The sequence below is a fragment of the Nelumbo lutea genome, chromosome 3 (genome assembly GCF_056320005.1).
Source record: "Nelumbo lutea isolate HS-2025 chromosome 3, American lotus-T2T, whole genome shotgun sequence".
NCBI lineage: Eukaryota > Viridiplantae > Streptophyta > Magnoliopsida > Proteales > Nelumbonaceae > Nelumbo > Nelumbo lutea.
Window position 1 is genome coordinate 23,970,981 of NC_142686.1, and position 71,301 is coordinate 24,042,281.

At 37.5% G+C, this 71,301-nt stretch overlaps 6 protein-coding genes across 9 annotated transcripts in view; 1 reads left to right on the forward strand and 5 right to left on the reverse strand.

Annotated features, from left to right (window-relative positions):
* Positions 1 to 3,611: 3,611 nt before the first annotated feature.
* On the reverse strand, positions 3,612 to 5,293 carry LOC148863651 (uncharacterized). Its single transcript, XM_088974165.1, has one exon. It carries the CDS (start codon positions 4,842 to 4,844, stop codon positions 3,813 to 3,815), a length of 1,032 nt encoding a protein of 343 aa, XP_088830291.1. The 5' UTR covers positions 4,845 to 5,293; the 3' UTR covers positions 3,612 to 3,812.
* Positions 5,294 to 14,527: 9,234 nt separating this feature from the next.
* On the reverse strand, positions 14,528 to 33,917 carry LOC148863652 (uncharacterized). Of its 3 annotated transcripts, none has more exons than XM_088980265.1 (10): positions 33,404 to 33,917; positions 32,960 to 33,261; positions 32,465 to 32,699; positions 32,003 to 32,172; positions 19,241 to 19,383; positions 18,957 to 19,134; positions 18,218 to 18,797; positions 16,968 to 17,080; positions 15,663 to 15,906; positions 14,528 to 14,892 (listed from the first exon to the last, which is right to left on the reverse strand). In XM_088980265.1, exons 2-10 carry the CDS (start codon positions 33,142 to 33,144, stop codon positions 14,665 to 14,667), a joined length of 2,076 nt encoding a protein of 691 aa, XP_088836391.1. In that variant the 5' UTR covers positions 33,145 to 33,261; positions 33,404 to 33,917; the 3' UTR covers positions 14,528 to 14,664. The 3 variants fall into 3 exon arrangements, with proteins under 3 accessions (XP_088836391.1, XP_088836393.1, XP_088836392.1); XM_088980267.1 differs by having other exon boundaries at positions 32,960 to 33,254; positions 33,404 to 33,861; XM_088980266.1 differs by having other exon boundaries at positions 32,960 to 33,872.
* Positions 33,918 to 38,113: 4,196 nt separating this feature from the next.
* Positions 38,114 to 39,070, reverse strand: LOC148863653 (uncharacterized). Its single transcript, XM_088981359.1, has 3 exons — positions 38,897 to 39,070; positions 38,459 to 38,569; positions 38,114 to 38,391 (listed from the first exon to the last, which is right to left on the reverse strand). The coding sequence occupies exons 1-3, from the start codon at positions 39,003 to 39,005 to the stop codon at positions 38,261 to 38,263; spliced, it is 351 nt and encodes a 116-aa protein (XP_088837485.1). The 5' UTR covers positions 39,006 to 39,070; the 3' UTR covers positions 38,114 to 38,260.
* A 4,513-nt stretch (positions 39,071 to 43,583) lies between these two features.
* On the forward strand, positions 43,584 to 50,327 carry LOC148863654 (protein ABA DEFICIENT 4, chloroplastic-like). Of its 2 annotated transcripts, none has more exons than XM_088977984.1 (6): positions 43,584 to 43,870; positions 45,325 to 45,553; positions 49,355 to 49,455; positions 49,553 to 49,681; positions 49,845 to 49,933; positions 50,083 to 50,327. In XM_088977984.1, the coding sequence occupies exons 1-6, from the start codon at positions 43,826 to 43,828 to the stop codon at positions 50,228 to 50,230; spliced, it is 741 nt and encodes a 246-aa protein (XP_088834110.1). In that variant the 5' UTR covers positions 43,584 to 43,825; the 3' UTR covers positions 50,231 to 50,327. The 2 variants fall into 2 exon arrangements, with proteins under 2 accessions (XP_088834110.1, XP_088834111.1); XM_088977985.1 differs by having other exon boundaries at positions 43,609 to 43,870; positions 45,430 to 45,553.
* Positions 50,328 to 53,706: 3,379 nt separating this feature from the next.
* Positions 53,707 to 57,982, reverse strand: LOC148863655 (universal stress protein A-like protein). The gene is made up of 4 exons (XM_088977986.1): positions 57,423 to 57,982; positions 56,938 to 57,029; positions 55,363 to 55,481; positions 53,707 to 53,967 (listed from the first exon to the last, which is right to left on the reverse strand). Exons 1-4 carry the CDS (start codon positions 57,634 to 57,636, stop codon positions 53,880 to 53,882), a joined length of 513 nt encoding a protein of 170 aa, XP_088834112.1. The 5' UTR covers positions 57,637 to 57,982; the 3' UTR covers positions 53,707 to 53,879.
* Positions 57,983 to 68,744: 10,762 nt separating this feature from the next.
* LOC148863656 (universal stress protein A-like protein) overlaps positions 68,745 to 71,301 on the reverse strand; it is a 6,376-nt gene continuing 3,819 nt past the window's right edge. Inside the window, exons 3-4 of the mRNA XM_088977987.1 lie at positions 70,813 to 70,931; positions 68,745 to 68,989 (exon numbers count right to left, since the gene is read on the reverse strand). Of these exons, the coding sequence (XP_088834113.1) occupies positions 68,911 to 68,989; positions 70,813 to 70,931 (198 nt within the window). The 3' untranslated portion in view covers positions 68,745 to 68,910. The remainder of the gene's footprint in view (positions 68,990 to 70,812; positions 70,932 to 71,301) is intronic.

Here is a 71,301-nt window from a genome sequence, read left to right on the forward strand (position 1 = left end):
AGCCTGCTAGAGCTGTTTCACCCCGGCCTTCACATCTCAAAGGATCGCTCGTGGGAAACCGGTTTGACGCTCTAGTCGCGGATTCAAGACAAGGCCCCTCCAACGGCAATAACCATCCTCATCAGTCCGAGCAGCTTCATGCCAGAATAGTACCCGACGGTACAGAAGCCAGCAATATGAACGCGGAGCCAATCAAGAGGCAACAACGGCGACAACGCAAGGTTCGTCGAGCCACAATCAGAGACAACCCAAACTGCCCAAAGGCAAAGAAGAGGCAAGCTCGGGAACCGTAAAGACCACTTCGCTTCTCTCCGTGCCATCCCCCTTATCCCCCAAGCTCCTGGCCGTCCCGATGCCAAAAGACTTCAAGGTACCTCCCTTGGACAGGTACAACGGGTCATTCGACCCAAATGACCACGTGGATTCTTTCCAATCCCAGATGCACCTAGCTGGGGCTGATGAATCCTGCATGTGCGTTGCCTTCTTCACAACCTTTAAGGGAGTGGCTCGTACATGGTACAGAAACCTTGCGCCCGGGACAATTAAAAGTTGGGCATAGTTCGTGTAGATATTCACCTCACACTTCATCACCATCAAGAAGTGTCTGAGGTCCCAGGAGAGCCTCCTCAGCATAGTCCAGAGGGTGGGAGAGTCAATACGGAGCTACATCAAACAGTTCAACGATGCGTGCTTGCAGATCCCCGACCTAGATTCCGCCATGAAACTCACAACAACGAAAAGAGGCATCACCCACAAGGAGTTCAAGTGGAACGTGGTAGCCAACAAGCCCAAAGATGTCAGAGAGTTTCTCAAGCTCGCTAACCAGTTCATTGGAACAAAAGAAGAAATGAACCAAAAATGCGAGAACCCACAAGAGAAAAGGAAAAGAGAAGGCGATGCCTTAACCAACGGGGATAATAAGCGGAAAAAGGATGAACTAGTTAGAGGAGGGAATAAACCAAATCAGTATTTTCGAGCTCTTCCAGTCGACAAGACGAATTACACGCCCTTGAATGTGAAGCAAGGAGAAATTCTTATGGCGATCAAGGACGCCTCCTTTTTAAAGTGGCCACCTCGACTGAGAGGGGATCCAAATACGAAGAACAAAAATGTATATTGTCATTTTCACAAAGACCACAGTCATAGCACCAAAAGCTGTAGAAACCTCCGTGATGAGATCGAAGAACTCATCCGTCAGGGATATCTACAAAATTTTGTACTAAAAGAAAATAAAAATCAAGCAGATCGATAGGGGGAGCAAGGGAGAGATGCTCCCGAGACCAGTAACAGGCAGATTGAGCAGCCGTAGAGACAGCTGCCCGAAGAAAGGCCTGTTTGAGGGATAATTCATCTGATCACTGGCGGACCAATTTTTATGGGCTGCACATCAGCCGCAGCGAAAATGTCGGCTCGTGAGTTGGAAAGAGAAGAGCAAAACCCCTTGAAGCGGCCAAGGTTCGAAGAGCCCATGTTCTTCACTAAAGATGACGCGTGCGGGATCCAATACCCCCACGTGGTCGAATAAATCTGACCGGAGACTCATCTGACTAGCTACTTGAGCTTTAGACCAAATCCACTTGGCTCATCATGAACTTCCCGCACTAGGTCAAGACCCCTAGCCTGGGGAGTGGGGGCAATTGATGAAGGGTGATTTGGCCTGACCTCGTAATGGGGAGACACGTAGACATGACTCGACATAAGTGACAACTTGACACAATCAGATTGGAACGTGGACCTGACCAGACACTAGTGACAGATCAGTGTGATTAGTTTGCTACAGTGCGACCTCGGGTACCCTGTTACCCCGAACCAAAGCTACTTCAAGTTACCAGATCGCAACCAGGATAGAAACCAAGTTCGTCACACATCGAGCTCAGACAAATGAACCACCCCGCAAAGAGGCCACCTCGGGATAGGCCTACCTCGGTGCAAGACCACCTCAGTTAAGGCACTTCGTCATTCGGAGTAGATCAGGTCTGTGGAACAAGAGTTCAGGCAGCTCGCCACCAAGCAGCCTAGCACTTCACAGGCAGCTCACTATCTAGTCAGGTTGACCTTCACATGGTAACCCCGAGGATCTCACCACCGGATCCTGTGCTTTTTGGGATGACGCCTCATAACGGCTAGCACTATCTCCTCGTCCTATTAGGGCGGCAGTGATAAACCTTATCGGCTAGCGGCGTTATCTCCTATTAATACGGAAACGGGCCACATCATAACAAGGATCCCTAAACCACTCCGAAAAACCCACGAAAACTCCAGTATATAAAGACCCCAACCCTCCAGGGGCGAAGGTACGCGTAATCTCTTCTCTCTAGCTCTCTAGCTCTCTTGCTTTGTTAAACCTATCATCAGCTTGCAACCATATACTGATTTAAGCATCACAGTAACCTCGCCGAGCAAACCCCCCGGATTCTCTGATTCTCCTTGTACAAATTAATCAAGTTCGTTGTCTACTGGAAGCCAAGACAACGCTACCTAGAAAAATTCTGATTACGTAGATGTGATCAATATCCTCCTCTTCACCACAAGAACCACTTATATCAAAACCCCTCGAGATTAACATCTTTGAGCGGAGCTTTTCATTAAAAAGAAGATACATGAATATTGCATTAGGAGGGATTTTCTTACCCCCAGATTTTATTAATTGCATCAGGGGCCTTCGAGGGCATTTAAAACCGACCCGGTGACTGAACTAATCAGGGGTTCGGTTATGAGATCAAACAATTCAACCGTTGGAATCAAACGTTTGGCTCGTTCTAATAGAAAAATAATCAAAACCCTTCGAACAATTACCCACACAGCTCAGCGCTTTGTTGACTAAAATCAACAATTTTAGAAAAAAAACCCTGTTTTTAGGTAAAACGAAACCAGTCAAGTGACCGGTTCCTAAATTTTCCGGTCCCACCGTCCGGTCCGGTCTGATTTTGAAAATCATGCATTAAACAGGGCTTCATTAATTGTAAGCCGACTTTATGGAAAATTTTCTTTTCGAAATGGGTCTCCAAATGAATTTATCATCTTTATCGAAAATTCCTTCTTTCCAAATTTTCCTATCTTTATCATTAACACGTCAATATTGCTAATCAACTCATTATCCACGCACCTGAGGATTCTCTCTCGAAAGGCAAGCCACTTTACGACGAAGTGACAACTCACGGAAAAATATTTATGGCCAGGAAAGGGAAGTAGGCGCGATCTTCCAAGTGGCATATCTATATCCAATGGTGGGCCCTCCTGTTAAAGGCCTTCCCTCCTTTTACAGCCATACTTATGATTTTTGAAGAACAATAAAGGGATGTATGTGGTTCCCACAGAGACAGAGCTCTTTGCTATTGATAATTGATCGATTGTCTTTTATTAGCCTCCGCTTCTACCCTTATTTCTTTTCAGTGCAAATTAAATTAATTTATTTTGCATCAGTACAAATGCATAAAAGAATAATGTGATAATTTCTACTTCACTGTTGCTTGGGTCGCACTTTGCCGAAGCTTCTATGCTTAGCTCCACAGCCAACAAACGTATCGTGAACGCCAAGGCCAACCACCACCCCTTCCACGTGTCAGTCTAAGACAAATAGTATCATTTTCATAATTTTTATTGAGAAGTTGTTTCCAAAAATAATTCACCGAACGATTGTTCTTTTATTAATTAAGATTAAGCGTAATTAATCGAGGGACAATGCATCTTGCCATTTGCCCGAGCAATAATAGTTATTTACAAAGAAAGCCCTCCAACGGCGGCGTCTCGGGGTCTCAGGGCTCAGGGGTGGCTAATTTTAGCTCTAGCTCGTCCCACTTCGAAATGTGACTTTAATAAAACAGGTAAGACTTCACCGCGTCGCGACACCGTGACACGACGGACCCACCAACATTCCCCAGCCTCTTTCCGAAGCAACCGTCACCGCCGCATTCTCCGTCCGATAAGATGACGGCGTCAGCATCCCACCAAGTCTTTTCTGATTCCGGTTCCGTCGAATCTAAAGGCAGTCCAAGGTTCCTCATATCTCGCACCACCACTGAGCTGGCGTCATCTCTGACGTACACCTTTTCCACTCCGCCTGAGTCGACGCCCGTTATCCTTCTCTGTCGAGGCTGCCATTCCGCAAAACTCGCCGGAATCTGACACCCCACTCTGGCGTCCCAGATCCTCAACGCTGCGTTTCTGCTGTTCTCCAGTCCCGCCGATAATATCATTGCCGGCGACACCATCGACACTGCTGGGAACTGACACCTTCCTCCAAAGAACGAACATATGGTTTGGTCTTTATTCAGATCCCACATCGAGATAACATTCTCCGACGGGTTCCGAAACCCCAGGCCTAATCCGTCCCATAATTTGACGACGCTTTTGCTGCTTGCGAAGTCGGACCACGAAAATCCATCTTCGCAGCTGCTGCGTCGTCGCCGGTGTCTCAATCTAAAACTCTCCTCTCGGTCCTCGTCGCAATTACGAGAACCCGCCACTCGAAAATCTTCATCGATGGGTCCTCGATTTTCGAATTCCGAAACGGTTTCGTCTTCATCATCCGATGAAGAACATGAGAAGCTCTCATCTTCATCATCGTCATCGTCGACCAGCGTCCTGAAAATATGTTCTGAAGTTACGGGTCTACCCCTCCACAATCTGAAAATTAGGAGTTGGGTTCTTGCGATTACGCTACTGAAAGTTGCAAGGAAGGCAACAATCAGGGCCCCCCATGTCCAGAGACTGTAATTGAGAGAAACTTTTTCGATCCCTGCGAGATGAAAAAGACGGGAAACGAAAGATGGGTTCTGTAAGCAATTTATCCCTGCTTCAAAACCGTTTATTCTACTGATAACCGGTATTTCCATGGTTATCATGCGCCACTGAATATAGCAAAAACGAAGAAAAAAAAAAGTAGCCTGCACGGCTGCACCCAAAGAAAAGGCTTCAGATAAGCTTCTTCAGGGCGAAGACGACAGAGAGAGAGAGAGAGAGAGAAGAAACAGAGAGGAGGTGAGAAATGGGAGGCGGAGGGGTTTTAATAATCGCCGAGGAGTAGAGAGAGGGAATATAGAAATTGTATATGGATGACGTGGAGCATATTGATTTGTGTAGTGGCTTGAGAGAGCTGGTGGGAATCGGATACACGTCAGTGAGAGAGATGAAGCGGGTCTCCGTCTCTTGGGAATGGATGGATTGGATTGGATGAGTCAGCAACTTCAGAATGCTGCGATCTGGTGCACTAATTTCAACTGCGTACTGTTCGAGTTTGTGGCAATCAGAGCTTTTCCTTGAGTAATCAATCAATCAGTAGACAGACCCTCTCGGCCTCTGGTCCAAATTCCGAAAGGCAAAATCTCTGTTAGCGATAAGGTTAGGTGCTTCACGTTTGTCAATGATTAGTGTTAGGTAACTAGGTAAGGTACTCCGAGTGGCGGGCCCCTACAGCAGCAGTGACCAGTGAGCAGTCATCGAAGGGCTCATCAATAGTCATCCAACGCTAACCGTGGAGATCGTGCTCTGATGACGATCTTGATCGCCGGCTTGGGCTTATGGTGGGGTTGGCACTTGGCAGTGGTGAGTGGCCCCGCCACCGCAGAAGGGCTGGGGCAGAAGGCTGAAGGGCACACCCGTCACCCGAAACCCGGAAAAATGCAATCAGCATGGAATCTCAACAGGTTGGTGATTACCGCATAGAAATGTGTTTTAGGATATTAATTAACGAGATTAACTTACTCCAAACAACTAATCAAACCAGTCCGATTGGGACTTGGGAATAGTTGAGTTAGAGGCAGTTGTTGGAAATTTATTTTTAAGAAAATTCCAAAAACTTTTTGTTTTTTATTTATTTTATTGTTTGACATAGCCCTGGCCCATACAAGTCACAACACAAGTTGGGGTGCAAACCGTACCCAAAATTCCGATTTCATGTTCGAGATTTGACATAAATGATCAATAATTCAATTACGGTAATCCTGCATCAAATTTGGATATGAAATTTATACCGTTTAATTTATCGGATTCAATTTGAATATAATTTGATTTGATCCGACAAACATCCGAACCACTTACAGCATTAATATACATATATGAGATTTTCTAATACTTTTCTTTCTACGATATATTGGAGAAAAGAAATGAATTGCTAGTTTCACGGCCTTAAGCCGTGACGACGGAGCGCTCACAAGGACAAAAAAAGGACAAGACGTAATACCAAAATGGCATTTTAGAAATGAATTAATGTAATATGCTAACAACCGCTAATTAGTCAAATTTAATACGTAGAAGATACCAATAAAAGTTGGATACAGCACCTGGGACGGAGGGAGTAGGCACCTGACAAATAGCATTAGAACAAGAAACGGCAGCGTGCAAGAATGGGAGTATGGGACAATACAACTCTCTCTCTCTCTCTCTCTCTCTCACATTGATTTTGAATGACGACTGACTCTGCAAATTAGAATTTAGAAGGCTTTTTCTACCAAATTACGTGGTTCACTTATTAATCCAGCGCATCGTTGAATTGAACAGAGGCTAGCTAGCAACAGCCGACAGTCTCTTCTTTGATTTTCTCTTCTTGATCGATCAACTTAAGAGTTAAGAGTGGGCTTGCTTGCTTTCTTGTTGCTTTGATGGATCCATCCCCATCTATTAATTTCCTTGATCAATACACCTCATACCACCCTACACCAATCAAATATCTGCCAATTCCTAGCTTGTTTTGGGATCACATCTCACTGCAAAACATACAACTAATTAATTTTGTGGAATACCATCGTCAATGATCGATCTGATCTGTCTTCTTAAACTGGGGGACGACCCTTTAGATTGACCACATGACTAGTGCCATCAATCCTTCAGTCTAAATCAGCTTTTTACTTTTCTTTAAAGTAGTGTTGGCTATTCAAAGTTTTAAGAGGGTTTTGCCCAATATGTTTTCAAAACAAATTAGATTAATTCCCACATCAATAAAATCATATATATGTTGGTTTCACTGATGTGGCAGAAATTTTGTTTTCAAAAACAAAGCCATACATGTTGTCTAACACCCCCTCCCCTTTAAGATTTTAACATTAAACCTATCTAAACAGTAAAGAGAGAGAGAGAAAGAGAATTAACAAAATTATTTATTATGTAAACCAGACAGAAATAATAATACTTAAATATTTTAACCCCAAATAATTTCCATCTATATTTATCTCTTCTATACTATATACATTATATAATGCTCATACTTGCATATTTTTTAAGGCCCCTAAATTTATTCGAGATAAAGGGGCGGCACCTTAAAATTTATGCCCATACTTGCTTTGATTTATGTGTGGGTGTCAATACCTTCCATTAGGTATCGATGTTCACTTTTCTTATCGTGGACATAAATAGACCATTGTTTGAATGTGCTAAAGAAATGCTCATGCGCCTATATCATGCCTTGTTTTGAAAACCTTTTTTAGGAACATTATATGTATATATGGAGCCTGAGACCACACTATAATGTCACCATACAAACTTGAGACCAACCGTCATTATCAGCCTTATCAAGATTGAGAGATTTGACATCTTTTGGAATAAGAGCTTGCCCATTTGATACATTCATTGGCTAGCCAGTTAACATCCATATTTTACTTCCTACTAAAAAGATTCTTATTTTATAGTGTGCATTTTCTATTGCTTTCACTTTATCTGTGTAAAAATGTACAAGTTCTTTTCCTCTTTCTTTTTCCACATCACCTCACACAGTTTTGGTCCCACACACAATGTTTCAATTATGGCAAATGCCAAGACCTAGTATTGACATAGTGGGGCCTATTTTAATTGGGGTCCCATATGGGTACAAGTGGGATTTAGTATGGGAAGTCGTACGAACTTATTAATTAGGTGATGAATTTAATAATATTATACATTTTATATAAAAAATAATTGATAGTTTATGTATTTTTTATATGTTTTAATTAAATAATTTCATATTGTATTACTTGTTTATTGCTAATATACAACAAAAAATAAGAAACCAAATAAGTTGGGCTCCGTTGCCATCCCTGAATATGCTAAGAAAATTCAAATAAATTTTAAAGATAATCTTTTATTCCCTTTTTTTTACTGCCCAGACTCAATACCACAAGCACTTGACTACTATTATCCAGGACCAATGCATACGCAAACCATGAAGGAGGATAACCAATTAAGCACCTTACCTGACTCACTAAAACCTTTCTTAGCAGTGACATGGGCTGCACCAAAAATTAAGATTATGGACAACAAAACTAAACATCGGAATGACATCCTAGCTTAATTTGGCTTAAAAAACAAGGAAAAACACCCCAGCTTTTGATTTAGCAAAAAATCAACCACACAAATAATCACATTCTACATCAATAATCAATTACATCAAATCCATGTTCCTTCTTAAATAACTGCAAATAAGGTATATATGCACAAGTAATGCAATGATTTTAAAATCAAACCGGACAACGAACCGGTCAAGGTCCGGTTCTTGGGTCAAATGGTCTGATTGTTCAAATCAAACAGACAATTCGTTCTGACAAAAAAATTAAAAAGAAATAAAAACCGGTCAAACTATTGAACAGATCGACCACCTGGATCAGCGGTTTGTTGACCAAATCAATGGTTTTGGGGGAAAAAAAATGGTTCTAGGGTAAAACGGAACCTCAGTTTTTCTGGTCCAATTATCCAGTCCAGTCTGATTTTGAAAACCATACTTTAATGAATTTACATCGTCTGTCCCCTTGGTACAGAAAGATTCAGACCACTAGCAATTTGACACATCAACCTATTTTCTCATTTCAAAATTAAAGTGATTTTTTAAAATGATGTGGTAGATTTCTATTGGTCTGGAACATAAAATTTCCTGTCCCTGGGAGTAGACCTGTTCATGAGCCAAGTGGCCTAAACGGGCTTGAACATGTTTATAGGCCCACGAGCTTAAACTCAGGCCAAAAAGCCCGGCGCACAATAAATTCGAGTCGGGCTCGGGTTTTGTCAAAATAGCCCGACCCGCAATAAATTCGAGCCGGGCTCGGGTTTTGTCAAAATAGCCCGGCCCGAGCCTGGCCCGACCCAACCTAAAATTAGACTTAAAATGGGTTATATGATTATGTCCATTTGAATAATTTTTTTGATTTAATAATGTAAAAATGTGTTTTAAAACGTAAGAGAAAGGGAAAAAAAACATCTTGTAGGCCCATTGTTCATTTAAATATGAAAAAAAAAACCATCTGAATTTTTAATTCTAATTTGAATAGGAAAAATTGTAATTGTTTTTCATTAGGTCGGGCTTCGGGCTTTTTATCAGGGTCGGGCTTGGGCCCAAGTTATAGGCCCATTGGTCGGGCCGGGCCGGGCTCGGGCTCGGGCTCGGGCTCAGGCCTAGCATATTTCCATTAATGATGAATAAAAGCCAGGCCCAAGCCTGACCCGGCCTGGCTCATGAATAGTTCTACTGGGGAGAGAGAGACGATGTGTGCTCATGGTCTATGTGAAGTGTTGTGAATCATCATGGCCATGATTTTCAAGATGGCAAGGCAAAGCTAGGTGATAGGAGGGGGCATTGTCAGCTAATCGCCTATGTCAATGGATTAAGAAAAAAAGCTCAAATCCTGTGATGATTCAAATATTCAACAAAATTTTAAGTTCTTCATTATTGATTAACGTTTTTGAAGTCTTTAAGAATTCAAGACAGCATACACTAATGTGTGTTCATTAAATAAATTAATATATACGCTTACCAAATGAATAAGAATATAAAAATAATTTATAGCACCATATACAAAAATAGATAGGCACTTAAGAGAGCTAGGTGACCTTCCATCGGGACCTTGTTGCTTAGGCATCGCATTGACAACTGAAAAATGATACACGTATCACTTAATCATGAAACCAACATAATTCGTTTTAATATTTATAAATATATAAATTTGTATAATTTTAACAGGTATATATGCACTAAAAAGATAATTTTATTTGAAAGTTAAAATTTGAATCTGTGCCACTATATGAAGTAATGGGAGAGTAGTGCAGTGATAGTTTTTGTTTCTTCTTTCACGAAAAAGAAAAAAAAAAAAAAAAAGCTAAACACTCAAGTTTATATATTTTTTGGGTAAAATATAAAAATCTCTCATGAGATTTTACTTTAACAAAAACCAAAAACCTACAGTTATCTCTCTTTTGTCATTGTTTCAAATGGAAAACATTGGCTTAATGCATTAATTTTTGAAAATATCAGTTTTACCCTTGGGTCTATCAATATCAATACAGATGGAGATGGAGATTTAATAAAATATTAACTTTTAACCGGATCAGATTGAAAAGAGTAATGTAATTTTAACTTTGAAAGCTCATAGGGATCAAGTGAAGTTTAGAAGGGCAAATTTGACATTTTTAATTATATTGAAAGATGCTGTAAGAATAGTAAGGACAATTTTGTAAATTTCAAAGCTATAAGAGATGTTTTTGTTAAAATAAAAATAAAACCTCATGGGTTTTCTATATTTTTAACTTGCGGCCCCAATATACTTCAGACCTTAAGCATCTAAGTATAAAGGCCAAATAAAGTAAAAAAAAAAAAACATACTAAGGAGCTCTTCTTCTTTTAAAATTTAAGCTTAGAAAGCACTGGTCGGAAATGCTTGAAAGCCCTTGGGTTGAAGTATCTCAGACCCTTGTTATCATTTGTTACCTTCAATTCTTCAAACAGAAGAAGATATTATAAGCTTGGACTCCGGATCTCAGACCCTTAGTATGGTAAGTGGGCCTAATGATGATTCTTTGTTGAGAGACTAATCCAATATCCAACAAAGTAACGATATATGATGATTCTTTGTTGTTCAGATCTGTTAGTCGATACCAGGTTAAGAATCACTCGGGATTTTCTACTCATTCTTCACCCGCCATGAATTGGAATCGCACATCTTGAGAGATGTGTGACTGTAAGAAAAAGCTTGTAAGAAATCTGGGCTCGAATACCAAATCTCACAAGTAAAACGCCCCCTTCTCTTTTTTTTTTTTTTTAATGATGAATCGAGGAGTCTGGGAATCAATCCCTAGACGACAGAAATACTTCGTGCCAGCCATTGTGTTTGTATCCTCTTATTAAACTGAAACTACGAAGTTTTTAGGCCCATATAAACAAAAAAGATCCTGTTTTTATATGCTTATTAAATGGGGTGTCGGAAAAGACGGCTACAATTTTTTTTTTCAAAAAGCAAAACATTTTAATTTTAGTTTCATGATTCATCCAATGTCCAATCAATAGTTCGGTATAAAATAAAAATAAAAAATAAAACAAAAAAACAAAAAACAAAACATCATCACAATCAAGGATTCAATTGTCAGGTGTATTTTGTTAGAATTCATTCGGTATTTATTGGAGTTTATGGTGGGCAGGCTTGAGATGAATCAATGGGACCCAGTAAAGGAATCTTAACTGATCCAAGACTCAAAAGTCGGTTAAGGATACAGTTGTTTTGCTACTGGTTGGTTTTGCAAATCAGAGGTTCATGAAGCCTCTGAATATTTTTTATGGAACATCTGGTTTTGCAATTTTGTTTGGAAGTTCAAAGTTGAGGGTAGTGTACTCCATCAACCCTAAATAGAAAATGATCGGAAAAAAAAAAAAAAAAAACAGAAGCAAAGAGAATGATCAAAAGAATCTTGAGCAATTTATGATAATTTACCCTACTGCTGCATTGTGTTAGAAAATATTTCGCTCTTACTCGGTAGAAGACATTCATCCAACCAAAGGCATTTTGCTTGTTAATTTTAGGATTTAGGGCTTATGGTTAAAATTTACTAAACAGGATTTTGATATTAAGATGAAGAGATGGTGGACACTTTTGTCTTATCAGGGTAGGAGTCAAGTATTGCCCTATTTTATTTAACAAAATGTAAGAGAGAAATTAGTAACTTTCCCTTAACTTTCTGTTTCTCTTGTATTCTATGAATCCAAACACAACCTAAAAGAAAAAAAAAATTAAAACAGATAAACCCATGAATCTATCACTATCTATTTTAAACCTTAACAACTAATCTAGCAAATACTTAACCAAAAGGGAGGATCATTGGACTCAATGGAAATGATCTCCTATTCATTCATCACCAAGCAAGGAAACTATTTTTTTGTGACTTGAAATGGACAATCGAACTGATCTCCTATTTATTGATGTAGCTCTTATACCAATCAATGCAACTCAAATATGAAGAAAGAAAATGAAAGTACTTTTCCCAAAGAAATACAGGAAGAAAAGGAAATTGGATGAAATTTTGTTAATATAAAATAGATAATAAGAGACAATAATAAAGTTGGGGACTCACTAACTCAAAGAATAGGAGATTCATTCATCAAAGAAAGGGCCCTATCAATTATGAGAAAAAGTTCTAGGCTTCATGAGAAAAACAAAGAACTTGGCACCTTTAGCTAGAGATTACAAGACTTTATATAGAGAACAAAAACAAACTATTGAAGCTTTAATGTAAAACTAGTTATTAGATACCCACTAACCAAATTGGTTGTTGAAAGTTCACTATTTAGTTTAAATTAAGGCTCATTTGTCTTATTCTTGGAGCATAATTTTAAACTGTATTAAACTCCTCTTTTGAAAATAACTCATTCTCTATTTTTAACAACTCTAAGAGAATTATTTGTCACCATGCCTCCGCTACATTTCTTTGTTATTGACCCTTCGATAGACAATTGATGGTGTAAGCCTCTTACTTGAATTGTGGTTTCTTCATTATGCCTCATAAGTCATAACTATTGAGACATACTCCTTGTGCTTCAAATTAACTAATTCTTCTATCAACACTCATCGAAAACATTGAAAAGATAGAAGTCAATATATACTTGTATAAAGCAATCAAATTTTCCTATTTGATAAATATTTCATTCCATCATTTTAAGATTGATTATGAATGATGGAAAATTCCTTTTAAGTAATAGACTCTTCATTAAACTTTAAAGGATTATCATATTCAATGTAATTTTCTTCATTTAACATTTTTTTCATGAAAAGGGTCACACAAGATTGTCATTGCAATCTTTAAATGCTTGTTCCACAAACAAGGTTGAACCAGTGTAATTGTTTGTAGTAACTTGTTTAAGAAGTCTTTATAAGATCTCCATCATGCATTGGAGGTTTTGTAGCCTTTCTCGAGCTCAATGATTTCTTCACGAAGATGAATATTGAATTGAATCTTTGTGTTGATTTTTAACTTGGGCCATCAACATCTTATTTCTTTGTTTTTTTGTTTTTTTTTTTTTTTTTTTTTTTTGAAGAATTTGGATGTGCAAGTAATTTTGTTGACCTCATTTGTTTGGCCTATAACTTTTTGTAGAAAACCTCGATTGGCACATCCTTTATTGTGTTAGAAAATAGACTCTAAGATCTTTCTAATGATATATGGAATGACCTATTTTGATAATGGTTTCATTGTCAAAGTTGAGATGCCATAATGCCTTATTTTTTGAAGAGGAAAATTCCATATTAATACCATGTACTTTGAGCCTAATGTCGCTTTGGTTCCCAAACTTTAAAACATGTTAATCTAGTATCCAAATTTTGAAAACGTGCCAATTTAGCACCTAATGTTAATTAACCGTTAAGTGACATATAAAAGGACACAAATACCCTTCAAGTGTCATAATTTTCTTTATTAACCAGTTCTTCACACTGCTTCTAAAAGGGACTGGAAAAGGAAATATAACCAAAAAACTATCTGGAGAACGTCGTACTTGATTTATTTTGTCAAAAACTAATACTTTCTTGCCTTGACAAGTGTCTTAGACCAAAATTTCTTTGGATTTGAAGTGTTGGTTAGTTATTTGCTCTGTTTTTGCTTCACTGTCATGTGGCCACTGTCATCAAATAACAAATTTCTTTAGCTGATATAAAAGCAAAACATATGAAAATGAGGCCCTAACCCTGCGTTTCTGTTGCTGCTGTTGCCATCACCATCACCGGTGAACGCCACCATTGCCGTCTCCTCCTCCTTCCCTCCTTCCCTCCATCCATTCCTTTCTTTTCCCTCCATTTCTTTTCTTTCCTTCTTTTTTTCCTTCTTTTCCTTCTTTCATCTTAATTGCAGCCAACAACCACTTTCTTTTCCCCCGTAAAAGAGTAAAAGGAATGAAACCCTAACCCTAATACTCATATCTCATCAAACCACCTAAACCGTTCAACCTGAATGGTCAAACCGCTGACCCGGAAACCAGTGGCCACAGTGATTCCATTTCTGGGTCAGCTTTTAAAACCTTGGGTAGAAGGGATATTTGTTGAGAATGAGGTAAAAAGCAAGATTATATAATCGTCACTTTATATTTAGAGACCTTATGTAGGAGGAAGGTGGTGCAAAATTTGTCAATTTTTAGCAAGGTTCAAAATATCGATACGCCAGTCAGAAACATAATTACAAACAAACAAATACAAAACTGAACCAGCAGCAAAATTTATCGATCACCATTTCATGCATAATTTTGTGTGTGCGTCTAGTGTTATGGTTGTAGAACCTAATCAAGATTCTGATGATATATATATACTCTGAAGAGTATCTAATGAGACTACTGCTGCTTCCTTGTAATTAATTTCAGTATAGAGATTTACATCTATATTTATTTTTATCTCCCTAAAGAATAAAAATACATCATATATGTACATATCCAAATATATAATTACAAGAAGAGCATTATTCCCTCTTCTTTTCCTCTTTGGTTCTTTCAAGGAGAACAGGAGCTGCTGGAATGCTGAACCACCATTCTCTCAGTCTCCTTTCCCATCTCTCTGTACTTGCTTTTCTCAAAGGTGAATATCTCGTAGACATCTCTAGAAATATTAGAAGAACTATGTACTTGCAAGGTATGAAGGCCAGAACAGAGGCCACTAGCAGCAGCCCAAATGCAACTCTCTCGCTTGCCTGTTTGTGACAGTTACTGCAAATTTACTATAGCTAGCGCAAATTTTGGTAAGGTTTCTTAACGAAAACCATGACAACATAAATAAATATATAAATAAATTTGGTAAGCTTTCCCACCAACCATAAAAATTGTTTACATTCAAGGCATTTTATGTTACAGAAAGGTCCATCATCCTTGATGGCCCCTACCTGCCATATTGTACAAGGGGCTAAGTAATTCAAGGTTCCATGTGGTCCAATCAATTCATTAACTATTGGGCAAATCACATGGGCCACCAGAAGATCTAAGTTCTCGCAAGCTGGTCCTTGGAATAGTTGATGGAATAAATTTGAAGGTATACCCGTAAACACTATGTTACTATGAATTCTTCATCCCACAGGCATGGTTGGACTTACAAAAAGACAGAGAACATGCCAGAGTTGGACATGCCCTTGCATGTATTCCACAATGTCTGTAGGGTGAAGAATTCAGGGAACTACATCCAGGCACTGTTTGATGCAAGGATGCTGATAGATGTGATTATTATGCCCATTTACATGGTACATGGTTTAGGGAGCACTGAGAAAATGGACCTCAAGTCCATATTTCTCCATTTATTTTAAAATCTTCTAGAGCATGGCATTCATATTACAGTTTAGTTATTGTTAACATGAGAAGAATAGTCATTACTAGCACCATGTCATGGTAACACTATTATGTGAAGCCTACTATGCCAAAATAGTAAACAGAACTTGCAGAAGCTAGAAATTTGAAGGAAAGAGAGTAAAACCTGAGGAAAAACAGACAGGAGCAAGGCTCGCAACTTGAGGAGAACAACATTCCCTTCTTGGATGAACTCTTCAATTTGGGAAACTGCATTTTGAACTGCCAAAATCTGTTCCATTGTGTTCATTGTTGGAGGGGCTGTTACTTTGACCTCATCCACAGGCTTCCCTTGGCTACAGCATCTTGTGAGTACCATAAAGATGGCAATAAACAGAAATAGCAGTGCAAGTGCATATCCCAGCCATCCCCTGAATAAATTCAGTTGCGCAACAGATCACATCACAAAGTAACAATGGAAAAGGAAAGTCACTTTATGAGAAGCAGATTGCCAATATATTCATGAAGCCAATTTAATTGATTTGGACTTTGGAGGTATTTTGAGTAGCAAAGAGCCCTCAATCCACAGTTTTTTAACTGTGCTTAATTATTTGACCAAAACTGAGCCCTTATTCTCAAAGCCCATAAACAGTGGGCCACAAAATTCATGGCATTGCAACTTGTTACAACATCTAGGGATGGTAGACCCATAAAATGAAAAAGCATAACTAGCAATACAATGAAAGAACGGGGAAAACCATGAATATAACCACCAGATACCAGGCAAGCTATCTTGATAAGCATCAGAAAATGATCATCCAAAGAGATATATGTGATTGAGTGATACAGTGTGCATCTGAGATATTCTAATCTATACACAATCTAAGCCCTTCTCTTTAGAACTCCTAATCTTGCTCTGGAAATGCTTCCACTGATTCAGGATTGTCTGATTCCAGAACGAGAGTTAATTTAAACAGACACTAGAAGTTGGCAATGCGTGTCTTGGATTTTCTTAGGTGGGTAATTATCCTTTGAATTGAAAAACAAGTTTGATCTATTTCAATAAAAAACAGAGCAATTAACCAAGAACCAAACTGTTAAATGCAAATATAGCCATTCGGTGGACAGGTCCATTTCTTTAGTGATTAAAAATTCCATATGTTCTTTTTCGTTTATAGATGATTCACCTAATTCTCGGAGATTAACCCATTCAATACTTGAAACAGTCAATACCTACTTGAAGTCAAGTGGAAGCAACTGCCCGCCTTACGTCAATAAAGGTTATAAAGAAATTAGATTAAAATATAAAGCTATCCAAATGACCAATAGCACAAGCAACTTTCAATTTTGTTTCAAGGGGAGAAAAAAGAAAAAGCCTTATATCACATGAAATGGAGTTGATGGGACTTGTAGCTCAAGTGTCCTAACAACTCATACACTGAGAGCATTACAATTTACAACAGATCATAAAATAGTCATATAGGCATCTTACCTATAAATTGTGTACGCTGATGCACAACAAAACACCAAAGACCTAATAGGATCATCCCACGATATAAGAAAAAGAAGATACTTTACTAATTCTATTACAGGAAAGAGCAATTCCTGCAAAAAACAAAAATTGTGAAGGAAATAGTAAGAGTATGGACAATTTGTGTATACAAAGTTCCACAAATATTTACATTTCACACTTTTTCATTTTCTTTGTTGATCATGAAATATAAAAGAGGGCCATTACCCAATGATGGTCCTAGCTATTCAGGATCTTGGTAGGGGTAGACTGAAAACAAACCCAATTTGCATGAAATATTTGATAGTTCACAATTTGGTGACTCAGAATTGACTAAATATATTCAGGAAGAGGTCTCATGGTGCATATTGTTTGGTGATGACATTTTAATTGATGAAGCTATTGAAGGATTAAATACAATATTAAGTTTATGGACAAACACCTTAGAAACAAGAGGTCTTAAAATATGTAAGACCAAAATAGAATATATGATATGTAGTTTAATAATAATAGGACCACAAATCAGGGTACACTTAGGATTGGAGATCAAGAGATAACTCAATGTGACCTTTTATAGTACCTTGGTTCAACAACTCATAACAAGGGAGAGTTTGAGGAGGATACCATCCATAGAATTAGAGTAGGATGGGCAAAAATAGAGGGGTACATCTAGAATCTTATATAGTAGGCGAATACCACTTAGATTAAAAAGGAATATTCCATAAAACAGTTGTACGGCCAGCTATGTTGTATGGAGCGGAGTGTTGGACAGTCAAGAAACATGTTCAAAAAATCAGAGTGGTAGAAATGTTTATGCTGAGATGGATGAATGGAAAAACTAAGAAGGATAGGGTCAGAAATTAAGTCATTCAAAGGAACTTAGGAGTAGCTCCAATAGGTGATAAAATGAGAGAAAGTAGACTAAGATGGTTTGTCATGTGCATAGAAGACCTTCGACAGAACCCACAAGAAGTGATCTGTTGAAAGCTAAGGGGCTAGAAGAGGTAGAGGTAGACCAAAAAGGGCATGGATTGAAGTGGTAAAAAATGATTTAAGCACGAATAATTTAACAATGGATATGGCATTAAACAGAACAGAATGGCAAAATATGATTCACGTAGTTAACCCCATATAGTTGGAGTAAGGCTCGGATAATGGTGATGACAATTTGATGGCTCAATGAAAATGGTAGATACTGAGAGCCTATACATATAAAGTTCCATCTGCAATACCTTCATCACAACCAAATTGGTGTCAAGGCCCTCTACTTTGACCCCATCAATGCTTGCTTGTGCTAGTTCAACCTTTTTAAAGCTACTTCTTGCCTCTCTGACTGCCCTTTCCAATGCAGTCATCTCCCCTACAACTATCTCTCCCACAACAAGTCCTGTTTCATTAGGAACAGTTGAACCCATCCCAAGTGTGACTCCTAAATTAGACATCATGGTGAAAGCTGATATTGAATGCATCCCACTCTTAGCAGTTGAACTATTAGTTCTGTCCAGCTCCCTTGAGGCTGACATCCTAGCAAGTGTCTCCAGTATTAAGTCACCTCCTGGAAGCTGATCGCAAAGATTGAACATGAGAAATGCCTCACCACGAACAGAACTTGCATGAGAAAACTCTTGAAGAGCTTGTAATCGCAGAATTCCAAGTGTAGCCTTTGAAAGTGCTTCATCTCGTTGAACTCCCTTGATCTGGAACTTACGGATGAACTGATGAGCATATAAGATTTCTCTGATAATGGCTAACCAATAGTCACGACGAGTATGTCCTTTCAGCTCTGGGAACTCCATAATAACTGATTCTGGTCTAAAACCCAAATAAAGGTCAATCAGTATCAATTGGAGTTAAGGACTTGCAAGAAAATTGCACAACAGACATACAGTCACCCATATAAACACATAACCTGATCAGTAAAATGGCATAAAACATATGGATAAAATACGAAAAATAACATATTGAACTTACACAGAGATGGACTTGTACATGATTGCTTTGTCAAAAATTCGTGTACCCCATGGTCCTGTTAACTCAGGTTTAACAACCTGTTTTAGATCATCTGATAGGTCATATGTTTTTGGCTTATCAAAGGTTACAACTCTTAGAGGTTCAAAGTAAAGTGCATGATCAGTCAATATTAATCGACCTGCAGTTGGCAAGAAGTCAGAGCAATGATAAATCTGTATAATAAAGATACAAGTGTAAACAATGAAAGTTACAGAATTAAATAAGAAAAAAGCCCAGAAATCTACCAGGCCATGTAGAAACTCCAACATGCTGGAGAACTGGTTGAGTTGTGACTGTGCCATCCAATTCAAGGATCCTTTCTCCTTTTGGTGATCGGAGGGCAGAAAGAAGGGATGACTCTGATTGGGTTTTCAGTTTTCTTATTGCTCTGAAAAGAAAAACAAAACCTCAAGGTTTGGTGTTTCGATGTTCCTTATTCACATCACATATTCATGCACATTACAGTAAAATACAAGCATGGCACCACACTTGACATGCAACATTACAATTTCAGATATGTACAAGAAGGAATTTTAAAGAGAAGGAATAATAATTTGTAAGTAAATCAAGTGGCATAGAGTACCCATTGAGATAATGGCTATGGATTCCAACATAGTGCCCATAACCCTCTACTTAAAAATGAAAGTAGCAAAGAGTTGACTAGCCATGAGATGGACAACTGAAGATAATAGAGTTCACAAAAGCAATTAATAAAGAAAAATATACTGCTGATTAACAAGCTAGAATCTTCTCACGGTAATGAATAGTCTGTAGTTGACAGGCATGAAAAAAGGGAAAGAAAGAAATATTTCAATGTTATAAGAAAATATTATCAAATTAATCCACTATTTTTTTTCTTTTTTATCTGGAGATGAAACTATCTAAATCCTAGTCTGTATGTAATGTTTCAACTTCCTACCTCAAATTTCATCTGCAAGTTAAAGATGATTCACCTACCCTATTAACTGACAAATTGATGAAATATAATAAACCCATAAATAACTGTGGCATTACCACTAATAATTAGCTCCTTGACACATAATTCCTTTATTTGTGTGGGGGGCTGCACACAACCATGAAATGATAGCTTAGCATCATACATGCATGTTAGTAAGATATTGCATCAAATTTAATTCTTGTAGTACAAGGGGATCAGCTTTCTCATTTTGCCTTATATCAATGTTTCTAAAGCCATGGCCATTAAAAGCCCATGCTCTGCCACAAGCATCAAGCCTTAGAGGCTTAATCCTCTTGAAATCTCAAATCTAAAAACTGAAAGTGAAGCACCCTGTGGCATAAGCCTAGTGCCTTTAACTTAGGAAAACTGTTTTTACTTTCATTTTTAATTTGTTTGATTAATGCCTCACTCATTAAGATATTAAAGGTTTGTAAAAACTCTTTAAAGCAGCTCTTTAACATTTAGTGTTTCTCTATTAAAGGTTCTAAGTTCTGGAAAACCAGCCAGCTATAGTCTTTTCACCCTGCTTTTAACATTAACCGTTTCTCTATTGAATGTTCTAAGCTTTGGAGGTACTAGCTAGTTATGTACTCTTCTCATACATGTCCACCGATCCCATTGTACAGATATGCGATCCATATCCTGAACCTTTGACAGACAATTCATTGTTTATTCAATTCTTTTAGGAACAATATTATGCAATACTACAATATAAAACTATTTTTTATGTTATCATTTCCTCCTGCAAACTGAAGCTGCAGAAATAGCAAATACAACATTGCCCTTGATGTTTTCGGTACTTGTGCAAGACAATGAATGTAGGTGAAAATTTTTTGTCCACAGTTCTTTTTAAAATATCCAAGACATACAGAAAAATAAAATAATGAGTTGGCAGGCCACACTCTTGCTTGGCCTTAACCTGGACTTTTTTTCTTTTTTTGATCAGTAAAAGTTCATTTCATTAATTTCAATCAACCTTAAGCAGTTAAACAATAGCATGTCAGTAAACTAATAGGCACTACACCTTGGATATACTCAAGTATACAACGGTATATGCTGTACACATTCACCCTGCCCTGAGGAGCTACATGTTGCTTTTTGGCTTTTCAAACAGAAAGCCATTACCCAATGTTGGTCCCAGCTATCTTGGGTCTTGGGAGGGGTATACTGGATACAGACCTAATCTTTGGCCCTTTTTTTCTTTTGCACAAAGTGGCTGCTCTCAGACTTGAACCTGTGTTTTCCACTTGCCAGCCCAAGTTTTTTGTCTTTTCAAATGCTCTTCCTTGAAAAGGAGCCCACTTAGTGTAATAAGAAGAACCTTCAACCATAGATATAGGACTGCCCTTTGCAGAATTGAAACTACAGCATGTCTACAGGACTATGGGACCACCTGCTGCTGTAGGATGCAAGTAAATATGCCCTAATGCTTAGGAAAGCATTGGAATAAATAACTTAGTTGTCAGGTTCTTGAACACTAAAAGTTTTTGACTTTTTCTAATCGCACATACATGAGTAACATGACTGCTAACACCATGTTCTTGATGATTGAAGAAGAAAAGAATCATCTATAACTATATCCCATCACTTAAGTCAACTACATGTTTTAGCTCATTGCCCCATGTATGTATGATAGCTAACAACCAATATGTATCAAAATATGCTTCATATATCAATCCTAGTTTTCAGTTAAGATCTTTTCTTATTCTAAGCTCCAACAAATGCCATCATAATTCTATCATTTTTATCAATATAATAATTCTATTCCAATAATATTTGGCCCTTAGCGATTCTGGAAATTACACAATTAGGTGGGGCTTCTGTTTAATTCTTTAATATGGACAATTCATTTTTGAATTCCCCTTTTAACATGATACTCAACAAATTTATACATCCATTATGAGGGAAAAGCGAAAGCTTCATTTACTTTGCTTTTTCAACCACTATTGTATAGAGCCTATAGACCATTCATATAATTCACTATATTTTGAATCTCACGATAGTTGTTTTACATTTTTTATTCTACATGTCAAAATCTAAATAATAGACATATTTTAGTGTTACAAGATAACTGTTTAGTTGTGCCATTCTGGAAGATTTATGTTAGTTCACCATCATTGATTGCTTAAACAGTAATTCCAACAGAAAAGTACAGAAGGCCCAATGCAGATTTATGATTTCCACTGCAGAGCTATAAACATTCAAAATGTCAAAAACCCCCCACTCTACACACCAATGCCCGCCCGTGAATTGGCATTAATTCCAAGCTGGCACCCACCCCAACTGTACTTTGGGCCTAAAAATTCTGACCCTGGGCTGAACCGTCATTCTCCCTAATTCCAATGGTTGGTAATTACAAATCCTTAAGTAGTGATTAGTAAGGCAGATAATGTGAATGGGATGGGTTTAGTGGTTTGTGCAGAACCATCTATGATTCAAGGGGAGATTCAGGTGATGACTGAGCAGAAAAAGCAAACAATGCTATGAAAGGGGGTTTGTCTGGGGGAACTCAATACACTGAACCAGTGGCGGTTGGAAATGTGGGGGGAGATAGATAATAATGTTGAAGAAGGTTGTTTAACAGAGGGGGGGAGGAGGTTGTTTAGGAGAGAGAGGACGATTTGTTTGAGATTTCCAAGAACCTTGACGAAGGACTTAAAGAAGTTATGGGGAGAGCGAGGGTGGTAAGGACAATGATGAGTTTGGATTGGCTCTACAGTCTACAGGGGATGGATGAGTCAGTTTTGGTAGACAAATTTGGGAAAGTAGGTGGCAGTGATGATGTAGTGGATGTAAGAGTCTGAAAGGAGGAAAATTTACAGGACTAGGCCATCCCATTAATGGATGTCGGAGAAGACAAAGGATGATCTTGAGAATAGGAACAACCAAGCGGAAGAAGTGATTATGGATGAAACTCACACTGTAGAAAGACAGATTCAGATTAAGAAGTTGTGAACACAAAAGTCTGCTAACAGTTTGGCAGATGGCTTAGCTAGGCAAGGGGTTCAAAGACAACATATGTACTGGGCACATTTGTAATACAGTTGGGTGGGGCTGTTCTGTAATGGGTTTTGACAGATTTTCACAACTTCTTGTTGTAATCTTTTCAATTTAAAATTGGGGTTTTTACTGTTCAGTCCACCCCCACAAATCTTAGCTCCACCGTACTAGGTGCCAGCTCGGAATTGATGCCAATACACGGGCGGGTATTGGTGTTTAGGTGAAGGTGTTTGAAATTTTGAATTATTGTAGATCTACAGTGGAATTCAGAATTCTGAGGTGGAGTGCAGTGTAGTTATCCCTTTAAAATTTTAATGAATGAATGTTTTTCTGTGTTCCCAAGAAGTTGTGAACACATAATTGGTGGTAAGAAAAATGTTTTTTTTTTTTTTGAGAGGGTTGAAGAGTTTGCAATGAAGGTTTAAAAAAAATGGAGAAGACGAATAGGGAGAAAGATAAAGGTCTTTAAGGGTAGAAGATGCTCTTGATAGATTGAGGTGAACTAGAGATGTAGGGGATGATAAAAAGAGGGTGAAGAAGTGATAGCAAGCTAGACCTTTGAAAAGAATGCGGTCTTGGAGTTAGAGAGGATAAATGATAGCTCTAAGGTCAAAAGATTTGCGAAAGAGTCCTAATTCAGTAAGATGCTTCAAAAATAAAAATAAATAAATAAACCACCGAAGAGTTCAGGTTTCAAAAGTTCTTGTTGGATTCAAATGGGGTTTATTTGGGGTCAGAGTTATCAAGAAGGTGGAGAAAACAAAGAAAGTTCTTAAGATAAGTAAAGAGATTCCTATTCAAGCCACAGGATAAACTGAGTGATAGAGTAAAGTTTTGGGCAATGTTTTAAATTGGAGTCTAGTTTTGTGGTTTTGTTGGAGTTTGTGGATTTTTGGGGTTTTTCACTTTGGGTTGATTTGGTAGTTTTTCCATTGTGGAGTCTTACATTGTGTTTTTAAGGTTTTTATATGGGTTTGGGTGGATATTCTCAAGTTTTTTCTTTTTTGGGGAGATAGAGAGAGAGAGAGAGAGAGAGATTTTTTGGGGTGACTTTTGTTTGCAATGTTGAGGGATTGGGTTGGTTGAGTGTTGGGACAATTTCTTTCTCCTCTCAAGTGACTTCTGGTCACTATTCTTGTCATACCTTTAAAAAAAGTGGTGATTGGTAAACAGAAGCCCTGTGCGAACTGCTAAATCCAAATGTTGTACGAAAAGGAAAATCTCTGTTATTGATCCATAACCTATTCATGCTCAAATTTTGTTAATCCAATACCATTTGGGAGCCCATCATTGAAAAAGTGGATAGAAAGTTGGCCTCTTGGAAGACCAAATGCTTATCAAATGGAGGCCAAGTCACTCTAATTAGAAGCGTGTTGTTTTCCCTTCCCGTTTATTACTAGTCTTTGTTCCCAGTCCCGGAAAGTAGGGCTGCTGTGTTAGAAAGAAAGATGAGAGACTTCCTGTGGAAGGGGTGGAAGGAGGAGTCAAAATGCCATCTGGTGGGCTGGAAGAAAGTTTGTTGCTCCAGGGAAAATGGGGATTTAGTGTAGAGAGCACTGATGTGGACCCCACTGCTGTGGTCCCCACTGTGTTCGTATGGCAGCACAGCATATATTTTTTGTTTGTTATATCAGTGTTAGTTGGTAGTTATTTCAGTTTGTTGTTACAGCTTGTTATTTCAGCTTTATTATTAGTTTATTTGCCATGTAAGCAATAAGGGCAATTAGGCCCTTTTACAATTAGTCAACATATATATTAAGAGTGGGTCGGCAGATCTGCATAATTCGACCCTCTCTCTTTTCTAAAAACCCTTCGTGTGTTTCTGTTTTTCTCCCTCTCTTCTTCTTTTCTTCTTCTGAAATTATTTTCTTTTACTTTCGAATTCAATACTGATTGTAGTCTTGATCGACTACTTGGTATCAGAGCAAGGATTAGGGTTTCTCATGTGAGTCTTATCCAGCCAACCACATGAGAGTTGCCTAGGGCTGGAAGACTAAGAAGGAGGATTGGCTAATTCTTGGAGGCTACCGGTAGTGTGTGGCTACTACTAAGAAGATTGTAGAAGGCTGGGAGAGTTTCAGTAGTCACAAAGAATTAAAAAGGGCTTCGGATCCCCAAGATTAGGGTTCTGCATCAGACAGAAGGTGGCGGCCAGAGATCTTCTTTCATAAATTAAGTTTTTCTTGCTTGAGAATAACCTTGAAAGAACCATCTTGGTCTATTCTGAGAGGTGCGGCTGGAAAACCTTTTTTTCTCTTTAGGGTTTTGAGAGAACTATTTTTCCCGTGTTTGTTGAAGACCTAGGCCGGCTGTTATCAGTTGTTTAGGTGTTGTTTTCTATTACAGCAGCTTCAAAACTTTTTATTGCTAATTCTTAACCAAGAATGGAGTTCAAGAATCAGGGGGAAGGTGCTTTTGGGACTAGCAATTCTGGTAATATGTCTGAGAATGCATTTCAGATTACAACTGTGAGGTTTGATGGATCCAACTACTTAGAATGGGCCCAATCGGCCATGATGGCAATTGGGGGTAGAGGAAAACTTAGCTACCTATTGGGAGATGTGAAAGAACCATCTAAGGAGGACCAAATGTATACCAAATGGGTTCAGGAGAACTATTTGTTTATGACATGGCTGTGCAACTCTATGCAGCCACATATCAGCCGAAACTATTTGTAGGCAAAAACAACCAAGGAAATCTGGGATGTCATGAAAGAGACCTACTCCCAACCCCTTAATGTTGCTAGGGCCTATGAATTGAAGTGTGAGGTTAATAACCTTAAGCAATGAGAGAAACCAGTCTCCGTTTACTTTTCTACTTTGAAATCTTTGTGGCATGAAATTGACCACTTAGAAACACTTGAGTGGGAAAGTCAGAAGGATGTGCAGACTCATAGAAAGCAGGTTGAGACTAATAGGGTTTTTGAATTCCTAGCTGGTCTGAATTCTGATTATGATATTGTGAGACAGCAAATACTAACCAGGGACAGTGTGACCTTATCTCAAGCCTACTCATTGGTGCATAGTGAAGAGACTAGGAGAAAGGTTATGATGCAGCATCATCCCTTCCCACCAGCCTTGGTAGCAGTTAAACCTAAGTCTGGGGGTGATACAGAAAGGGATATGAAGAAAGAAGATAAGCGGGATCTAGTGTGTGAACATTGCAAGAAAGTAGAAACTTAAGCATACTAAAGACATGTTGGAAGCTGCACCCTCATTTAGTCCCAACAAAACTGAGGAACAAAAGGGGTAATGCCCATATGGCTGTTAATACCGATTATGCATCCTCATCAGGCATAAAAGGCACGCCTCTAGACACCTTAGCTGCTGTTCGGGCTGCCCTAACACAGTTGAAAAAGGAAGTTGGGAATTCAGCTCAATCATCTCAGTCATCATCAGCTCCTTCCACACCAGCCTTTGCTCATTCAGGTACTCAGGCCTTAGCTTACCATGCTTCAGCTCCAGATAGCACTGAACATTGTTGGGTAATAGACTCAGGTGCATCTAACCATATGACTAGCTTGCCATCACTGTTCACTACCTATCACTTATCTTCTGGTAGAAATAAAGTATCCATTGCTGATGGTTCCCTTGTTCCCATTTCTGGCAAGGGAGACATCAGGTTGTCTAATACCATTTCCTTATCTTCAGTTTTGCATGTTCCTAAGCTTGATACTAACTTACTTTCAATCAGTAGTATTACAAAGCATCAGAATTGTTCAGTAACCTTCTTCCCTGACCGATGTATTTTTCAGGACTTGGAGACAAGGAAGGTGATTGGGACTGGCCGTGAGACGAATGGGATCTATCTGCTTGGAGAGAGTTCTCATTGGAAAAATCATGAAGATAGGAAGTCTTTTTTTTCTCAGTCTGTTAGTCTGGTTATGCTTTGGCATAATCGGTTAGGTCATTTATCCTTTCGGTCTTTGAAGAGATTGTTTCCTAATTTGTTTGAGTTTGTTCAAATGTCAAATTTGAGATGTGAGAGTTGTGTGCTTGCAAAACATTGTGGAACATCTTATTCCTTGAGTAATAAAAGAAGTAGTAATTCTTTTTATGTTGTGCACACCGATGTTTGGGGCCCGTATCACATCCCTTCTATGGAGGGGTACAGATATTTCTTGTTGTTTGTTGATGACTATACCCGTTTTTGTGGGTTTACCTTATGCGTTCTCGAGATGAGGTTCCTACTTTGACCCAGACCTTTCATCAGATGATTTTAACCCAGTTTGGGGCCAAAATCAAAATTCTCAAATCCAATAATGTGAAAGAATACTTTACTAAGACACTGGCCTCTTATCTACTTGATCATGGGATTATTCACCAGAGTATTTGTCCTTATACACCACAGCAGAATGGGGTTGCCGAGAGGAAGAATAGGCACATATTGGAGGTGGCTAGAAGCATTATGTTTACCTCCAATGTGCCTATCCGTTTCTGGGGCGATGCTATTCTTACAGCAATGTACCTCATTAATCAAGTTCCTTCATGGGTTCTTGACATGAAGCCTCTGTTTACCCTTCTATACCCCGATGAAGAAGTATTTACTATTCCCCTTAAAACCTTTGATTGCACTTTCTTTGTTCAGATTCTTGAACCTCATCGTTCCAAATTTGATCCTAAGGCCTCCAAATGCATTTTTCTCGGTTATGCACAAACTCAAAAGGGTTATTGCTGCTATGAACCTACTTCCAGGAGGAGATTTGTCTCGATGGATGTTATTTTCTTTGAGGAGGTACCTTATGACCCTAGGGTTTCTCCTCAGGGGGAGAGTAGTGAGAATGGGGTATGTGAGAGTGGGGTAAACTCGTCTGAAGTTCCTTTACCCATTCCATTGAGTGATGAAGGATGTAATGAGGAGGGTTGTCAGAGGTATCAGGATTTGAGAGTATCACAGGCGGTGGAGGCAGGTTGATTTCGGTCATCAGCAGTCCAAGCCATCCCCAGTTCCTTCTGCGGATCCAGATCTAGGTACTACAATCCCTTTATTAGATCCAGGTCCTACTGAGATACCTTTCACTATTGTTGAGATACCTTCCACTATTGCTACTTTACCTTCTTTGGATGACCTTGACCTCCCTATTGCAGTCCATAAACGGCGTTGCACCACATCCACAGCTCATTGCATTTCCCACTTTCTGTCCTATGATCACCTGTCTCCCTCTTACAAGTCCTTTCTCGCATCCATTGCTGATATTCCCAGAACAGTGCAGGAAGACTTGTCAGCTCCTAAGTGGAAAGATGCAATGAAGGTTGAAATGGATGCCCTTCTGAGGAATAATACGTGGGAGCTAGTTGACCAGCCTAAAGGAAAGAAACCAGTTGGATGTAGATGGGTATTTACTGTGAAACATAATGTTGATGGTTCCATTGAAAGGTATAAGCCCCGATTAGTTGCAAAGGGATTTACTCAGACTTATGGTATAGACTACTTGGAGACTTTTGCTCCAGTAGCAAAGATGACCACTATTCAAGTTCTATTATCCCTTGCAGCCAGTTATTCTTGGCCCTTGTTCCAGATGGATGTTAAAAATGCCTTCCTCAATGGAGACTTACAGGAAGAAGTCTACATGCAGTTACCTCCTGGATTTTATGATGCAGAGACAGGTAAAAAGGTTTTCCGGCTGAATAAAGCCTTGTATGGACTAAAGCAGTCCCCCAGAACTTGGTTTGATAGATTCAAACAAGCCCTTGAAAAATTCGGTTATATATAGGCCCAGTCAGACCATACATTGTTCATTAAAAGAGCAGACTCTTCCTTGACCGTGCTTGTTGTATATGTGGATGATATTGCGGTGACAGGGAATGATAACAGTGAGATTGAGTCTCTTAAACAACTCCTTCATCAAGAGTTTGAAGTGAAAGATCTAAGAGAGCTATGATACTTCTTGGGTATTGAGGTTGCTAGATCTAAATACAGGATCTTTATTTCTCAAAGGAAGTATGTTCTAGATCTATTAGTAGAAACTAGAAAGTTGGGTGTTAAGCCTGCAGATACACCCATTGAACAGAATCACAAGATCAGTGCAAAGGGTGGAGAGCCTCTTGAAGACAAAGTTATGTTCCAGCGGTTGGTTGGAAAACTCCTCTATCTTTGTCTCACACGACCGGACATCAGTTATGCAGTCAGCATTGTCAGTCAATACATGCACTCTCCTAGAACTACTCACCTCCTTGCAGTTGAGAGGATATTAGCATACTTAAAGAGATATCCAGGTAGAGGTATATTATTCAAGAATAATGATCACATGAAGATAGAGGTCTATATAGATGCTGATTAGGCTGGGAGTGCAAATGACAGAAGGTCTACCTCTGGATATTGTGCCTTTATAGGAGGTAACCTTGTTTCCTGGAGGAGTAAGAAACAAGGTGTTGTTTCTCGTTCTAGTGCTGAAGCTGAATATAGATCTATGGCTAATGGTGTGGCTGAAATCCTATGGTTGAAGTCATTATTTGAAGAGTTGGGTATTGATTATGAGAAGCCCTTAATGATGTATTGTGATAATCAGACTGCTATTAATATAGCTCATAATCCGGTACAGCATAACAGAACTAAGTATATCGAAGTCGATCGACATTTTGTCAGAGAAAGAGTTGCGTCTCAAGAAGCATGTCTCCCGTATATCACCTCCAGCATGCAACTCACAGATCTTCTCACCAAGGTTGTTCCAAGGAAGAAATTAGAGGCAAACCTATGCAAGTTGGGAATGACAAATATCTACTCCCAACTTGAGGGGGAGTGTAGAGAACACTGATGTGGACCCCATTGTTGTGGTCCCCACTGTGTTCGTATGGCAACACAGCATATATTTTTGTTTGTTATGTCAGTGTTAGTTGGTAGTTATTTCAGTTTGTTGTTACAGCTTGTTATTTCAGCTTTATTATTAGTTTATTTGCCATGTAAGCAATAAGGGCAATTAGGCCCTTTTACAATTAGTCAACATATAAATATTAAGAGTGAATCGACAGATCTACATAATTTGACCCTCTCTCTCTTTTATAAAAACCCTTCGTGTGTTTCTGTTTTTCTCCCTCTTCTTCTTTTCTTCTTCTGAAATTCTTTTCTTTTACTTTCGAATTCAAGACTGATTGTAGTCTTGATCGACTACTTTTAGGAATCAAATCAGTAAAAGAGATCAACACTGCCTTGTTAGGTAAGTGTTTGTGGAGATTCAATGACCAACCGGGCAGTTTGTGGAGTAGGTTAATTGCATCCAAGTATGGTTCTAGCAGCAGGGAGTGGGAGATAGAAGAAGTAAGATCCTCTTATCCTCTTATGGGTGTTCAATTTGGAAGGAAATTAGAAAATTTGTCTACAGTATATGAAGCGTATAAAGTATGAAGTAGGCAATGGTCAGAGAGTGCTTTTTTTGAAGAATTATTGGTGTGGGGATGGTCCATTAAGGGTCATATTCCCTTATCTGTTATCCATCAAAAAAAAATTCCCTGATCTGTTCGAGATTGCTATAAACAAGGATGCAACAGTGGTTGATTACTTGGAGAGGCAAAATGGACTTTGTATTTGGAACTCTCATTTCCAGAGGTAAAGGTGTAAATCGAGCCATGTCGCCCGCAGCCTAGCACGATGGCACACGGGCCGTGCCAGGCCCAGCACGATCGTGTGGGCTATGCTAGGCCTGGGTTTTAGGTCTGCGGGTCGGGCCGGCTAGTATATAATATATTAATAAAATTTTATATATACAATAATTAAATAAATTAGTATAATAAAATTGAAAACAATTGTTTATTTTATTAATATATTATATGTATATAATATATTAATAAAATAAACAATTGTTTTCAATTTTATTATACTAATTTATTTAATTATTGTATACATCAAAATTCCTATAAAATTAAAATTTTAAGTTTTTTTAATTTTTTTAAATAAATAGCTTTGGCCCAATCCACGGACCGGCTTGGCCCACTGGCCAGCCCAGCCCGCAGCACGGCACGGGGGAGCACAGGCTTGGGCCGTGGGCCGTGCCAGTCCAACCCCCCAAGTTATCCCAGGGGAGGGCGACACAACCCGTTTTACACCTCTATCCGGAGGTATTTAAATGACAGGGAAGTGTCTTTTTTGGTCAGTCTGCTTCAGATTCTTTATGACTTCGAAGCATCTGGAGCGGGGGAAGACAAAAGAAAATGGTTGTTTGAGAAATCGAGGACCTTCTCTGTAATATCTTTTTACAACAACTAGATGGGGGAAGACCTTTCTTCCTTTCCAAGTGACAGGATTTGGATAAGATCCTAACCAAGGACAATTTAGTTAGAAGAGGTGTAGAGGTAACGGATATGGCTTGCACACTATGCAATGGAAATGTGGAATCTTCTAGCTATTTCCTACTACATTGTGATTCTACCTACTGGATTTGGATAAGACTGTTGGATTTGTTTGGGGTTAATATGTGTTTCCCGTCTGATGTGAAGGGATTCATCAAGGCTCGGTATGTAAGAGGATTAAAGCAGGGCTGGAAAATTAGCTTGAAAAATCCTCCCTTCAGCAGTCTTTTGGGCAGTGTGGTGCGAAAGAAAAAGTAGAATCTTTTAAGAGACAGTACAAAAGAAGAGGTGTTTAGGAGGATTTCAGGAATGGTGCATTCCTGGTTGGCAATTCACCCATTATTCAAAAAATAAATAAAATAAAATAACATTCATGTTCTTTTTTTATCAAGATTTCCTCTTTGTAAGGAGCCTATAGTCTTTTTAGTTTGGGGCTGGTTGTACCGGGTATACTGGTTCTTTCATCTTGTACAGATTCTCTTTGTAGAGGGGTTTCCATAGTTGTATTGTTTTAAGATTATTAATGAAATTACTTTACCTTGCAGTTTCAAAAAAAAAAGGCATGACAACAAAAATGTAGCAGAAAGAGGCCAATAACCTAGTTTTAGACTAGAAATTATATAATATAAAGTAAGTACAAATTTAGCAGGTGGAATAAATGATACTGATATCATCTTTAGCATATATTAATTGTGACTTTTACAAGGAAAGGCAACTGAAGAATGCAGAAATTATCTTAAGAGTAAAATAAAACCAAAAGAGCTGACCTTTCCAATCCATTAAGGTACTTCTCGTAGACAGAGAACTGAAGTCGTCCTCCAGTTGACGTGGTAAGTACATCAAAAAGATTGTCACAAGTAATTACATCAGCAATAATAGGAATAGCTGGTGCTATTCGAGAAAAAGATTCTCCACTAACAGTACTCTCCTCATCCACCTGTCAGGAAAAGATATGGACAATTTGGAATCCATCCCATGTAGTAAATGGTTCGTTTATTTGCATAGGTAGAACAGTTGTAAGAGTAAGCAGCTGGCTATTTTAGGCGACCTAAAGGAACCAAAGGTAACTATTTTTGTACAACACATAATAGATCAACAAAGTATCTCCTGTATGCCTTAATTTAGAAAAAGATTGAGAAATATCAGTATGAGAATGGCTCCCTCCCTTTGAATCAATGAATTCTCTTTTGCAACAGAGAGAATGATATAAGATAACAATTAACAATTACCTTTAATAAGGGTTGGCTGGAAGCAGAAGGAGCCTCCCATGCTAGCATCATATCAAATGTTAGGCGCCGGAACTTCTTATCAGCAAGATAACCAGTCACTTGTACAGACAGAGCAAGGGTTCTGAAACAACAGTATTCCAAAAAGTTCCTTGCATACCCCGATGAATGCTTTATGCTATCAGATGCCTCGGCATCAAAGTTGTTGCGTAGTTCATCCATAGAAATTTCCAGAATTCTACATATTTGTTTTTATATTGTTAGTCAGAAAACGAATAGTCATGATTAAACGAAATTTATTCCAGGAAAGAACAAGCATATATGTAGTTCGGAAATAAGTTTAGGCCTTGTTATGCACATCATGAAGCAAAGCAAAACTAAGCAACAAAGTGCAGAAAAACATTTAACCGTCCATACGAACTAGATATATTCCAAGATTCTGAAGTTACTAAAAAGTGTAAATTATTTACAAAATAAAAGTTTAATATACAGACACACCTCGAACATCGGCGAACAACTACATTTGCAATAGGAGAGAGCTCTGGCATCCAGTTTGTTCTGGCAGAGGGAGACTTAGACATCTCCTCAAATTCCTCATCAAAGGGACTCCGATTGCCAAGCAACCATTTAAACGATCCTTCTCTTACGAGACCCTCCAGCATATTTCTGGTTTTGCTCACCATGGCTATATCTATCTTCCTCTCTGAGGTCAAATTTTAACAGAAGCCCTTTCCCTACTTTCCCTACTCGATCAAAAGTGAAATCCCAATCTCACCAACAGTATTCTTAATTCCTGCAATCTTTCAATATACCTAACTGAAATTACTCGCTAATCACCCTTTCGTTCAAAACCAAAATCTCAATTTCACAAACAGTTTTCTAAATCCCTGCAACTTTGTTATGAAACTCGCAATAGATTACATAAATATGCCTTATACTCACCAAAATTTTCTTTATTCATGCAACTCTCTAAAAACCCACGTCGGATTTCTTTGCCCGAACAGTTATGCAAGAACCCATTTCACCAATTGGAGAAATTCAATCACTAGAATCATCTGCCCAATGAATAATAATAGAAAATAATAAATAGAAAAAGATTCCCAACTTCGGCCAACTGCTCTAAGAGATAACGATCATGGAAGTGGAACAATACACTGTTAGGGGGTTTTCTGGGAGAAAAAGGAAATAGAGAGCAGATAAAGAGAGCGAAAGAGGATAAATGAGGTGGAAGGAGTGACCGCCATTGAAACTACTTTCGGGTACTATTGAACCGAGTCTAGGAGCCGTGAGTCATTGACAAACAAAAATCGTTGGGCTGCTTCAAAAGCCAAGTACCGAATCAAAAAGGGTTTATGGTTTATGAGTTTATCTATACGGTCTTGCCTTGGTTTCTGTGTATTGGAATTGATACAAGGTTATTTGTTTGTTTTTAGATGCTTTTACACTGGCATTACGTAAGTTTGGCACCTCTAACTCTCCAACTCCAAGTCTCCAAGTACATGATTCGGGTCAGTATAGAGTCCTCACCTCACTCAGTATTCAGTAATAGGGGTTGGTTGGTGCAACTTTTGGGTTGGGCTCCGACCTGGACTGGGCTAGGAATAATAACCCCTAGGGATGCAAGTTATTTTGAGGCTGAAGTGGCTGAAATGAATGATTATTGCTTTATCATCTAGTGAACAAGTTATTTAAGTAACATTATTTAAAGCTGAAATTGGGTTGATTTTATTTATACCATTGGATTTTATTATTTAATCATTTATTAAGAGATGAAGTATAAAGTCACTCAGTTCAGCCACCTTAGCTACTATCAAAGATCACCTTCAGGCTTCAACAATGAATTCAGTTTCCCTCTTGGTCTCCATTATAACATGCATGAAACAATTAGAAACAAAACCAAAAGTAACATAAGTTTTGGATCGGTATAAGGTTGCATTGGCTGAGCCCCGAGTTGGATTGACTGGGTTATTTGGCTGAGTTTTCTGAGTTTCCCAGTTTCTTTTTAGACACACTGGGTGTGGATCATAATTCACATGCACCCGCTTAATTATGTTTTGGAAAAACATTTAGCTGTGTCTAAATGTAACAGCCCGGTGCTTCCAACAGGTTCTCTCTCCACATGATACATTAGTTTTATACAAAACTCATTGTAGTTATTTCGTAATACTAAGTTTCAGATATCATATGTTTCTGATATCATAGTCGAACTGATATGAAAATATCAGTATTTTTTTTATTTATTTAAGAGTAGAAGTCTTAAACATCCCCTCAAATATATGTTGAAGGAATAAATCTATTATACCAGAAAGACATGATACCAAAAGAACTTTGACCAATCAAAACACCCGATGAATTGTCATAAATACCACCAGATTGGTCACTTGTTTTATGATAACCCTTGGTTGGTTGTAAGTATTTTAGAAACCCATGTTGTTTTAGCCAACGCACGGGATGTCCAGTTGACCAATCAATTTTCATCCATTTCCATTTCCTCATTGTGCTTCGTTGTAACAATAACCATTTAAGTTGCTAAGTTGAGTAAAATCCAATACACAAACACCCAATCCTGCTCACATCAATACCAGCAGGTAAGGCTTCCATGAACTCCTTGGTTCCAGACCTTGCAATGGTACCAAGATTGTTCACCAGATCAGACTTTGTGATGCCAATTAACAATGCCACTATCAATAATAATGGATAGGGTGTTGTTGATCTTGTTAGGAATGATGTGGGTGAAGAGCTCGGGTTGTGCATCCATCTTGCTCTTGTTTGTCAAAGATTATCAGAATTTGGAAGCATTACTGATGAGTTGATCTCTAAGGAACATCTTTTGCATCATTCATTATCCAGACAATTATACCCAGCATTAAACCTATAAAAAGTAAGGGTGTATTTGTGTTTTGGATTATTCCGTTGGGTCCATTTTAAAAAGATAAGGGAGATGTTAATATATAGCATAAAGTTAAAGGGAGGTTCTAGCCTGTTACCCTTCATTTAATTGTATTTTTATGGATCCCACCATCTATGAAAGGCCAATAACCCAAGAGTTGCATATAGTATTCCTTTCTTCTTCAAAGAGTAAGATGACTTTGAGATAAAGGATTGAATGTACAATAAAGGGAAGGTTTGAAGGAAAGAACCCAATAGTTGCATAGTATTCCTTTCTTTGAAGAAAGAATAAGAATTAAAGAAAAATTTTGTAAGAACTATTAAACTTTCTTGTTGCTGTTAGTTAGATTTACTGAACATCAATTATTAATAGCTTCCCTTGACATTTTGGCATTGCTTTCACTTACCTCTCCTATATTAACAACTTGTCAATTTTAGTTGTGTAAAAAAGACCCACATATCTATGGCTCACATATTATCCTATTCCTTATTTAGACTTTTGAAAAGACAAGAATACTCTATTCCACATTTTAAGTATACTTTTACTTTAGAATAAAAGGAATTTTATTTTCCCTACAAATTACCAAGCTAAAGGTACGCCAAATATAATTTGTAGGTCTTATGTGGTCAGAATAAGCCTGATTCATGATAGGATTGGTTCAGGGTTAATTAACTCACAAACTCTACAAGGTCAAGGCTGAGACAAGGTCTGTAAAAAACACAATTTTGTTCAGCAAATAAAATAGGGAAATCAACCACCTTTTCTTATTTTTATACTCCCCGTTCTTCTTTTTCTTCGATTTCCCCTGTATGACTTGTCCGTTATGAATTCTTTTGCAAGGTTTTCTTTTAGGCATGTTTAACAAATATCAGGTTAGCTCTATTGCTGCTACTATTGCCCATTGCCTTCATGTCTTTAGATCTTTAGGCTGCCTTTGTTTGTGGTGTAAATACCCAACTCGTGTAGTTTTACACTTTGGTCTGATTTTGTAGCCGTTTGGATGATATGTAAATTACCACCGAAAATTGATGTAAAATTCCTCACAAATCAAATTTTACATCGATAACCGTGGAAATTTTCACTCTCATAAAAATTTACATCAATAAGTGTCACTTTTTAAAACCAATGAGTGCAGAACTCATCTGGCCCAGTATTTACACTGCATTTAAATGCAGCCATAACTCTTGGGGGTGTTCTTTTTCTGGATTTTGAGAGGGGGAAAAGTTTATGTTCCTGGGTATCACTTACCGGGTCTCTTAGGTGGGTAAATAACTTTTCCACGTTGGGGGAAATTTGCCAACACTTGAATAGGACAAAAATGTCTTTTGTAATAATGGATTTTTATGACTAAAATGGTCATTAATTTATTTACATGGGAAATAAAAGTACATGGGCAAATGCACTTACCTCGGTAAATATTTCTTGGGAAACACTTACCTAGGAAAGTGCATTTACCCGAGTAAGTGACTTACTGAAAAGTGAACAAGGCCCTAAGATCTTCAAGCCCAGGAGAGTGAAGGAGCCATGTTCATTTAAGAAAACCCTAAAAAATATTTAGATTCAGCTCCATCTCTAGAGATTTGTAGAGAGATAGAGAGAATGTGGTTTTATTGGACTCTAGATCTCCTACCGACAACAACTCTATCCACGCCTACCTACAAAACACTATCTCCATGCATTAAAAATATCTCCCGTTTATAATAACATATGCATGAGGAACATCTTCACATACATAATAACATGTAAGAGAATGAGATATTCCCCATGTGTTGCTGCGATTTTATGTGGGTATTGGATAGAAAATTCAGACTCGTTTTATTGTGATTTTTTATTATTTTTAATTGTAATGAAAGGTGTAGTCCCGGTTTCCTATTTTGAAACTGGTATCACATGGGTTTCATTGTACATGGAAAAGGGTCCGTGTATATTTATAAATATATGCTTTGGGTATTTTTAAAGCAAAAAAAAATAATAAATAAAAATACTTCAGACTTCTATGAAAGACCTTTTGTGATGCGAGAGATTTTTGAGTTTGGCCTGTGGGTCGTTCCTTGGATCCTCTACAATTCATGTCTTGTGTTGTGTTTTGAGTTCTTGACTTTTAGTCTAAAGATCATTTTTGAGATTTTGTCGGTTGGGAAAAAACATGGTTTGTGGGATAAAATATAGTATCTGGGAAGAGAATACCTTTGTGGCAATTTTGTCTCTCATCCTTTCTCATTGTGGTGGACATTTTATTTGTATTTGCTTTCCCTAGAGACATATGCAATCAATCGAACAACATAAATCTTGTATTCTCATGGTTCGTGTATTTATTTACTTTTTTTCTATATCTTATTGCCATTGAATTCATGGTCAAGGATGGAAATATTGTGATGATTTAACATCGGATGTTAACCAACCATTAAGTGATATGCAAAAAGATAAAAATTGTTTTCAAGTGTCATCTAATTTTCTTTATCAATCATCCGGTAAAACCAGACCTGCAATGCCGTCTATTCATCATCTTGCCTTCTCTTCGACGGAATAACCTTTTCAAGCACTTCTGCTTGCTTCTTCTCACTCACCATTACCTTTTTTTGGTTGTTCTTTGGAATACTGCACTGCACTGGAATTTCTTTTGCTCTTCTGAAACATGCCGTTTCCATCGCTCACAGCTTCATCCAAAATTGAGATCCGCCGATCGTACTGAAACCTGTTCTATTGTTTACCAGAGAAACGGCAACAACTGATGTATACAGACTCGTATTTATTTGTTTCCCCTACTACCTAACAAAAAACCGTTTCTTCTTCTTCAGTAATATCTTCTTTTTCCCAATCAAAAATAAAATTTCACTATAATCAACTCCTAAACTTCCCTCGTATCTTCTTTCTTCATTTTCTACATTATTCCTAGCAGAACTGAAACATCAGTAGTAGATTAGTAAAACTGTTGTAGTCCAATCTTGGGGGAGGCGTATATCATGGTTCATAGATCCCTGAGGGCGGTAGCTCCTCTTCTGTTGAGACAAGGAGGCATTACTCCGAGCAGTCACCAGATCTGCAATATCCGGTGTATGCGTCACCAACTTGAAAAGGGAGTTGAGGAAACTCAATAACTCGCCTACCATTTTCAGTTGCAGCAAAAACTTCATGGATGCGTGGACGAGCACCCATGTCGTCGAAGTTCAACTTCAAGGCATGCACCACTCTTGCAGGAAGTAGAACTGTCGAACACGCTGATATACAAAAAACACAAGTTAACCCCATGAAACCCAGATGCAAAACAAATACTACCACCTCCGGCCACCCAAAAGCAACTCATCGAAACGAACCGAAATACAAACCCAGTATTTGTAACAGACATCCAGATGAAAGGAAAAAAAAAAAAAAGAACTTATACAGGCCCCGAACAAATTAAAAAGAAATGGCATGGGAAAAAAACGAATCACTAAAACCCAACTCCATCAAACAAACAACACATCAATGAGAACAACGCCCCTGTAAAAGACATAGCTCATAGAAAGAGAAAAGGAACAGAGGTTTTAGAAGGGAACAAAAATTACCTGGTTTTTTCCGGGATTCAGCTGGGCTACCCATCCTACGAGGCAAGAAGACATCGGTTCCACAACACTCCCTTCTTGTACCAGAGCCTCCAATGAAAACGACTCTCATACCCGAACCAGCTTGAGGCTACTGCTGCAGAGGCCGCCACGCAGCGGGCGACCACCATATTTGCTATTACCAAATCCGGTGCTTGGAGGTTGAGATTGAAGTAACTGTTTGTTTTTTTTTTTTTTTTTCTGATGAACAGTATTTAAGGGTAATTTTGACATTTTGAAAAGTTATAAATGGCACTTGAAGTCACGTGATATACATGGCTGACGGTCCATTAACGTTGGGTATTAAATTGGGCAAAAATTCGGGTACTAGATTGTCAGATTTTAAAGTTAAGGTACTAAATTGGCACTGGCCTAAAATACAGGGTACCTATTAGAAACTTTCCCCAAATTCAATGATAAATTATTAAAATACTTCTAAATTTAATGTTAATTTCTAAAATACCCCTGAATATAGAAGGTGACTTAGAAATCTCATTCCTCCCAAATTCCCAAAATCTTTCTTTGATAGTTATATTTAAATGATAGAATATGATGTATTCTTAGGTGATTGCCTTGAGGGAGGGAAAATTTGAAAATTCCCCATCTCCATCAAGGATGGAGACGAGGGTTGAATCGTTGCCTTGCCATTGGGGATGGGCCAAGGGCTGGAGTGATCATTTTTGGCCCAGCCTAGCCCCAGGTTGGGCTTTGGTCCAACACTTGAGGCTTGGCTTACAATATAATGTAATATATATTATTAATTATAAAATACATAATATACATAATATTTGTATTTTATAATACATTATGTTATGTATTATTAATAATAAATTATATATTTGCAAATATATTTTGTTTTATACTAAAATATGAAAAATCTAACATACAGATATGTAAATATGTGAGTCAACTCAAGTATGAAGTTGTCGTCCTAGGCTAAGCCTTCAACTATAAAAGGATAGGCAAGCTAGGCCAAGTCTAGAATTCAAATGAGTCACATGCCTTATTTTTTGTGCCATAGGCTCAAAGCCTAGCCAAGCCCAACCTAGCTTAGACCCATGCATTATTTTTTTCATGGATTATTACATTATTTAATTTAATTTTTAAATAATTAAATTTTTATTATTAGATGCCGTAAGCCCAGAATTTGGTTTGGCCCAAGTCCAACTATAACCCTAATCATATGTGCTAAGCCCAACCTAGGCCTAGCCTAGCTTGATCCATGATCACTACTAGTTGGGGTAGGGTAGGGAATTTTAGCTACTAGGCAAGGATGGGGAGTGGGTGTCTCATTAGGGGTGTTAATGTTATTCGAAAATTCAATTTCAAATTCGAGATTCGACATAAACAAATCGAATTCAGATAATTCAAATATCTAATTGGTCAAATTTGGATATAAACTACTTCAATTCGATAAATATCCGAATTCGATTGATGATTTAATTCTTATATATAATATATGAAATGTTTATAATGTTTTATATAATTTATGTATATAATAAATAATTTATATATTTATTAATTACATAAAATAATTAATTGGTCAAATTCGAATCGAGTAGAATATTCAAATTTTTAATTGAATTCGAATTCGAATTTTCAATATCCATCGGATATTGAATTGATATTTCTAATCGGATGTTATCTAATTTGATTCGAATTTGATCCATTTACACCCCTATGCCTCACCCCAATACCAGCCCTACTACCATCCCTATGAATCATGATGTTGGTCGCACAATAGTTTTTCAAGGAAAGAAAAGACTAAAAAAGAAAGTAAAATAAAACCATTTTATAAGGTTCCCTACTTGCATCTTCCATGTGTTTATTGGGTGGTGTAGTGGAATTCTTGACCACCGAGATGAATATGGCATTGTTCCACAAATTCATTGAGGAGGTGTTTGATACAATGGTCATGGTGTTGTATCGTTGTTGCGTTTTGAGTTTATCAATACAAATAAATATGCAAGAGAAAGATTTTTTAATTGAAATGTTATGAAAACATTTTGATTTTTGATTTGATAAATACAAATTGATATTTCTACCTAAAACATCAAATTTGGTAGTTCATAGGTATATGCATTTTATAATTGGAATGACACTCATATATGATGCAAGGTTGCAATCAAATAAAGCTCTAATCGAATAGTTCAAACTCGAATTCAATTAGACTCAATTCGAGTTCAAACCTTGGGTAAGCCCGATTAGTTATTCATACTTGAGCTGACCAATAAAAAGTTTGACTCAAAAGTTCATGAATTTAATTCAATTAATACATACATACATACATACATACATATATACATACATATAATATATGTACGTATATATTATAGAATATAAAAATATATTTTTATAATTTATATGCTATATAATATAAAAATATACTATATATTATAAAAAATATCATATATATAATATATAAATATATTTATTTTTGAGCTTTTGAGCTGAACTTGAATTCGTTGAATATTTAATCAAACCGAGCTCGAACTAAAAAATATAGTTTGAGTCGAACTCGAACTCAAACTTAAAGCCAAGCCAAGACATGCCAAAATTGAGCTTAATTTGCCTTGATTGCACCCCTAATATGATGGACAACACATTTTTTACAAATTTGCATTGATGAACCCAAGCCACAATACCAAACATCCCCTTCCCCCAATTAAGCTGATCTGTTGGGATCCATATTTAAGGTCAGATTGGTTCTTGAAAGTTGTGAAATGTGGAAAGTTTATGGAGGCCTTAATCCACATGGAGCCATGGGGGTCTTGCCTCCCAAACTCAAAATACCCCTATTTAAGTTTTAGTCCTATATAATGACTTTGAATAAATGAGGTGGTATAGAGGTACAAATTAGGCTTGGTTGGTAAAGTTGAACTTAATCCCCACCTAACTAAGGTGATTTTTAGTATCATGGTTGTTTATGCTTGAAGTGCTGTCATATGAGTGACACCTAGGTATTTTGCGTTTAAATGCCATTTTTTTTTTTTTGTGTAGTTGAGTCTGTTTTAAATTAAAACACTAATAAAACATTTCTACTAAAAACATAAATCAAGGGATGTTGGGGATATATAAACACCAAATTAGCATTTTCTCTATCAGCTGCCCATTTGAAAAAATAATCTAATGATCTGGCTCTTAGTTGGCATCCTACATGGCAGAGTAGAGATATACTCTAGTGCATTGCATACTACCAAAGATGGATATGCACCATGGAATACCATAAACTCTACCTCTAAAACAAAAGATTTTTTGTTTTATGCTTGTAGAACAATTCGATCTTTACTTAGATGTAATAATAAGCCAATCATCAGAAATCATTTACTTTTATGACCATTGGATGAGAATCAAGTGTATGAAAGTGGTTTCATATTGGGTATAAATATTTCATTTGAACATTTTAGGAGCAATGCCAATTATCAAACACAATACTGCACAAAACATTTGTTCAATACTTAAGTCATGACAATGGTACTAAACACAACTTAAATGTATGGAACCTTCAATTGCAGTCCTAACCCAATCTGATCTTCAGCTCAAGACTTACTACCGAACCAAAATATTCAAGATTCTCAACCACTATCCAAGTCAATCGTGAGATTGGATTGAAAATAGTTGTGCTTAGGGTTGGCCTAAATTGCGGGTGTGAGTTGAGCTAGGTTAAGTTGGCTGATGTCAACTCTAATCCAACCTAAGTTGTTGAATTCTCAACCTGATGACATCCATATGGGATGGGCTCTTGTTCAAGCCCGGATCTCCTGCCCATGAGAACCCTGCCCATGTTTATTACAGTTATACATGGAGAACATCTCATCCTCTACATAGTATTATGCAAAGGGTGTATTGTGGGTATGCGTGGACAGGATTCTCGTGAATAGGAGATCAGGAGTCCTCTTGTTGGGTTTAAGGTGACTCAATTTCTTTACTTTTTTTTTCCTAAAATAGGAAAAGAATAAATCTTCATAAATGGGCTACGTTAGGAAAAGAATAAATATTGGTATTGCACACCGTACAATAAACTTGGATATGGTTGTATATAGTAATGCACTCTTAATATGGATGGATATAGTGGGAAGATATCGGGAAGACTCTTACAAATTTCACAAATATATCAATAACACTAATTCTAAGATTGAAATAAATACTAATAACTCTATTCAAGTTTTCATTCACCATTTATCATAAACCATTAACCTAAAAAAATACTATAAACTGTTTTAATTGATAGATATAGAAAAGGAAAAAAAAACTATTGACTAAGTCAATGGATTCAATGGTTTAGCCGGTTGAACCATTAGACCATTTAACTCAATTAAGTAATGGATTTAGATATTTATTATTATTTTTCTTGTTTTTTTCATTTAGGCTCAATTTGGAAGAAGTACAAATATAAATATATACAGTGCAAATAAATACAAAATACAAGTTTTTGCACTACTTGTATTCCTTTCAAATTAAGCCTTAATATCAAATAAATGACTAAATTTATTATATTTTTTTATATACTTATTTATTTTTATATCTATATATTTTAATTTATAATATGACTCATCGATTCAAACAATTGAATCATTGACCTGCCAGTGAGATGGAAAAATGATTCGGTTTCCGGGTCGGTTTTAAAAAAAATTATCACAAAAAACAAAATGCAAATAGTGCAAGCGGGCATGAATGCTGTTGGATCAGGAAACCTGCTGAAATGCTGAGTGCGGCAATAACCCTCCAGTCTGGGGGTCAGACTGAGAGCTGCGTGTCCTTTCGCCGCCCCTCGAGGACGGAATTCCACACCACTTCATTAAGTAGCATTTTTATGCGGAGAAGCAGATACCCATAAGCTAATTTGGATTTAATGTGTTTTTACTTTTTAGGCATCTCAGCTTCCCAGACGAGATGGTGCTTTTAGCTTGCTCTTTCCGTTCTCAAATCCCACTCAAGGTCAGTACTTCTGTATCCTCAATGCTTCTATAGCTCCTCTATTTTCGTTTAGGAACGATGAACCTAGATATTTGGTGTTGTTTGGTTTCTCTTCTCGGCAGATTGATTTTTATCAGTTTTCTGTTTGGTAGCTATACTCATACACCCGGCTAACTGGGTAAATTTCGGGTATAGTGGAGTTGGATACTTGGCATGTTTCTGAAATTTGAAATTTCTTTTTATCTTGGCATTTCATGTTTCTTTGGTTTGCCAAATTTCTGGTTGATTTGAATTGGATATTTGGTATACTTAGATTTCTGATTTAGTTATGTTGGCCATTAAACTTTTCTCTTATATAACCTTTTCTTTTCGATTTCCAAGCTGATAATGTCATGCCAAAGTATGTTGCGAGTCATAGATTAAATGTACCAGGAATATGGGAGCTCTTTTCTTTTTTCCTTTATGGTTTTCCTTAACTGGTAACTGGAATGTGATGTTGGTCCATTGTTCTTTCTGTCTTGCTTTTTATACCGAGACGTTTCTGTTATTATGCACATTTTTCATTTTGTGAATGCCTATGTATTTTATTAAGCATGCCTTACAGTTTTGGTTAAGATTTTCCAATACATAATAGAAACTTTGATCTGGGTAATTTGGTTGATTATGCAATTTTGAATTCCTCTGTATTTAATTACGCCAAATTTCGAGGTTGTAAATCTTCTGCCTTGTGTATTTGAGGTTCTTTCATTTTTCTTCGTCTCTTCCTCCATAATTGTATCGGATGTTTTCTATCTTAATGCTTCATAACTATTTACAGTACTTAATTTATGTTTTATGCATATCTAATCCATCTGGATACAGCATATCCATCATCAAGATTTTAGGTGGGTATGAATTTTAGATTTTCTCTTGGTTATTTGGTGTACTTATTTTTCATTTACTTTGATTATTTAATTCTTGGGAAGGTGATAATGATTTCTCTAAATGATAATATTGTGATGATTCAGAGCAAGCTACACATTATCTGGAGAGTGGAGAGATAGTCATACAGTGGACATATTAGATATTAAGATGGGCAATTGAGATGTAAAATATGATGAATTAAGCACAAATGATACAGACTGGCATCTGAGCCTAGACTCTTATTAAACTTTTAAAAGCTCCTCCTTTTTTGTTTATTTTTAACTTTGAAATATCTTCCTTTTCTAAAAGAAATTCTTAAGTTTTTTGGTTTGAATTCCTTTCATCTGGATCACATTACACTCTAATGGAGCATGAGTCATAATAATGGTTCTTTTCAAAAGAAATTCTTAAGTTTTTTGGTTTGAATTCCTTTCATCTGGATCATATTACACTCTAATGGAGCATGAGTCATCATAATAAGTATTTCCAGTGTGCACAATCTGGTACAAAGATAAGTTTTGTTTCTGGCGATGTAATATATTTTTCTTATGTCGATAGAGTCGTCCTTGTAGGTTGGTTGGTTTTGGAAGATAAAGCAATCTCATCCTACACCTGAGATGGAACATAAATCCATGGTTGCTCTCAGAGGTATGAATACTGGACTTTTTGGTCAACAGGTTCCAAGAATTGGGAGCATGCTATACAGTGAGTGGAATTTCATAAAGGGATCAAGACATTTCCTCAGTCCAAAAATTGCAACTTTTGTACCTCACAGAAAAGGCCGTGGAGTATATGCTTCATGTAATCTTGACTCCTTTTTCTTCAACCTCTCTGTCATTGACTCTTTTTTTCCCATTCAAATAGATTTTTATCAGAAAGGTTGCATAACTGGGTTTTTTCCTGACTAAATTTCATTACTAAAATCTCAGAACTGTAGAATTATAACTAGGTTGCTTGTTTCATTCTCCCATTTGGTACAGAAAATTCTACTGTTGAGATTAGCCTTCTGCTGGTTAACACTTCTCATACTATATTTGTGGTCGGGTAGAAACTCTCAAAATATCTGGACTGCCTGGACATCAGACCTTAATATTTTTCCTTTTCTCCATGCACGATCCTATTAAGGAGAGGGAGATTAAGTTTCTCCATACATTCTATGAGTAAAAACCCCTGCATCGCATCCCAGGGTTTAGAGAGATAAGACTTGGTTCACATGTCTTCCTCATGATAGAATGTTCAGGGTGCTCATGGCCTTCTTCTTTGCAGCATGTCTTCTGGGTAATGAGGAAAGAGCATTAATCTCTATTCTTGATTTTAAGATCATGTGGCAGCAATGTCTTATTCCCATGGCTTTCCACAAACAAGATTGCCCTTCTCCATGTCACTTGCCTTACAAAACAGAAAAGATCTCTTTTGGCTCGCTTTTCAGACTTATGGTTCTTATCCCTAGGAGAATGCAGTTCTTTAAAATATCCATATTTGCACATGTCATGCAAGGGACTGGGGAGTTTCTTAATTCTCCTAGGCAGATGCAACATATCTGTTCAACTCTCTGGTGGTACTGTCCTTGTTGAATACAATGTGTATGATCTCCCACAAGTAACTTGACTGGCTGATACTCAAAATAAATGCAACAATTGGCAAATTCACTTTAGGTTTTGTCTCTTGTCAATTCCAAGCTTCCTTGTTTCTCAGTGGTAGAAGCTGAAATCATCCTCTTGCAGATGCTTGGGTGTAATGATATGCCTCTCCACAGCATGCAACTCCATAAAAACCAGATCTTATCTGATTCCAGCGAGGAGAGTAATCTTTAGACTAACCTGAAGGATTAAGAGCTTCATTTGGACCTAAGAAGTAATAGCTCCAACCTACATGCTGATATTCTAGGAGTCTATTTCAACACATCAATCATATCATTGAAACCTTGATGCAACCAGTGTCTTTCTCTCAGTGCATCAATTTTCAAGTGAAGTTGTTCTCAACACACTCTAGCCACTTAAGTAAGGCATGCAGTTCTAACTGTATATTAAACTTTTGAATATTCATAATGATACCATATTGCATATTATGTTGTTTGATAATCAGTTCCTGAGCATGAATTCTTGTTTGTGTCCCAATACACCTTACACCCCAAATTTTACTGTGGTTTAGTGTTTTAAGTGGCACGTGAAGCTGATGCCTTGAGACTTGTCTCAACTTAAGGAAAATGCTCCAAGGCTCAACCTTGAGGGTCACACCCAAAATTGTAAGGGACATGTTGAAACATTGAGATGCCTTGTGTCAAGAACAAGCTTTGTCATCTATTAACTTTAAGGGTTCTCATCAAAAGATCAAGTTAAAGATTAATTTTAAGGGTTTTGTTTTTTTTTTCTTTCTTTTTTCTTCCATATTGTGTCTAAGTGATCTATTTAACTATATAGTGTTTGTAACACCCAATTCTTTTCCTTTTTACATTGGAAGCTTTCTGATAGCCATGGAGAATTTTGAAAGTGCAATTAATTTTTTTTAGAGCTCTTAATAATTCCTATTTCTTGTTTATATGACGATCAATTCATTTTTACATTCTTCTTACATAAAACTGTTGTCCTTTTATGCATATTTCTATAATTAATCCCATTTTGGTTCATGTATTTTCTTAAAAGAAAAATCTCCTGAGACTTAAAGCCTCACACCGAGTTAGAAGATCCTAGTGCCTTGTCTGAAACCTCTGCCAGTTTAAAAAATTGATGTGTGTTTCCTCATTATTAAGAGTTAATTATTCAGTAATTTAATCCTGCTCCAAGTTGGGGAAAAAGGAGATCACTTTGGATTAGGAAGCTTATTTTCATCGCTATCATTATAAGGAGTGTTTCACACTGTTGCAGTCATATATTTAACACAAAGATACTTATAAAGTCAAGAATCTTACTCATTTGGGACATGATTAGTTTTGTATTTAATTTTCTCACAACTGTATTGAGGATGTAATAATTATATCTTCACATTTTTATATATGGCTTGTCAATTTGCAGCCAACTCCCAAGGTTTACTAGAGCAAGAAAAACATTCATTTATGACCATAACCATGTCTGTGCACATGGTCATAAGAAAATTTCAGAATTTTAATAAAACCTAAGAAAATATTTTGCATTTCCCCAAGGTCTGGAACTACAACATCTTGGAATAAAAAAAAATATCAAAATATCCTTAAGAATTTCCCTTTATTTTGGAAAACTTCAATATGTCACTGAAGTTCTCAATTTGTCTTGTGTAAATATTTCAAGTTTTGATAAAATATTAACGGCATTTTACCAATTTTTCCAAAAGCAATTAGAAACAATCATGGGATATAGAAACACCCTAACAAGAATTTTATATAAAATTAAAAATAAAAGGTTTTTGTATTTGTTGATTGTAGACCTTTGAATCAAGAGTTGTAACTGGATTCTTTAGAATATACAGCTCTTTTAAATTTTTTATTAATAATTGGTTTAAAAATAATTAACTCTTTATAATAAGGGGATTGATTTGGGCAAATCGCAATGTTTATATGGGGTCACATCCTTAATCATTGTTGGTAAAGGATACATGCTTTTAAATACAAAAACACTAACATGTTTCGACTTCTATCATTACCAACAGTGATTTACTTGTGTCTTTTTACTAGAGATATATTGATTTATGAAGATGAATCAATCTGGGTATATCACATTGTTTATATGGGGGCACATCCTTAATCATTGGTCAAAGGATACATGCTTTTAAATACAAAAACACCAAGTGTTCTGACTTTTATCATTACCAACTGTGGTTTACTTGTGTCTTTTCACTAGAGATGTATTGATTTATCAAAATGGAATTCGCCCAAATCTGTCTCCTACAATAACCAATTAGTCATATGCTAACATAGTAACAATTGTAATACTCAACTCAGCTGAACTCAATTAAACCTTGTCCCAACTATATGGGGTCTTCTGCATAATCCTGTTCCACCATTCTATTCTGTTGAGTGCCATATCCCTTGTTAAATTATGGGCCTTAAAATCATAATAATAGATAATTAATATTTAATCTAATAATATGGCCGTACAAGTCAAGATAAAGATGATTTTAAAGAGCCTCAAACGAAAGAAGTAAAGATGTGAGAGTTATACTTTGTTTTTAAGGATATTCACTTTTTTATGATGATAAATTAGATGCTCCCATCAATGTCTATTTATGGTTTTTAATATTTTATCGTTTGTTGTATATAGTACATTGTCACTGATGATATACCTCTTTAATCACTTCTTTAACTGTAGCACTAGTATTCCCTTATTTCCTTGATTCATTCTTCATTATTTAGCCCTCGTCAGCATTGAAGAATTCCCTCCATCAAGTTATGGAAATAAAGGAGTTTCAACTGATACCTTTGATATGAGAGAATAGAATATGTTCTCATATTTCTTTATATTCTTTTACATTGCAAAATCCATCTTGTAGGTTGCAATTTAACATTGTTGAGAACCTTATATTGTGGTCCTCATATTTCTTTTGTGTATATTTTTTTTCAATGTTGTTGACTCTGGTGCTGTTATTAACAAAAGGTTCTATAATTCTTGTGATGGTTATTTTCTCTTTCAGGGTTTATGAGTTCTCAAATCGCTAGCAGTGTTTTCACCTTGGGAACAGTTGCTGTTCTGCCATTTTATACACTTATGGTTCTGGCTCCCAAAGCTAAGTTGGTATGCTTTATGTGATTGATTTGTGGCTTATATCAATGACATTGAACTAGAGATCAATTACATACATACTTGCTTTATTGCATCCCTTTTAGTGCAGACCAAGAGGTCAATTGAGAGTACTGTGCCATATGTCATCCTTGGACTTCTGTATGCATATCTCTTATACCTCTCTTGGACACCTGACACCATACGGTTGATGTTTGCAAATAAATACTGGCTACCGGAGGTATGTACTCAAGCGGCATGTTACAGATTCAAATTGTCATGATATCCCCATTGATTTTCCAACAAGGTTATATTGTTGATTATCAGAAAAAGAAAGGGGAAAAGGTTTCTTGATTTCTACTTCCCAATTTCTTTATTGGTTACAAACTCTTGGCTCTGCTCAGCTGTCTAGCATAGCAAAGATGTTCACAAGTGAGATGACTTTAGCTTCTGCATGGATACACTTGTTGGCTGTAGATCTCTTTGCTGCAAGGTTCATCACACTCTCTCTCTCTCTCTCTCTCTCCATGTTTTTACCTGCAGTGAGTATGATTACCTTGTCTCTGTTAAGGAGGTGATAATTGATAAGCTATTTTTATTGGAATTGCAACTCCATATTTATGTCTTTTGGTATCTATGCAGGCAAGTGTATCTAGATGGACTGGACAATGAGATTGAGACCCGGCACTCAGTTTCTCTGTGCCTATTATTTTGTCCCATTGGAATTGTTACTCATGTTATCACAAAGATACTAGCCAAAGGAACTCAGAATACTCAGAAAACCACGTGACTGGAATACTGGAATAGAGTTAATGCAAAATGAATGGATCTTGAAGGACAAAATTTTATGTCTGAAAATTCCAATCAAGTTATAATGCTTTGTTTCATTTTTCATTCCACACTTTACGGAATGGACCAACATATTGCATTTCTTCTATGAGGAGATCACAATTTACATTTAATTTTTGCTTTAACCAAATGGACGAGTTCAAACATCCCTCTGGAATTGGAATTGCTGGATTTGATGAAGAAATTGGCTTGGGTATTGAAACCTCTGAGTTGCCAACTCTGAAACTTTTCAGTCCAGCCTTCTCGATAAGCATCCTTGCTGAAACACTCTATTCAAGAAGATTTCCAAACAATGCATCCTCCCTCAGGCTGAGTCAGCCACCTCCTTTAAATGAAACCATATCTCATCAGCACTCTTAAGAGGGGAAAAATTCAGGAAGAAAGAGAATCTTCAAAACTGTATCATTTCCACTTGCTGACAAGTCTTCCTTCGCTTGGAAAGGTAACGCACGGTAGCCAAAGATGAGACGTCAGAAGGTTCCTATGCACTATGCGAAGTTCACAGTTTCACACCATTAACTTATCATCATCATCAAACGTATAGTATGAAAAGTATTTCTATTATTAGAATTCTCTCTCTCTCAACGTATAGAAGGACAAATCACTGCTTGTCATTCTTGGCCTTTGAGAAGGAAATGGACTTCATTAGAATCCAAATATTAACTTCTGTCTCTATACTTTTCTCTTTCCGGTCATTCATGGTTGGGGAGTGTATGGGCATCTCACTGTATCTGTGAATGTGGGATAAATCTGTTATTTTTTTCCTCTAATTAATAGGAAAAATCCTTGAACCTCCCCCTAAGGTTTTTAGCACTTACTAAACCTTCCCATAGTTTTACCCTTAATCCTTGAACATCCCTTGTCAAAGGTTTCTACCGATAATTTTGGCAAAATGGAACAAATATGGAGAATCGAAATGGTGGAACGGGATTCATATAGTCGATCCCATTTAATTGAGTTAAAACTTAGATGATGATGATGGAAGAAATATTGAGAATGTTATGGGGTTTTGGATGTATTAATCTGATACCCAAAATGCCCCTTTGTGTGTGCGTGAGAGAGAGATTATTGTTGTTCAGCGTGGAACCTATCTAATGGTGCGGTTCCCATCTTCATTACCTACTTATAATAAACAATTCATGAAGGGAAACCCGAAGGATTTTGAAAAAATCTCGAGGTGGGCACCTCATTGCTGTTATGATGAGGGTGTCGGCATTGCAGCACAGGTCTAGATGGCTTCAACGTAGCTTAGGAAAACCTACTTATTCTGCAACTCATGAACCGATTCCACTGTATGTATTCAAACTTGGAAATCCCAATCCATTATGAACAGAAGAGTAGCTCATGCCATTAGAATAGAAGGCCTTGGTGCAACGTTGAAGGCTAACATGAAGGATTCTGGGGTTATGGACATGTGGTATGTCACGAGTCCAGATCTGCTCCTCACACTGACCGCACAGCCTGTTCTGGCTGCACATCGGGAACATCTCCTATACTTGCATTTATTATTCATGGAGAGGTGTTCTCAATACAGGGTGGGACGTGGCTGTGAGATCAGTGTGAGGTGAACTCTACGAGGAACAGATCTCAATTTGTATCTCGCAAGTCTGATCTCTTTGGTGCAGTACAGTAGAATATTGGGAGATCACATCAGCGCCCTGCAGGCACTTCACATGCACATCTCAGCGTGCATTGGGTACATCTCCCGTGCTTGTCAATGAGAGATATTCCCAATAAGAGATGTGCTGTGAAGTTGAGTATTGTAGTTGACTTAGTCAAGTGGAGGATGGATTAACCAAATCGTATATGGAATGACAAAACACAAACATCACCAATTGGTTTTCCAAGTTGACCCAATAAATGATGATGATGATGATGATGACACTCATGATAATGGCAATTTAACACAGCATGGTGACTGCTGAGTTGGTGAGAAAGTAGTTTGTAAATTGTAATGAATGAAGATAGATCCCAAGAGAAGAAAAGGCAGAGGGGTCTCTCTCTGTTTTTTTTTTTTTCTTTTTCTTTTAGGCTCAATTTGAAAAGAGTACAAATGCAAATATGTACAGCCTAAATACATACAAAATATAAGATTTTGCATTTTACATATTTGCATTTGTACTCCTTCCAAACTCAGCTTTAGTAAGAGGGGTGAGGCCAGGCCACACCCCAACAATCAGAACGAACTTTATCAGATCAGTCCAAAATCTGGACATCTCTCCAGACCTGAGATTTCTGGCTCTGGCCGAATGATTGGTTTCTCTAAAAATATGATGAAAAGACATGCAAGCCCAAATCTCTTATCCAAAATTATGTTTTCTGTACGCCAAAGAGGAGAGATAGAGCTCTTTTTTTAATCTTCAGACGTTCAATAATCAATTTTCCATCCCCTTCAACTCGAACACTGCTCCACTCCTTTTCGATAGTCAGCAACATTGCTTCTCTTTCCGCTAGAACTTCGCAACAAAAATGGGATTAATCGGACCATACATAATATAATGATTCCATTATGATTTTAAACTGCAAATGCTTACATACTATTCCTTTCTGTTGTTGAAAAAAGATGAGAATTGTAAAATTATCATGAATGATTTTATACCACAAACCAAAACCCAGATTTCCTACTCACTTTTTCTACCCACTCTCTACTCGCCATGAATTGCAATTGCACATTTGAATTGAGAGATATATGGTTGCAATTGACGACGGGTAGAGAGTGAATAGGAAAAGTGAATAGAAAATCCCATTTGCAAACCAATGCTTTTTTAGACTAGCAATTACACCAAAACTGATTTCTCTGAAACCCAGTTTCCTACCCATTCTTTACCCGCATCTCTATTATGAATTGAAAGATGTGTGACTGCAATTCACGGCGAATAGAGAATGGATAGGAAAAGTGAGTAAAAAATCTCGTTACTCTCTGTGCCCCCTTGGGAGGGACTTTCATGTAATAGCTTCTACGTTGCAAGGTAAGCCCCATATGAAATCGACTCTCCGGTGAAGTTAATTTTGGCAGCTTCTTCAAAGCATCTCAATCTACACTAAAGTAAAGCCCTCCCAAACGGCCTTCAATCTCAGATGATAAATATCTCATCAAGCAGAAAAGCTCTACTCCATGTGAATATCTCATACTCGGCTGACATAACAGACTATGCCCTTCATTTATGGATGGAATTCTTCTATGATCGTTAGGAAGGGACAGAATTGGAGACCGGATTCAGTACTCGCGATGTTTATACTCATACCGCCCTCACAACATTTACAGCCGTGCATTTGGAACATCTCTCTACTTGTATTTTTTTCATCCTGTAGGGCTGCTGCAAGTGGACGGTGCGAGTACAAATTTTGTGAGGACGGAGTCCAGATTCAGAGGGATTGCATCGACACATGCTTTCGGCAAGCCGAAACCGAAAAGCATTTAACAGAAATTCTGAATTAGAAAAGAAGGAAGAGAAAATCTACAACAGCCAAATTCAAATATCCATAGCTTGAGTCTGGCTACCTTACAAAACAATCTCTTCACTCTATCAAACAACATATGCATGGAGGAATTTTGTATTTTTCCAAATGATCTGAAGTTTGTAAAGTGATCAAGCTTTCTCTTCTTGTTTCTTCACTACAAGAACAGGACAGTTGCAATGATGAACACAATAGTTACTCACGCTCCCTAAGAAAGCCCTGTTTCAACGAATTCATATTAGTACTTAACTATAAATTAATGCATCAACTGTATTTCAGAAACTTTCATCTAATAGGATGTGTTAAGCAGACTCTCTATTCATTTTAAGATGAATTATTATCAATATATTCTCTTATTCGAACTTTTAAAACAAAAATCATGAGGTGAGCCACTACAGTATATTAGCTGCTGCCAGAATTTGCCTACAAGAGAATAGAGCTGAACTTAAAGGATGGACAAAAGAAACCACTTTGGTAGAATGTATTTATAGCATACGCACGACCTTAGAAGCCATTTGTGATATTAGAATCCTAAGCATCATATATGTTATATTTCAGTCATATACTAGGGTGCTTAAGCACAGAACCAGTTGTCACAATTAGGAAATTTAGATATGTGTATGAGTCATGTAGTTGGTCTGTTTGCATAGAGCAAAAATAAATGTTTCTGAAACAGAAATTAGAATATGGGTCAATCAAAAATGGTAATTCACTAGATTCCTTTTGATCGCTACCGTTTTACATGAAATCCTGATGGCCCGTTTGGTTCATGGGAATAGGAGTTTGGAATCGGAATCAGAATGATCCACTCCAATTCCAACTGTTTGGTTGGGTAGGATCAGAATCCCATTCCCATTCCTAGTGGAATGGCCATTCCCTCCCCCTCCCTTGGGAATGAAATCCCATTCCAGCTTATTCCAATTCTTGTCTGAACCAAACAGACTATGGCAATAGACCACTCCTATCCAATTCCGAGGGATTGTGATTCCGATTCTGACTATGATCCAATTCCCCCTCTCCGTTGATTATTGTCAAATTTAGCACCAATAGCTCTCAGTTGATTAGCTTAATAAGGAAATTGTAGGGAGAAGATGTCAATAGCAGATAGCCATAAAATACAATGTCCATATCCAAACCACCCCTCCCTAGACCCCATATTTCTGTGACCAGTAATGGGTAATGGCCTTTTATGAGATAGCCATGAAATGCCCTACACCCCTCCATTACAACAAGGTGGTGTTGTCAATGTCCCGCTGGAAATACTTGTCAGTGTTCCCATTTTTCACCAAGGGTGCCACTAGAAATTTTGGCCAAGATGCAAACATAAAAGTGTAAAATGGGCTTCTGGTAGCATATGAACTCAACTATTATAGTTGCCCTTACACTGCACATGGTTAGGGGTAATTTGCAAGGAATCTATAAAACGCAAGTGAATCTTGCAAAACACAAAGCACAAGAGCAAATAAAACCAGCACACTTAAAAATAAAGATTGCACACAAAAAGAACCCTAAAGTTAAACTAAGGCTAGAAAGTAATGATTTGAGAGCATATGGATATACATGCAACATCATATTGTTGCACTGGAAATTCAACTCCAAAGGAAAACCACTGACCTTTTCAGAGTTCCCCGTCCATGACTACCTAAAATAAGTAGATTGATCTTGAACTTTTCAACTGCATCACATATGACCTCCTTTGGATCCCCAACTTCTGTGATTGTCTCTGCAACAACCTATTGTGAAACAAACTATAACTATTATATTGGGGCTCAGTTGTAAGGCTGTAGAGCAAAATCTAAGGTGGAAATTTTAAAGTCTAATGGGGTAGCCGAGGCTACTCAATTTCTGTACTAATTCTCATCTCATTTTTCATAATAAAATCACCTTTGCTGATAAAAAAGAAAAGACTATAACTATTATAATTCAATCATGCACATGAAGGTGCACATGTCTAGATGCAGAAGGACACATCTTGATCATGTATTGATATCAGACATAAAAAGGAAAACTAGAAACAATATGTAGTTGGCCAAACAAAAGACAGGAGCTATTGATCAGAAATGCTTGTGGAATACCATCACTTTACCAGCATGCTAATGGAATATCATTACCATTTCCTAATGGGAGTTTTTGGCTATTCTTTATACAATATTATTATATGGATTAGATTTTGTTTCCAATCCATAGCTAACCTATAACCAAACTTAAATATAGAATCCCTTTTTTTTTCTTTTGATCTTAAATATAGAATCTTTTTCAGCAATAAAGATATAAAATTATCTAAGATTAACAGCAAAGAATAAGTAAACATTTTTTACTCGTTTTTTCTGTTTAGTTATTTCCACATATAGTTTTCAGAACATGACTAAGTATCTCATTAAAGAAAGAAGCATCTTGTCCAAATTCCAAAATAAATAAAATAGTAGATCCATAAAGCTTTGCTTTTGTCTAGATAAATAAGAAGAAATCAGGGATACAGAAGATCGTCTCTAACCAAGACACGTTTTATGAGTTTATACTACTGCCTTAGGCGGTTCCAGCAGGTTTTCACAACCAATAAGGCATAATTCTTATCCTCAAGTATAGAAGGTCATGGGTTTCTCTAGTTCCAAACAGAGAAGTACCTCTGAAAGTCCTCCAGATGCTAGCGAAATTTCTAAGAGATACTATGGAAAATCATCATTTCTGGGGTTTCATTACCTTCATCAAAAAGAATATCCTTATTAGAGTCATTCAACATCTTGCCAACTGACTTCAACTTAAGGAAGAAATTGTTTGGCTCCCCAAAGATTTTCATATTCCTTTGCCCTCACAATCATTACATTTGTAATTTGTACCAAGTTCTGCGCACCCAATCCCAAAGTTTCCAGGTTCTTCATATTCTATTCCTTATATTCATTTTAGAAAACACAGCATTAAGCCAAATGGTCAACTAGAAATACCAAATGTTTCATTGTTCTACCACCACCTTGGATTAATCATCAAAATTACTAGCAGAAGAGCCTAATTCCCAGGTCAACCAGTTTGGGTTGCAAAACGTTGCCTTTTCTGAGCAATCTAAGGATCTGCTTGGTTGTACCATGCCATTGAATCACTACGGTATCTCAATTGACAAATTATGTTTGTGAGTCCAGATCAGCTAGAAACAAAATTAAAATTTTGGAGAAAAGAAATAAGTGAAATGAGTACCCCTTGAGTAGCGCACATGTCTTTGGCTTTTTCCAGAAGAGCCAAAGCGGCCTTCCTTTGATGTTCTTGTACAGATTTAATCAACTCGGGATCTGTGTAACAAAGAAAACATGAAACTAGTAAATAAAAGTCATGGTATCATAATAATTCCAAATCCAACAAAATAACAAGTCAGACAACTAAATCCATAGATTAAATCAGTTTATTACTCCTAAGACCTTCAGGGAAGACCAAAACCAAAATAAAAAAAAAAAAATTACACCCAAAACTCATTACTTTCACCGAAGTTCTCCCTAAAACCAGGAAGTGACTTAGTAACACCATTGCAATCAGCTAGAGGTCATAGACAAAGAACAAACCATGGTCTCTAAATGGGAATAAAAAGGGAAAACAAGAGAAGAAAGAAAGACGATTAACTTCAGAAACCAAAACTGAGATCCCCTCCCCCCCTCGAGCACAAAAAAAGGGTACCGGTGGATCGTAACTGGTAGCAACACAAAACATGCGAGCAGAACCGGGAGACGCGGCAGAGAGGTAAGCGAAATCAGCCAAAGACTGAACAGTGAAGATGATGAGCGACGACGTGGGGAGGAAATCTTGAAGATGGTCGAGTACCCACTTGAGCGCGTAGTGACTGCACTCGCTTTCATCAATAGCGATCATCACCTTCTTCTTACACCCCGGTTCTTCATTCGCCATGTTTTGGGGTTTCTTGCACACACAAACACAGTCACACACCTTTCCCTAATGTTAATGTTCTTACTTCTTCGGTCTGAGCTAATTCCAGTTTCAGCAGAAGCTCTCGACTCAGCGCCCTCTTTCAATAAATGCCACGTCAAGTTGGATTTTGGACATCCAGCCAACTTAGAGAAGGGAGCCCCACAAGAGAAGGATTATCCATATCCCAAATTTTGAGAAGACAAAGTAAGGTGCCGTTTGGTAAGGATATATACTTCCACCAAATAAACTAAAAAAAATGAAAACACAGGGTGTCCAGCTTCTAAACAGTCAACAAAAACCAAGTTTACTGATAAGGTGTTAGTGCAAACAGCTTAAAATTATAGGATTAATTGATATAAACCGTCTGATATCTGATGTTGAGTTAGTGCATGAATAAAAAATACTCAACCTTAGTTATCCCAAGAAAAGGTCCACCTTACATTCATTGAGGGGTACAACTCGGACGGATTGGTTCGAGGTGGACCTACGCTCAACTCTAAGATGCAAACTCGAATTCGGTTTGAAGGCTCAGTTTGGAAGAAATATAAATGCAAATTTATACATCTCTCGCGTGTATTGAGAACATCTTCTAATCATGATATCATCAATTTTGATATATTATCGGTAGATATACATGGCGGAGATGTATTGTGACGCGTTGTGGGGTAGAGATGTCAATTCGTACAATTTATAAATACAAATAAAATAATATAAAATATAAGTTTTTGTATTCTATATAATTACATCTATAATCTTTCCAAACTGAGCTTAACTTTAACTTAAGCTTAATCCAACAATTCAGACTGGACTTCAACTTGGGTTGGGTTGGTCAAGACGAAATTGGTCAGGTTTAAAGAAATATATATATATATATATATATATATATATATATATATATATTGTGCAAATTTAATTGTAAAATGAATTAAAACTTGATATCGTAGGTTTATTATCTTTTTATATAAAAATATAATATAAATAAAATATATGTTATTTGTCCAGCGGCCAAAATTTTATGACCCAGAACACCCTGAAACCTGAAAAGTGAAAACTCAGACCTCACCTACGCAAAAGCTGAGGTCGGACCCGCCCAAGTTGCGGCCCTAAATCCTAATCCTTATTCATTCCTTCTTTAAATTATGATGTTGAAGTAATGTCCAAAATGGATTGATGCTGCTGGAGACGTGGAGAGTTGAGGGACAAGGACAAATTTCGTGCAATATCTCCACACAATTTTGAGGTAGGACAATTTTCGTGGTTCAAACCAACCCGGTTTTTGAGCACCGGCTTGGCTTGGGCCCATGCCTTGGGAAGTGGGATCTAATTCAATCCTTGTCACCCAACCCAACCTTGGGTTGTGGGCTTTGGAAGAAGAACCCCACTACAGGCACCATAAGTCCATAAGCAAAATAGGGGTGGCAACGAGCTGTTATCGAGCTTAATTTAGTGACTCGAATAGAACTAGAAAATAATATATATAATAAAAATATTATAATTCTTAATTTTTTAAATATAAAATAAATTTTTTTTTATAAAAATATATTTTTATAATAAAATATTTATAAAATTTAAAACAAGCTGAATTGAGTCGAACTCGAATTTATGAATTTTTTATTTAAACTAAACTCGAGTTCAAGATTTTGGTTCAAACTGAGCTAATCCAACCTTATCAATGACGGTATCTATTATTGCCATGATGACGTTCATTCATATGCATACGGATTGAGCTAACCCAACCAATGCCAACTTTGAGCATGACAGTTGGCTAGTTTTGTACAGGGTCCCATTGTTTGAATGATTTGATATGATGTGAAATGGAGCGCGTTTAATCTCTTCAATTATGATTTTTTATATTATTTTATTTTTAGCTTTTATTACTGATGTAGAATGGGAATGAGAGTGCATGAGTGCATGCACGACCATTGATGATATCATCCGAAGAAGTGATTTGTTATAGTATGGATAGGATATATTCAATATCGGTTTGAAAATCATTGATATACAAAATATTTATAGTTAGGACCGTTAATATCCATCCCCGTAAATATTCTTTCAAATAACAAATTGAAAAAAAAAGAGTATCTTGCAATCAATACGTATAAATACTCATTTTTTTTTAGTATTAATCAATGTTTTCGAATCGATTGTGACTCAGACTGTTCCGCTTATGAACTCTTAAAGTGTTCAGGCAATTTGTTCAATTTTATTTCATACAGTGAAATAAGGCTGGATAATTGTTAATTAATGCTGATGATTGATTTTGCCCTGTACACATACCATAATTACTTTATTTATTTCCTCTCAACTATATTAATACCTACGTATGTAAATGTGCACGCCGTTTAGAATTAAAGTGCAACAAATTCTAACCATTGCCCTGCCAGTAAGGAAGCTCACTTGAAGGACATTCTACATTTTAAATTGTTTTCTTTCTGTCGATCTCATAAATAAATCAAAATCATCTTATTTGAAAATAATTGTTTCTGACAAATAAAAACATGTTCTTGGTTGCATATGTGTCTTTTGTCTTCAAAACTTAAAAGAAAAAAAAACATTATTTTAATGATTAAAAAATGCGTTGTTTTTTTGAAACAAAACCAACTTATTTTTTCCCTTTAAAAAAATAAAAGAAAGTTCAAAAACATGTTTTTGCCTTTTATTTATATTACAGTTTAAAAAACAAATGAAAATAAAAGCATTCATATTGTAAAACACTGACAAAATAGTTTTATTTTGAAAAGAAAAACAACTTCCACATCAGAAAAAACAATACAACTTTGTCGGTATTCAGACATGATCAAGAACTTTGTTCTTAGAAGGTTTTATTGATTGTGATTGTTCTCTGAACATTTAGGCTATGCTTGGTTTGAAGGAAAAGGTAGGGAACGGAAGGGAAACATAGGGAAATCTATGCAAGGTTTGTAAAGGTTTTCTTACATCTCCCTTTCTTTCCCTACATTTTCCTTCAAACCAAACACAGCCTTAAGAGAAAGTCACATATGCACCCCATAAAGGGTGCTCCACAAATGCCCCACAACATATCTTAACTGTCCTTTGAGAGATGTTCCCAATGCATGCTGAAATGTGCATGTGGGGCATTTATGGGGCGTAGATGTGATCTCACATTTGTTTTTTTTACCATGACATGGTAGTTGGTACACAAATCATAACATTTATCTTATAAAAAAGAATAATAATATTTATGACCATATATAAAAAAACCGATCCAATCCAAAGTCTGATCCTATATTCTTGAATCTTCGGATAGGATTAGATCAAATAATAGGATCCAATAAAAAATTGGACTGAATTCGGATCACCACCTATCCGATCTGAGATCCGTTCCAACATATATATTATTTATTTATTTAAATATAACACAGACACACAACACATATATATGTTATTTATTTATTTATATTACATTTTTGTAAATTTGTTATATTATTTTTTATAAAAAGCATATATATATGATGAAAATAATTGAAAAGATACTTGTAGTTTTTGTTTTTCTTTATTTAAATTAATATATTCTAATTTTCTTTTAATAATTTATTGATTAAAAAAATCAAATCAGATTGGATCAGATCCAAAAATCCAACTTTCTCATTGCATTTGAATCCAGATCCATATTTATTAAATCTGATCGGATCTACAATTAATAGTATCGGATCGAATTTGGATATACCCTTATTCGAATCCGATCCAATCCATTTGCATCCCTACATCTACATCTAGTGTCGCACAACAATCACAATGCAAAACATAGTGGATCCATCCATGGCACGGACAAGTCTAATATCAAATGGAGTCTTAAGTAAATTCAACATAATTTTCAATCCATGATCAAACAAAGAAGATTGGACCGATTGAGTTACCTGACAAAAAGTTGACCCAACCCAACCCGAAAAAACAGGGTTAGGGTCTCATATTTAGCTACCTGAATGTGAGAATGACCTGACCCAACCCAAAACGGAAAAAACTGGGTTGAGTTGGGTTGGATAATGGGTCAACCCACTGACCCGATTGTCAAGTCTAATTGGGACTATTTATACATTACTAGAAGTTTCCACTCTTTATTTTTTTTTCTATTTAGTCTTTACTCTTTAAATTATTAAATATTCAAGTTTTTATTTTATATTTAGAATTTTAAGGTTAACTTGGGATTGGTTTTATTGTGAGAGACGGGTGGGGAGGGGAGGGGAGGGGAGGATGGAGCCACAACGGCGTACACTTGAAGCCTTTGAATCAGGGTGAGAATGGATTTCACGGCAGAATTGAAGGGATCAATTTTTGAGACCCTGGGCCCATTTTTGTAACAGAGGCTAGAAAGGAGGAATTCCATGCCTACTGGTCACAACGTTAGGTTCTGGAGCTTTGGTTTAAGGGTTACTATTGTATGGTAAAATAATTATATGTAAATTCAGAAAATCATCTTAAAGGGAGGTCAAAGTTTTATTGAATTAGCAAACTGCAGCTAATGTAAATCTTAAAACCCTTTGTACAGGAAATTAAATGCTTGAGGGAAATTTTCCAAAATGACCTGATTTTCACTCCAGGTGCCAACAGAACACTTTAAAAGAGATAAAAAGTTTCTTTATATCCCTTGTCGGTTTTAATCATAATTGGAAGTTAATTTGAAACTCTATATTGTGGGCATAGATGGATAAATGATTAATCAAATCAACATGAAAAAAAAAATTGAAGGAAAAAAAGTGCACTTTAACTTCGTAGAGAAGTAAAGAAACAAAGAGAGAATTGAGATAAAAAAAAAAGTAGCATTTCATTTATGATGGAACTCTGGTCAACAATAAGGAGAAGGCCATTGGATGTCTAAAACCAATTTAGAAGTAGTTATGCAGATGTAGAATACAAAGACCTAGTGGGCACAAGATTCCATAATAAGAAGAAAAATTTTGGCCCACATTCAAACCAAAATTTAGATGTTCTTAAATCAGTAATCGCTCATATTCTTTACTAAGAGCTTGCATTGCATTGTTGTTTTCCTTTAAATAGTAGCAAATTGTTTTGATTTGGCTCTTAGAAGGAAAGATTTCCTATCTAGATTAGTTATACTTATTCACTAGGTGGGCTACCCAATTTCTAACATGAGATTGGTTACTAGGAATGGTGTCATGAAAAGATTCACAAGGGTCGGCTAGTGGTCACCCAAGAGACCGGGAAAAGGGGAAGTCCCTATCTGTGTCACGTCCAGCTACATCTAAGTTTGAGAGTAGTAGGCAGATTAGATGGAATGATTCAATGGATCGGTCATTGATAGAGTTATTGGTAGAGCAGGTTGTCTTAGGCAACAAGATTGTCAAAGGGTTTTGATGAGGGCAGATTTGGCCCTCCAGTGAAATTGTGACACGTGGCACCTCGTGACAACTAGGAAAACACCCAGCCAACAAACTTACGAAGTTGGTGACCCGCCAGGGCACTAGTTTGGCCAGCCTGGCGCCGCGCGCCTGCGTGACCTACGCGAACTGTGCACGGCATGCGCAAACTGCGCACAGCCTACGCGAGCTACGTGCGGCCTGTGCGACCTGGCCGATCTGAACCAGCCTAGCGCATGATCCGGCCAAGCCGCCCATCGACAAACCTGGCCTAGACACTGACCTGCTGACTGACACAAGCGCCAACTTGACGGCCTGGTCTAGACACTAACCCGCCGACTGACACAGGCGCCGACCTGATGACCTGGCCTAGACACTGACCCGCCGATTGACGCAGGCGCCCCCCTAACAACCCGGCCCAGGCGCCGACCTAGCTGCTTGACACAAGCGCCGACCTAGCTGCTTGACACAAGCGCCAGCCTGACGACCTCGAGGAGTTCACCACCGTACTCCGGTTCTGACAGGATGCGACGAGTCTTACCGTTTGGAGGCTTTTCACCCACCTAATCCGCAAGAACTCCGGTATATAAAGACCTCACCCCCCAAAGGGGAGGGGATGAAAAAAGGGAAATAACCCTACTCTTTAGCTCTCTCATATTATCTTCAAAGCTCTCTACAATAAGAGTGCTAACTTAAGCATCGGAGAGCCCCCCACCGGGAAAATACCCCCGGGACCTATGATTTAGTTCTCGCAGGTCCTTCAGCTCCTGCCGCCTACGAAGAGGAGAAAAATATGGAATTCTCGGAGGTCCCTCAGCTCCCGCCACCTACAAAGATGAGGAAAATATGGAGTTGTCGCAGGTCCCTCAGCTCCCGCCACCTACAAAGAGGAGGAAAAGATGAAATTCTCGCAGGTCCCTCAGCTCTCGCTGCCTACAAAGGAAAGAAGACCACCTCATGCTGAGGGCAATCGGATTGCACCGCACCAAGGAGCTCCAGCATTCTCTAAGTCACCTGCCGCCTAGTAAGCAATTCGCTACCAGGCAGTTCACCACCAGGCAATTCGCCACCAAGCAGTTCACCACCAGGCAATTCGCCACCAAGCAGTTCACCACCAGGCAATTCGCCACCAAGCAGTTCGCCACCAGGCAACTCGCCACCAGGCAATTCGCCACCGAGCAGCTCGCCACCGGGCGGTTCGCCACCGAGCAGCTCGCCACTGGGAAGTTTGCCACCAGGCAGTTCACCACCAAGCAGTTTGCCACCGGGCAGTTCACCACCGAGCAGCTCGCCATCGGGCAGTTTGCCACCGAGCAGTTCACCACCGAGCAACTCGCCACCGGGCAGTTTGCCACCAGGTAGTTCACCATCGAGTAGCTCGCCATCGGGCAGTTCGCCACCAGGCAGTTCGCCACCGAGCAGCTCGCCATCGGGCAGTTCACCACCAAGGAGCTCGCCACCAGGCAGTTCGCCACTAGACAGTTCGCCACCGGGCAGCTCGCCACCAGGCAGTTCGCCACCGAGCAGTTCGCCAGTAGGCAGTTCACCACCAAGTAGCTCATCACTAAGGCACGCCACCACCGGGTCAAATAACGAGGTACTTAGCCAAAAAATTTTACATCACAAAACATTGGTACGTGGCCGAAAACGGTTACATCAGGTTTAAGACATCTGCATACACATTTGTAAAGAGATGATGAGACAACATGGTGTTGGCATGAAAACCCCAAACATAAAGAATATGATAAACATGTTGAAGCCAATTTATATAGAGGCAAAGAAACTGCTTGGTACTTCTGGGTTTGGATGGAATGATGTAAGAAACCAGATACAAGCAGATCAGCAAGTTTGAGAGGAATACCTACAAGTAAACCGATATAACTTAAAAAATGTTGTGATCTCTAGCAATTGTATTAGCATAATAAAAACCTTGTTTGTTCAATGTATGCAAACTCACTTGCATATACTATGAAAAGACAAATCATGAAGATGTATGATGAAATGCAAATGGTACTAGGTAATGATCAACCTTCTAGGGATTATGCAGCAACAAGTCCTGAGCTACATGATGACATGGACCTAGGGGATGATGACTATGGTGAGGGTGTCGGTGAAGATGTTGATGATGATGCATCAACACCTCTAGGAAACACTATTATTAGCGATGATTATGGGACACAATCCCATAGTACCATCCCTCGACCTATTGCTTCCTCATCAGGTACCTAGAAGAAATCACACAGTACGAAGAAGAAACCACATGAACATTTCATCGAGGCAATTGATAGGTTGAATCATTCCATCAAAGACATGACAACTACCCTCACAATTCAAACTAAGCAAGATATGGTTAATATATTGTATCGAGAAGTTATGGGCTTACACTCAGTGGGGTTTGATATTCAAGTCATAAGTGCGATATTTGGGTACCTAGTGGAAAATGAGAAGGACGCAATGATGTTCATTGCTAGGGAAAAGATCCTATGGGCCCAGATGGTATACACAATCTTAACAAAGTTGTTTGGATTTAGAAGGATGCCTTAGCCTGTTATGAATAGACTTGGTAGTTAGACCACCACAACACAACTTCTTTTGTTTGAGCAATTATCAGTATAAGGATTTGTTTCTGCTGTACTCTTTCCATAGGTAAGTCCTGAATGGTGTATCTTTCTACCAATTGCAAGGTCTCTTTAGGATTTGGATGTTTGTGTTCATGAATCACTTTGTTCCAAGAATCCCAAAACAGCCTTATTGCAATACTGCATCATGACATCCTCCTCATGTTTGGACCAACCTTTCAATTTGTATTCTTGTCATTCATCAACTACTTCATGGATGAGTTTTTGACTCACATCATTAGTGTTGATGCCTATCTGCAACCCCGTCCATATAGCTCTTGCAAAATGGCACTGAAATAGGAAAAGTAACTGTAGGCTCTCTGTGGTATATGGTCAGTTGAATTCATATGTACCCTGCCCTGGTTTGTCCCTTCCCTTGAATCTCCATTAATGTGCACTGTGTAATACCAAAAACATAAAAAAGAAGCCAAAAGAATTTTACTTGGGTTAAAACAAACAACCTAGAAACAATTATTATACTCATAATTTATTTTAGTTGTTTTTTAGTTCTAGGTACACTACCTCAAATAAGTGCTTCACATACTTGCTCAACAGTTGCATTCAAAGCCTTTGAAAGTATGGTGAAGTTCTGCAATCTCTTAGGTTCAAGAACATGTTTGCTGGGTGATGGGCTCTTGCTTTTAGCTTCATCAGTCTTGATTTGGTGCAGGACTAGGAGAAGAGGGTTTGTTGTTAGATGGGCTTTGGTTTGATCCTGAAGATGAATTTGAATTCTGAGGTGATGATGCATTTGGCTTTGTACAAGAACTCGACAATGTAGGTCTGGCTCTTCTTGTACCAGATGATTGAGAAGGACGAAAATTAAAATGAGAAAAATGTGTATTTGGAAGAGGTGGTGGTGGCGGTGGAGGAGGAGGGGGAGGGAGAGGCACATCTTGTCGACAATTCAAAGAATGAGGGGATATTAATGTGCTTTGTTTTATATAATTTGAAGAATTTGGAGAAGAGTGTAAATTTGAATGTGTAGGTGGTTCTGGACCTGTAGTTATTGTAGGAGATTGTAACTTCACTGAATGGGGCAGAGTAGGTTCTCTTAAATCATGACTGGGTGAAGATCTATTTGAGAAGCTTTGCAGAGAACCAACATGGATCACTCAGACTACCATCTGAAGCATTGGAAAGCCTCACATTTGACGAATGTGAGTCACATAAGGAGTGAAATGATTCATTATCAGAGAAGAGGGGTTCAGGGTGGGCACTTTCATTGGCAGATGAACAATTGCCACTGTCAATTGGTTCTACACGCGCATGTACAAAAAAAACCTACTTCAGCAGAAGAACAACTCAAACTGTCAGATTCTGCTTTTATTGATTCTCTTCTGCATGATTCATCTACTTTGACCAATGAAGACTTTGATGATTCTTGGTTGGTTGAAATGGCCACAGTTTCACAAGTGTGTTTTACACAAGAAGCTTCCAGCTCTGAAACTGGTGTTAATGAATTTAAATAGAAAAGATCTGGGCCAGGGTCAAAACTAACCTTAAATAATAAATTTGGGGAACTCTCAAACTTTGATCTCCGTCTGGATCCACCTTCTTTTGTACTATATCTACTTGTGCTTGTTGATCTCCCTGGTAGACATCTTTTGAACCTCCAAATGGCGAAGATGAGCCCTAAAGCAACAACAACGTTTTATTTTACTTTTTGTTCTTTCAGTTTCCGGACTTCCATCCTTCTGTCTGTCCACCTTTTACTGCATCCCCATTATTCCTCTCATATGTTTGGTTATCTTGCATTCTATGAATAATATCAGTTAATGCTGTTATGTTATGCTAGCTGAGTTGATTTGTTTTAATAAGACACAGTGCATATGGTCAAAGATTATGCTACAAGTACTAGCAGAGGTTGATATGAGAACCCAACATTTCTTGGTTTCAAGTTTCAATCAAACTAGTTAGATTCATCTAAAGCCATATATTGGGGGAAGTGAAAGAACAATGAAAAGAATGATTCCATTGGGTCCAGGCTAGGTTCCATATTGCTTGCAGATATGAACCCACATTCATTAACAGAACAGCTAGTTTTCAAATTTCTAATACAATATGCTCCAAAAGATATAGCAGGTCAGCAGCTTCTTTCTCATGCTCGGCTGCATGCACTTTTTTGAAGAAGGCCCATGCACAGTGAATGCCAGTGAGGCCTTGAATCATAGAAAACAAAAGGCTTACCAACCCCTTAGACCCCTTGTACTGTAATTTACTCAATAGAGAAAGGAACATACATCATTACAGGGGATTCTAGGGTGGATGGGGCCAGAGCAAGGTGTATTTGAGGCCCATTGGCAGTCCCAAACCATACCTCACTCAATAGAGAAGACCCAGATTGAGGTTGTTGGTGCTGGAAGCTGAGTTTCGAGCATTTCAATTGGGCCTGGAAGCATGGCGTGTGAACACCAAATACCATCACTGGCATTTCAGTCTGCACTTTATATATATAAACAATTAAATTTTAAAATTTTAAATATTAATTAGGCATCCAAAGAAGTGGCAGTCCTGAAATTGTTATTATGGGTGGAGTTTTACCTTGATCGGGTGTTATCCAAACACCTGCAAAAGTGAAACATATAATTTACCTTGATCCCCCCAAACACAACCAGTGTAAATGGGGCCAACAACTGGTTCCCATTTTACACTCTCATCAAACCGGTTCCCATTTTACATTCAGTGTAAATTTGCTTTTACACCCCAAACAAACATAGCTTAGGAAACAAACTCGGATGCAGTCCTCACAAAACATATCTCACACCGTCCTCACAGCCACTTGTAATCTTGTAATAGTGTAATCCTGTATTGGGAATATCTTTATACTTGCATGTTTTTCTTCATGCCAATGCAAGACTGCGAGTGGATGTGAGTAAGGTGTGAACACCATTATGTGAAGACTGAATCCGATCTCATCAGGAACATCTCCCAATGAAAACACATGATGTTCCCGGTGTGTGGTTGGATGCCATGCTGTCAATGTGTTAATATGCTTTTTGCTAGTAGCAAGTTCTGTCTGCTATTTCATTATTCTAACTGCTTGCCTGCAAAAAGGAAGGCATGACTTTGTCAATGATCTGGCTAGCTGATTTGTTTGAACAGGTCAATGGGTCTATGGGACTGTTCAAAGTTTTACAACCAAATTAGACTGTGCTTCACTCATTGTTGTACAATCATAGTTTCAGTCTCTTTATCCACACAGCTTAACAATGTGAAACCATAAAAAATAACATATAAACAGAGAACTATACATTTTGTACCAAATTATTTCAAGTTTACAATGTGATTCAACTCTTTCATTCTTGTTTCTTCACTACAAGAACAGGACACTTGGCATGATGAACACAATAGTTGCTCACGCTCCCTAGGAAAGCCCTGTTTCAACAAATTTGCTATGGATTTAGTAACGAAATTATCAAATGGGGAGAACAATTCAAATTTTGGGGCATTGGCATCTCATATAATCTCCCTCTTGAACAGGTTTTCTTTTTCTTTGATGAAGGTATAATAAGCACATTTTCTGTTCTCAAAATGTCACATGGAAACAAGTATAATACTTCAGTTGCCGCCAACATTGGCCTTTGTAGAGAATATGGATTAGCTGAATTTGATAACTGTTCTACTGGTTGTGGGACCAATCATTTTGTTCCATGTCAACCATAAATGCAAGTGAGAGATTGAGTGGTTGTGGGTCACATGTCCTTTATGGCTGGCGTGGAGAAAAATGATTGGTCCCACAACCACTAAAGCAGCTATCAAGTTCAGCTAATATAATCTCGTTTTCATGACAAGCAAATTAGGTGTCATATCCATGAATCATTTGGTCTCTCTGTATAACAGATAACAGAGATAAAATAACTCAAATATGAGACATAATTTTGAAAACTGTTTAGTGTAAAAAAACTATAAGCTCAAATATTTTTACACCTTTTTTTATCTACGAATTTCTGAACTTCAAGCTATAGTTCCTCTTGCATGTTCCTTATTGTCAAATTCAGCATTTCCAGAACTGAGAGGATCCGCTGAACGGTAAGGGCCATCTGGGGTTTTGACTTTTGAGAGGGATAGACTGGATATGGGCCTACCCCTTGGCATCTTTTGCACAAAACAGAAACTAACAAACTCGAACCAACACTCTCACACTTGTCAGACTGAGAATTTATTACTGAACCAAGCAATGGCCCTAGAGGATCTGCTTGAGAGCAAGAATTCTTAAGAAAAGTGGCCTTAACAAATAAAAACAGGGGCATGCTGAAAAAACTATAAAGTTGGTTCCCTTTCCTCCACTTTCCTGGTTGTTCTGTTGAAGACATCAGCGCGTTTTTCTACAATCTCTTAATGTGTACTGTAAATTTCTGCATTCTGTATGAATCTTAAATAGGTTTATTTTTTGAAAGGTGAATTCCATACATGTGCTTCTGTATGGAATTGTGTTTTGGAATTCCATACATGGTGTTAAAGGGGAGTGTTAACCATCTTCTCTATCAAGTTTCTCTCTTCTTTATGTTGTGTTTCTTTCTTAGCTCCTTTCCCTTGTGCTCATTTTCTTTGAGTTATAAAACACTAAGGTGAACAAACTGATGAAACAAAACAGAGCATTCATATTACAGTTGCATACATGTGCTTCTGTTTATTAGCTCAAATATCAGTATGCATAGTCTTGGGAATTGGGTTTGGGAACCATGCCCACCTGCCAATCATGTATACCAAATTATCAACCCTTGCTTTCCTAATCCTCCAAAAGAAAATACTAAACCATATGCAATCATAGAAGTAGAATTTTGTCAAGAACACTTTGTAGAGGGGCCAATGATATTTTTTGTAATGTCCTCCCCTTCACAATGATATGATTTTTAAAATTCTTGCTAATCCAAACCAAGTACCAAAGCTGCAACAAAATTATTCATATACTAAAATGCAACAATTAAAGAAACAGATTTCTGTTTGCAAACCTTTTTCCTTCACCATATGCAACATGGATGTTTATAAAAAGGCATTTCAGTGGCATGCAAATGGATATTACAGAAGAGGAAAGCACAAGGGAGATGATACAGGTATACAACTTCAGGGACACAAAGATAACCCAAGAATTTAGAATGAAATGAAATTGATAAATGTAATCATTACTTGGAAAGAATGTGTGCATGAATACCACCACATCGTTGAATAGAGTAATAATTCAAGACAAAAGCAACTACCTTTGGAGGACTCCTCGACTACGGCAACCTAAAATAAGTAGATTGATCTTGAACTTTTCAACTGCTTTACATATGGCCTCTTTGGGATCTCCAATTTCTGTAATTGTCTCTGCAGTTACCTGTAATAAGATAAATCATAATCATACCCTTAATCATGCATGTCATGTGTGCATCATGTAGATATAAATTTTATGCACTAATTTAGTTCCAGTAGGGAATCCAAAATCTGTATCTATTTGGTGAACCGAATAATAAGAGCTCTGACTTCTTTACTTGCTTCTTTTAACCCATGCGAATATGTGCATATCTATATACAAATTGCCATAAAACATTGACCACACGCTGGTATTGGATGCCAAGAAGAAAAACATAATCTATATATAGCTAGTGAAATACATAAGGAGAAACAACGATGATAATTTCTTTTGGAGTACCATTAGATTATGTTTTCTTAAATTACATTTTGTTGATTAACTTTTTCATATAACT

Excerpts from the sequence above, each read along its gene's own strand:
- LOC148863651 (XM_088974165.1), bottom strand. The coding sequence starts at position 4,844 with ATGATAACCATGGAAATACCGGTTATCAGTAGAATAAACGGTTTTGAA.
- LOC148863652 (XM_088980265.1), bottom strand. The coding sequence starts at position 33,144 with ATGGTGAGCAAAACCAGAAATATGCTGGAGGGTCTCGTAAGAGAAGGA. Across the intron at positions 32,700-32,959 it reads GTTGTTCGCCGATGTTCGAG|AATTCTGGAAATTTCTATGG; the intron begins GTGTGTCTGTAT and ends ACAAATATGTAG. Across the intron at positions 32,173-32,464 it reads CCAGCCAACCCTTATTAAAG|GTGGATGAGGAGAGTACTGT; the intron begins GTAATTGTTAAT and ends TTTTCCTGACAG.
- LOC148863653 (XM_088981359.1), bottom strand. The coding sequence starts at position 39,005 with ATGAGAGTCGTTTTCATTGGAGGCTCTGGTACAAGAAGGGAGTGTTGT. Across the intron at positions 38,570-38,896 it reads TGAATCCCGGAAAAAACCAG|CGTGTTCGACAGTTCTACTT; the intron begins GTAATTTTTGTT and ends TTTGTATATCAG. Across the intron at positions 38,392-38,458 it reads TTTTGCTGCAACTGAAAATG|ATCTGGTGACTGCTCGGAGT; the intron begins GTAGGCGAGTTA and ends CGGATATTGCAG.
- LOC148863654 (XM_088977984.1), top strand. The coding sequence starts at position 43,826 with ATGGTGCTTTTAGCTTGCTCTTTCCGTTCTCAAATCCCACTCAAG. Across the intron at positions 43,871-45,324 it reads GTTCTCAAATCCCACTCAAG|GTTGGTTGGTTTTGGAAGAT; the intron begins GTCAGTACTTCT and ends TCGTCCTTGTAG. Across the intron at positions 45,554-49,354 it reads CCGTGGAGTATATGCTTCAT|GGTTTATGAGTTCTCAAATC; the intron begins GTAATCTTGACT and ends TTTCTCTTTCAG.
- LOC148863655 (XM_088977986.1), bottom strand. The coding sequence starts at position 57,636 with ATGGCGAATGAAGAACCGGGGTGTAAGAAGAAGGTGATGATCGCTATT. Across the intron at positions 57,030-57,422 it reads CATGTTTTGTGTTGCTACCA|ATCCCGAGTTGATTAAATCT; the intron begins GTTACGATCCAC and ends TTTGTTACACAG. Across the intron at positions 55,482-56,937 it reads ACATGTGCGCTACTCAAGGG|GTTGTTGCAGAGACAATCAC; the intron begins GTACTCATTTCA and ends GTTTCACAATAG.